The sequence below is a fragment of the Falco biarmicus genome, chromosome 11, assembly GCF_023638135.1.
Source record: "Falco biarmicus isolate bFalBia1 chromosome 11, bFalBia1.pri, whole genome shotgun sequence".
Taxonomy (NCBI): domain Eukaryota; kingdom Metazoa; phylum Chordata; class Aves; order Falconiformes; family Falconidae; genus Falco; species Falco biarmicus.
The window spans coordinates 1,239,987-1,310,549 of record NC_079298.1 but is presented as its reverse complement, the minus strand read 5'-3'; positions in this window follow the sequence as shown (position 1 = coordinate 1,310,549).

Below are 70,563 nucleotides of genomic sequence, written 5' to 3'. Positions count from 1 at the left end.
ATGCCTACCGGAGCAATGTAAAAACTACCAACAGAATTCCTTCCTGGCACCTTCCCCGGTGGAGTTGTGCATGGGGTGTATTTATTAAAATTTTGTCACCAGCCGACTCCAAAATTCAGCTGTTCCCCATCTCAGCCCAGAAAGCAGGTAGAACAACTTTTGTGGTGTCTTTCAGATGCCTACCGGAGCAATGTAAAAACTACCAGGAGAACTCCTGTCTGGCACCTTCCCTACTGGACTTGTGCATGGGGTGTGTGTTGGAACATTTTGTCACCGGCCGAGTCCAAAATTCAGCGGTTCCCCATCTCAGCCCAGAAAGCAGGTAAAACAACTTTTGTGGTGTCTTTCAGCTGCCTACCAAGGTAGTGTAAAAACTACCAGGAGAACTCCTTTCTGGCACCTTCCCCGGTGGAGTTGTGCATGGGGTGTGTTTGGAACATTTTGTCACCAGCCGAGTCCAAAATTCAGCGGTTCCCCATCTCAGCCCAGAAAGCAGGTAGAACAACTTTTGTGGTGCCTTTCAGCTGCCTACCAAGGTAGTGTATAAACTATTAAGAGAACTCCTGTCTGGCACCTTCCCCGGTGGAGTTGTGCATGGGGTGTGTTTGGAACATTTCGTCACCAGCCGAGTCCAAAATTCAGCGGTTCCCCATCTCAGCCCAGAAAGCAGGTAGAACAACTTTTGTGGTGTCTTTCAGGTGCCTACCAAGGTAGTGTAAAAACTACCAGGAGAACTCCTGTCTGGCACCTTCCCCGGTGGAGTTGTGCAGGGGGTGTGTTTGGAACATTTTGTCACTGGGCGAGTCCAAAATTCAGCGATTCCCCATCTCATCCCAGAAAGCAGGAAGAACAACTTTTGTGGTGTCTTTTTGATGCCTACCGGAGCAATGTAAAAACTACCAACAGAATTCGTTCCTGGCACCTTCGCTAGTGGAGTTGTGCATGGGGTGTATTTATTAAAATGTTGTCAGCAGCCGAGTCCAAAATTCAGCTGTTCCCCATCTCAGCCCAGAAAGCAGGTAGAACACCTTTTGTGGTGCCTTTCAAATGCCTACCAAGGTAGTGTAAAAACTACCAACTAACTCCAGTCTGGCACCTTCCCCGGTGGAGTTGTGCATGGGGTGTATTTGGAACATTTTGTCACCAGCCGAGTCCAAAATTCAGCGGTTCCCCATCTCAGCCCAGAAAGCAGGTAGAACAACTTTTGTGGTGTCTTTCAGATGCCTACCAAGGTAGTGTAAAAACTATTAAGAGAACTCCTGTCTGGCACCTTCCCCGGTGGAGTTGTGCATGGGGTGTGTTTGGAACATTTTGTCACCGGCCGAGTCCAAAATTCAGCGGTTCCTCATCTCAGCCCAGAAAGCAGTTAGAATAACTTTTGTGGTGTCTTTCAGGTGCCTACCGGAGCAATGTAAAAACTACCAGGAGAACTCCGCTCTGGCACCTTCCCCAGTGGAGTTGTGCATGGGGTGTGTTTGGAACATTTTGTCACCGGCCGAGTCCAAAATTCAGCCATTCCCCATCTCAGCCCAGAAAGCAGGTAGAACAACTTTTGTGGTGTCTTTCAAATGCCTACCAAGGTAGTGTAAAAACTACCAAGAGAACTCCTGCCTGGCACCTTCCCCGGTGGAGTTGTGCATGGGGTGTCTTTGGAACATTTTGTCTCCGGCCGAGTCCAAAATTCAGCGGTTCCCCATCTCAGCCCAGAAAGCAGGAAGAACAACTTTTCTGGTGTCCTTTTGATGCCTACCGGAGCAATGTAAAAACTACCAACAGAATTCGTTCCTGGCACCTTCGCTAGTGGAGTTGTGCATGGGGTGTATTTATTAAAATTTTGTCACCAGCCGACTCCAAAATTCAGCTGTTCTCCATCTCAGCCCAGAAAGCAGGTAGAACAACTTTTGTGGTGTCCTTTTGATGCCTACCGGAGCAATGTAAAAACTACCAACAGAACTCATCCCTGGCACCTTCGCTAGTGGAGTTGTGCATGGGGTGTATTTATTAAAATTTTGTCACCAGCCGACTCCAAAATTCAGCTGTTCTCCATCTCAGCCCAGAAAGCAGGTAGAACAACTCTTGTGGTGTCTTTCAGATGCCTACCGGAGCAATGTAAAAACTACCAACAGAATTCCTTCCTGGCACCTTCGCTGGTGGAGTTGTGCATGGGGTGTATTTATTAAAATTTTGTCACCAGCCGACTCCAAAATTCAGCGGTTCCCCATCTCAGCCCAGAAAGCAGGTAGAACAACTTTTGTGGTGTCTTTCAGATGCCTACCAAGGTAGTGTATAAACTATTAAGAGAACTCCTGTCTGGCACCTTCCCCGGTGGAGTTGTGCATGGGGTGTGTTTGGAACATTTTGTCACCAGCCGACTCCAAAATTCAGCTGTTCCCCATCTCAGCCCAGAAAGCAGGTAGAACAACTTTTGTGGTGTCTTTCAGGTGCCTACCGGAGCAATGTAAAAACTACCAGGAGAACTCCTGCCTGGCACCTTCCCCGGTGGAGTTGTGCATGGGGTGTGTTTGGAACATTTTGTCTCCGGCCGAGTCCAAAATTCAGCTGTTCCCCATCTCAGCCCAGAAAGCAGGAAGAACAACTTTTGTGGTGTCCTTTTGATGCCTACCAGAGCAATGTAAAAACTACCAACAGAATTCGTTCCTGGCACCTTCGCTAGTGGAGTTGTGCATGGGGTGTATTTATTAAAATTTTGTCACCAGCCGACTCCAAAATTCAGCGGTTCCCCATCTCAGCCCAGAAAGCAGGTAGAACAACTCTTGTGGTGTCTTTCAGATGCCTACCGGAGCAATGTAAAAACTACCAACAGAATTCCTTCCTGGCACCTTCGCTGGTGGAGTTGTGCATGGGGTGTATTTATTAAAATTTTGTCACCGGCCGAGTCCAAAATTCAGCGGTTCCCCATCTCAGCCCAGAAAGCAGGTAGAACAACTTTTGTGGTATCTTTCAAATGCCTACAAAGGTAGTGTAAGAACTACCAACAGAACTCGTTTGTGGCACCTTCCCCGGTGGAGTTGTGCAGGGGGTGTGTTTGGAACATTTTGTCACTGGGCGAGTCCAAAATTCAGCGGTTCCCCATCTCAGCCCAGAAAGCAGGTAAAACAACTTTTGTGGTGTCTTTCAGGTGCCTACCGGAGCAATGTAAAAACTACCAACAGAATTCGTTCCTGGCACCTTCGCTAGTGGAGTTGTGCATGGGGTGTATTTATTAAAATGTTGTCAGCAGCCGAGTCCAAAATTCAGCTGTTCCCCATCTCAGCCCAGAAAGCAGGTAGAACACCTTTTGTGGTGTCTTTCAAATGCCTACCAAGGTAGTGTAAAAACTACCAACTAACTCCAGTCTGGCACCTTCCCCGGTGGAGTTGTGCATGGGGTGTATTTGGAACATTTTGTCACCAGCCGAGTCCAAAATTCAGCGGTTCCCCATCTCAGCCCAGAAAGCAGGTAGAACAACTTTTGTGGTGTCTTTCAGATGCCTACCAAGGTAGTGTAAAAACTATTAAGAGAACTCCTGTCTGGCACCTTCCCCGGTGGAGTTGTGCATGGGGTGTGTTTGGAACATTTTGTCACCGGCCGAGTCCAAAATTCAGCGGTTCCTCATCTCAGCCCAGAAAGCAGTTAGAACAACTTTTGTGGTGTCTTTCAGGTGCCTACCGGAGCAATGTAAAAACTACCAGGAGAACTCCTCTCTGGCACCTTCCCCAGTGGAGTTGTGCATGGGGTGTGTTTGGAACATTTTGTCACCGGCCGAGTCCAAAATTCAGCCATTCCCCATCTCAGCCCAGAAAGCAGGTAGAACAACTTTTGTGGTGTCTTTCAAATGCCTACCAAGGTAGTGTAAAAACTACCAAGAGAACTCCTGCCTGGCACCTTCCCCGGTGGAGTTGTGCATGGGGTGTCTTTGGAACATTTTGTCTCCGGCCGAGTCCAAAATTCAGCGATTCCCCATCTCAGCCCAGAAAGCAGGAAGAACAACTTTTCTGGTGTCCTTTTGATGCCTACCGGAGCAATGTAAAAACTACCAACAGAATTCGTTCCTGGCACCTTCGCTAGTGGAGTTGTGCATGGGGTGTATTTATTAAAATTTTGTCACCAGCCGACTCCAAAATTCAGCTGTTCTCCATCTCAGCCCAGAAAGCAGGTAGAACAACTTTTCTAGTGTCTTTTTGATGCCTACCGGAGCAATGTAAAAACTACCAGGAGAACTCCTGTCTGGCACCTTCCCCGGTGGAGTTGTGCATGGGGTGTATTTATTAAAATTTTGTCACCAGCCGACTCCAAAATTCAGCGGTTCCCCATCTCAGCCCAGAAAGCAGGTAGAACAACTTTTGTGGTGTCTTTCAGATGCCTACCAAGGTAGTGTAAAAACCATTAAGAGAACTCCTGTCTGGCACCTTCCCCGGTGGAGTTGTGCATGGGGTGTGTTTGGAACATTTTGTCACCAGCCGACTCCAAAATTCAGCGGTTCCCCATCTCAGCCCAGAAAGCAGGAAGAACAACTTTTGTGGTGTCCTTTTGATGCCTACCGGAGCAATGTAAAAACTACCAACAGAATTCGTTCCTGGCACCTTCGCTAGTGGAGTTGTGCATGGGGTGTATTTATTAAAATTTTGTCACCAGCCGACTCCAAAATTCAGCTGTTCTCCATCTCAGCCCAGAAAGCAGGTAGAACAACTTTTGTGGTGTCCTTTTGATGCCTACCGGAGCAATGTAAAAACTACCAACAGAACTCATCCCTGGCACCTTCGCTAGTGGAGTTGTGCATGGGGTGTATTTATTAAAATTTTGTCACCAGCCGACTCCAAAATTCAGCTGTTCTCCATCTCAGCCCAGAAAGCAGGTAGAACAACTCTTGTGGTGTCTTTCAGATGCCTACCGGAGCAATGTAAAAACTACCAACAGAATTCCTTCCTGGCACCTTCGCTGGTGGAGTTGTGCATGGGGTGTATTTATTAAAATTTTGTCACCAGCCGACTCCAAAATTCAGCGGTTCCCCATCTCAGCCCAGAAAGCAGGTAGAACAACTTTTGTGGTGTCTTTCAGGTGCCTACCAAGGTAGTGTATAAACTATTAAGAGAACTCCTGTCTGGCACCTTCCCCGGTGGAGTTGTGCATGGGGTGTGTTTGGAACATTTTGTCACCAGCCGACTCCAAAATTCAGCTGTTCCCCATCTCAGCCCAGAAAGCAGGTAGAACAACTTTTGTGGTGTCTTTCAGGTGCCTACCGGAGCAATGTAAAAACTACCAGGAGAACTCCTGTCTGGCACCTTCCCCAGTGGAGTTGTGCATGGGGTGTGTTTGGAACATTTTGTCACCGGCCGAGTCCAAAATTCAGCCGTTCCCCATCTCAGCCCAGAAAGCAGGTAGAACAACTTTTGTGGTGTCTTTCAGGTGCCTACCAAGGTAGTGTAAAAACTACCAAGAGAACTCCTGCCTGGCACCTTCCCCGGTGGAGTTGTGCATGGGGTGTGTTTGGAACATTTTGTCTCCGGCCGAGTCCAAAATTCAGCGGTTCCCCATCTCAGCCCAGAAAGCAGGAAGAACAACTTTTGTGGTGTCCTTTTGATGCCTACCGGAGCAATGTAAAAACTACCAACAGAATTCGTTCCTGGCACCTTCGCTAGTGGAGTTGTGCATGGGGTGTATTTATTAAAATTTTGTCACCAGCCGACTCCAAAATTCAGCTGTTCTCCATCTCAGCCCAGAAAGCAGGTAGAACAACTCTTGTGGTGTCTTTCAGATGCCTACCGGAGCAATGTAAAAACTACCAACAGAATTCCTTCCTGGCACCTTCGCTGGTGGAGTTGTGCATGGGGTGTATTTATTAAAATTTTGTCACCAGCCGACTCCAAAATTCAGCGGTTCCCCATCTCAGCCCAGAAAGCAGGTAGAACAACTTTTGTGGTGTCTTTCAGATGCCTACCAAGGTAGTGTATAAACTATTAAGAGAACTCCTGTCTGGCACCTTCCCCGGTGGAGTTGTGCATGGGGTGTGTTTGGAACATTTTGTCACCAGCCGAGTCCAAAATTCAGCTGTTCCCCATCTCAGCCCAGAAAGCAGGAAGAACAACTTTTGTGGTGTCCTTTTGATGCCTACCGGAGCAATGTAAAAACTACCAACAGAATTCGTTCCTGGCACCTTCGCTAGTGGAGTTGTGCATGGGGTGTATTTATTAAAATTTTGTCACCAGCCGACTCCAAAATTCAGCTGTTCTCCATCTCAGCCCAGAAAGCAGGTAGAACAACTTTTGTGGTGTCCTTTTGATGCCTACCGGAGCAATGTAAAAACTACCAACAGAACTCATCCCTGGCACCTTCGCTAGTGGAGTTGTGCATGGGGTGTATTTATTAAAATTTTGTCACCAGCCGACTCCAAAATTCAGCTGTTCTCCATCTCAGCCCAGAAAGCAGGTAGAACAACTCTTGTGGTGTCTTTCAGATGCCTACCGGAGCAATGTAAAAACTACCAACAGAATTCCTTCCTGGCACCTTCGCTGGTGGAGTTGTGCATGGGGTGTATTTATTAAAATTTTGTCACCAGCCGACTCCAAAATTCAGCGGTTCCCCATCTCAGCCCAGAAAGCAGGTAGAACAACTTTTGTGGTGTCTTTCAGATGCCTACCAAGGTAGTGTATAAACTATTAAGAGAACTCCTGTCTGGCACCTTCCCCGGTGGAGTTGTGCATGGGGTGTGTTTGGAACATTTTGTCACCAGCCGACTCCAAAATTCAGCTGTTCCCCATCTCAGCCCAGAAAGCAGGTAGAACAACTTTTGTGGTGTCTTTCAGGTGCCTACCGGAGCAATGTAAAAACTACCAGGAGAACTCCTGTCTGGCACCTTCCCCAGTGGAGTTGTGCATGGGGTGTGTTTGGAACATTTTGTCACCGGCCGAGTCCAAAATTCAGCGGTTCCCCATCTCAGCCCAGAAATCAGGAAGAACAACTTTTGTGGTGTCTTTTTGATGCCTACCGGAGCAATGTAAAAACTACCAACAGAATTCGTTCCTGGCACCTTCGCTAGTGGAGTTGTGCATGGGGTGTATTTATTAAAATTTTGTCACCAGCCGACTCCAAAATTCAGCTGTTCTCCATCTCAGCCCAGAAAGCAGGTAGAACAACTCTTGTGGTGTCTTTCAGATGCCTACCGGAGCAATGTAAAAACTACCAACAGAATTCCTTCCTGGCACCTTCGCTGGTGGAGTTGTGCATGGGGTGTATTTATTAAAATTTTGTCACCAGCCGACTCCAAAATTCAGCGGTTCCCCATCTCAGCCCAGAAAGCAGGTAGAACAACTTTTGTGGTGTCTTTCAGATGCCTACCAAGGTAGTGTATAAACTATTAAGAGAACTCCTGTCTGGCACCTTCCCCGGTGGAGTTGTGCATGGGGTGTGTTTGGAACATTTTGTCACCAGCCGAGTCCAAAATTCAGCGGTTCCCCATCTCAGCCCAGAAAGCAGGAAGAACAACTTTTCTGGTGTCCTTTTGATGCCTACCGGAGCAATGTAAAAACTACCAACAGAATTCGTTCCTGGCACCTTCGCTAGTGGAGTTGTGCATGGGGTGTATTTATTAAAATTTTGTCACCAGCCGAGTCCAAAATTCAGCTGTTCTCCATCTCAGCCCAGAAAGCAGGTAGAACAACTTTTGTGGTGTCCTTTTGATGCCTACCGGAGCAATGTAAAAACTACCAACAGAACTCATCCCTGGCACCTTCGCTAGTGGAGTTGTGCATGGGGTGTATTTATTAAAATTTTGTCACCAGCCGACTCCAAAATTCAGCTGTTCTCCATCTCAGCCCAGAAAGCAGGTAGAACAACTTTTCTAGTGTCTTTTTGATGCCTACCGGAGCAATGTAAAAACTACCAGGAGAACTCCTGTCTGGCACCTTCCCCGGTGGAGTTGTGCATGGGGTGTATTTATTAAAATTTTGCCACCAGCCGACTCCAAAATTCAGCGGTTCCCCATCTCAGCCCAGAAAGCAGGTAGAACAACTTTTGTGGTGTCTTTCAGATGCCTACCAAGGTAGTGTAAAAACTATTAAGAGAACTCCTGTCTGGCACCTTCCCCGGTGGAGTTGTGCATGGGGTGTGTTTGGAACATTTTGTCACCAGCCGACTCCAAAATTCAGCTGTTCCCCATCTCAGCCCAGAAAGCAGGAAGAACAACTTTTGTGGTGTCCTTTTGATGCCTACCGGAGCAATGTAAAAACTACCAACAGAATTCGTTCCTGGCACCTTCGCTAGTGGAGTTGTGCATGGGGTGTATTTATTAAAATTTTGTCACCAGCCGACTCCAAAATTCAGCTGTTCTCCATCTCAGCCCAGAAAGCAGGTAGAACAACTTTTGTGGTGTCCTTTTGATGCCTACCGGAGCAATGTAAAAACTACCAACAGAACTCATCCCTGGCACCTTCGCTAGTGGAGTTGTGCATGGGGTGTATTTATTAAAATTTTGTCACCAGCCGACTCCAAAATTCAGCTGTTCTCCATCTCAGCCCAGAAAGCAGGTAGAACAACTCTTGTGGTGTCTTTCAGATGCCTACCGGAGCAATGTAAAAACTACCAACAGAATTCCTTCCTGGCACCTTCGCTGGTGGAGTTGTGCATGGGGTGTATTTATTAAAATTTTGTCACCAGCCGACTCCAAAATTCAGCGGTTCCCCATCTCAGCCCAGAAAGCAGGTAGAACAACTTTTGTGGTGTCTTTCAGATGCCTACCAAGGTAGTGTATAAACTATTAAGAGAACTCCTGTCTGGCACCTTCCCCGGTGGAGTTGTGCATGGGGTGTGTTTGGAACATTTTGTCACCAGCCGACTCCAAAATTCAGCTGTTCCCCATCTCAGCCCAGAAAGCAGGTAGAACAATTTTGTGGTGTCTTTCAGGTGCCTACCGGAGCAATGTAAAAACTACCAGGAGAACTCCTGTCTGGCACCTTCCCCAGTGGAGTTGTGCATGGGGTGTGTTTGGAACATTTTGTCACCAGCCGAGTCCAAAATTCAGCCGTTCCCCATCTCAGCCCAGAAAGCAGGTAGAACAACTTTTGTGGTGTCTTTCAGGTGCCTACCAAGGTAGTGTAAAAACTACCAAGAGAACTCCTGCCTGGCACCTTCCCCGGTGGAGTTGTGCATGGGGTGTGTTTGGAACATTTTGTCTCCGGCCGAGTCCAAAATTCAGCGGTTCCCCATCTCAGCCCAGAAAGCAGGAAGAACAACTTTTGTGGTGTCCTTTTGATGCCTACCCTAGCAATGTAAAAACTACCAACAGAATTCGTTCCTGGCACCTTCGCTAGTGGAGTTGTGCATGGGGTGTATTTATTAAAATTTTGTCACCAGCCGACTCCAAAAGTCAGCTGTTCTCCATCTCAGCCCAGAAAGCAGGTAGAACAACTTTTGTGGTGTCTTTCAGGTGCCAACCGGAGCAATGTAAAAACTACTAAGAGAACTCCTGTCTGGCACCTTCCCCGGTGGAGTTGTGCATGGGGTGTGTTTGGAACATTTTGTCACCAGCCGAGTCCAAAATTCAGCGGTTCCTCATCTCAGCCCAGAAAGCAGGTAGAACAACCTTTGTGGTGTCTTTCAGATGCCTACCTGAGCAATGTAAAAACTACCAGGAGAACTCCTGTCTGGCACCTTCGCTAGTGGAGTTGTGCATGGGGTGTCTTTGGAACATTTTGTCACCGACCGAGTCCAAAATTCAGCGGTTCCCCATCTCAGCCCAGAAATCAGGAAGAACAACTTTTGTGGTGTCTTTTTGATGCCTACCGGAGCAATGTAAAAACTACCAACAGAATTCGTTCCTGGCACCTTCGCTAGTGGAGTTGTGCATGGGGTGTGTTTGGAACATTTTGTCTCCGGCCGACTCCAAAATTCAGCTGTTCCCCATCTCAGCCCAGAAAGCAGGTAGAACAACTTTTGTGGTGTCTTTCAGATGCCTACCGGAGCAATGTAAAAACTACCAGGAGAACTCCTGTCTGGCACCTTCCCTACTGGACTTGTGCATGGGGTGTGGGTGGGAACATTTTGTCACCGGCCGAGTCCAAAATTCAGCTGTTCCCCATCTCATCCCAGAAAGCAGGTAGAACAACTTTTGTGGTGCCTTTCAGCTGCCTACCAAGGTAGTGTAAAAACTACCAGGAGAACTCCTGTCTGGCACCTTCCCCGGTGGAGTTGTGCATGGGGTGTATTTATTAAAATTTTGTCACCAGCCGACTCCAAAATTCAGCGGTTCCCCATCTCAGCCCAGAAAGCAGGTAGAACAACTTTTGTGGTGTCTTTCAGATGCCTACCAAGGTAGTGTAAAAACTATTAAGAGAACTCCTGTTTGGCACCTTCCCCGGTGGAGTTGTGCATGGGGTGTGTTTGGAACATTTCGTCACCAGCCGAGTCCAAAATTCAGCGGTTCCCCATCTCATCCCAGAAAGCAGGTAGAACAACTTTTGTGGTATCTTTCAAATGCCTACAAAGGTAGTGTAAGAACTACCAACAGAACTCGTTTGTGGCACCTTCCCCGGTGGAGTTGTGCAGGGGGTGTGTTTGGAACATTTTGTCACTGGGCGAGTCCAAAATTCAGCGATTCCCCATCTCATCCCAGAAAGCAGGAAGAACAACTTTTGTGGTGTCTTTTTGATGCCTACCGGAGCAATGTAAAAACTACCAACAGAATTCGTTCCTGGCACCTTCGCTAGTGGAGTTGTGCATGGGGTGTATTTATTAAAATGTTGTCAGCAGCCGAGTCCAAAATTCAGCTGTTCCCCATCTCAGCCCAGAAAGCAGGTAAAACAACTTTTGTGGTGTCTTTCAGCTGCCTACCAAGGTAGTGTAAAAACTACCAGGAGAACTCCTTTCTGGCATCTTCCCCGGTGGAGTTGTGCATGGGGTGTGTTTGGAACATTTTGTCACCAGCCGAGTCCAAAATTCAGCGGTTCCCCATCTCAGCCCAGAAAGCAGGTAGAACAACTTTTGTGGTGCCTTTCAGCTGCCTACCAAGGTAGTGTATAAACTATTAAGAGAACTCCTGTTTGGCACCTTCCCCGGTGGAGTTGTGCATGGGGTGTGTTTGGAACATTTCGTCACCAGCCGAGTCCAAAATTCAGCGGTTCCCCATCTCATCCCAGAAAGCAGGTAGAACAACTTTTGTGGTATCTTTCAAATGCCTACAAAGGTAGTGTAAGAACTACCAACAGAACTCGTTTGTGGCACCTTCCCCGGTGGAGTTGTGCAGGGGGTGTGTTTGGAACATTTTGTCACTGGGCGAGTCCAAAATTCAGCGATTCCCCATCTCATCCCAGAAAGCAGGAAGAACAACTTTTGTGGTGTCTTTTTGATGCCTACCGGAGCAATGTAAAAACTACCAACAGAATTCGTTCCTGGCACCTTCGCTAGTGGAGTTGTGCATGGGGTGTATTTATTAAAATGTTGTCAGCAGCCGAGTCCAAAATTCAGCTGTTCCCCATCTCAGCCCAGAAAGCAGGTAGAACAACTTTTGTGGTGCCTTTCAAATGCCTACCAAGGTAGTGTAAAAACTACCAACTAACTCCAGTCTGGCACCTTCCCCGGTGGAGTTGTGCATGGGGTGTGTTTGGAACATTTTGTCACCAGCCGAGTCCAAAATTCAGCGGTTCCCCATCTCAGCCCAGAAAGCAGGTAGAACAACTTTTGTGGTGTCTTTCAGATGCCTACCAAGGTAGTGTAAAAACTATTAAGAGAACTCCTGTCTGGCACCTTCCCCGGTGGAGTTGTGCATGGGGTGTGTTTGGAACATTTTGTCACCGGCCGAGTCCAAAATTCAGCGGTTCCTCATCTCAGCCCAGAAAGCAGTTAGAACAACTTTTGTGGTGTCTTTCAGGTGCCTACCGGAGCAATGTAAAAACTACCAGGAGAACTCCTCTCTGGCACCTTCCCCAGTGGAGTTGTGCATGGGGTGTGTTTGGAACATTTTGTCACCGGCCGAGTCCAAAATTCAGCCATTCCCCATCTCAGCCCAGAAAGCAGGTAGAACAACTTTTGTGGTGTCTTTCAAATGCCTACCAAGGTAGTGTAAAAACTACCAAGAGAACTCCTGCCTGGCACCTTCCCCGGTGGAGTTGTGCATGGGGTGTCTTTGGAACATTTTGTCTCCGGCCGAGTCCAAAATTCAGCGATTCCCCATCTCAGCCCAGAAAGCAGGAAGAACAACTTTTCTGGTGTCCTTTTGATGCCTACCGGAGCAATGTAAAAACTACCAATAGAATTCGTTCCTGGCACCTTCGCTAGTGGAGTTGTGCATGGGGTGTATTTATTAAAATTTTGTCACCAGCCGAGTCCAAAATTCAGCTGTTCTCCATCTCAGCCCAGAAAGCAGGTAGAACAACTTTTGTGGTGTCCTTTTGATGCCTACCGGAGCAATGTAAAAACTACCAACAGAACTCATCCCTGGCACCTTCGCTAGTGGAGTTGTGCATGGGGTGTATTTATTAAAATTTTGTCACCAGCCGACTCCAAAATTCAGCTGTTCTCCATCTCAGCCCAGAAAGCAGGTAGAACAACTTTTCTAGTGTCTTTTTGATGCCTACCGGAGCAATGTAAAAACTACCAGGAGAACTCCTGTCTGGCACCTTCCCCGGTGGAGTTGTGCATGGGGTGTATTTATTAAAATTTTGTCACCAGCCGACTCCAAAATTCAGCGGTTCCCCATCTCAGCCCAGAAAGCAGGTAGAACAACTTTTGTGGTGTCTTTCAGATGCCTACCAAGGTAGTGTAAAAACTATTAAGAGAACTCCTGTCTGGCACCTTCCCCGGTGGAGTTGTGCATGGGGTGTGTTTGGAACATTTTGTCACCAGCCGACTCCAAAATTCAGCGGTTCCCCATCTCAGCCCAGAAAGCAGTTAGAACAACTTTTGTGGTGTCTTTCAGGTGCCTACCGGAGCAATGTAAAAACTACCAGGAGAACTCCTGTCTGGCACCTTCCCCGGTGGAGTTGTGCATGGGGTGTGTTTGGAACATTTTGTCACCAGCCGAGTCCAAAATTCAGCTGTTCCCCATCTCAGCCCAGAAAGCAGGTAGAACAACTTTTGTGGTGTCTTTCAGATGCCTACCGGAGCAATGTAAAAACTACCAGGAGAACTCCTGTCTGTCACCTTCCCCGGTGGAGTTGTGCATGGGGTGTGTTTGGAACATTTTGTCACCAGCCGACTCCAAAATTCAGCTGTTCCCCATCTCAGCCCAGAAAGCAGGTAGAACAACTTTTGTGGTGCCTTTCAGCTGCCTACCAAGGTAGTGTAAAAACTATTAAGAGAACTCCTGCCTGGCACCTTCCCCGGTGGAGTTGTGCATGGGGTGTGTTTGGAACATTTTGTCTCCGGCCGAGTCCAAAATTCAGCGGTTCCCCATCTCAGCCCAGAAAGCAGGAAGAACAACTTTTGTGGTGTCCTTTTGATGCCTACCGGAGCAATGTAAAAACTACCAACAGAATTCGTTCCTGGCACCTTCGCTAGTGGAGTTGTGCATGGGGTGTATTTATTAAAATTTTGTCACCAGCCGACTCCAAAATTCAGCTGTTCCCCATCTCAGCCCAGAAAGCAGGTAGAACAACTTTTGTGGTGTCTTTCAGATGCCTACCGGAGCAATGTAAAAACTACCAGGAGAACTCCTGTCTGGCACCTTCCCTACTGGACTTGTGCATGGGGTGTGTTTGGAACATTTTGTCACCGGCCGAGTCCAAAATTCAGCGGTTCCCCATCTCAGCCCAGAAAGCAGGTAGAACAACTTTTGTGGTGTCTTTCAGCTGCCTACCAAGGTAGTGTAAAAACTACCAGGAGAACTCCTTTCTGGCACCTTCCCCGGTGGAGTTGTGCAGGGGGTGTGTTTGGAACATTTTGTCACCAGCCGAGTCCAAAATTCAGCGGTTCCCCATCTCAGCCCAGAAAGCAGGTAGAACAACTTTTGTGGTGCCTTTCAGCTGCCTACCAAGGTAGTGTATAAACTATTAAGAGAACTCCTGTCTGGCACCTTCCCCGGTGGAGTTGTGCAGGGGGTGTGTTTGGAACATTTTGTCACCAGCCGACTCCAAAATTCAGCGGTTCCCCATCTCAGCCCAGAAAGCAGGTAGAACAACTTTTGTGGTGTCTTTCAGATGCCTACCAAGGTAGTGTAAAAACTATTAAGAGAACTCCTGTCTGGCACCTTCCCCGGTGGAGTTGTGCATGGGGTGTGTTTGGAACATTTTGTCACCGGCCGAGTCCAAAATTCAGCGGTTCCTCATCTCAGCCCAGAAAGCAGTTAGAACAACTTTTGTGGTGTCTTTCAGGTGCCTACCGGAGCAATGTAAAAACTACCAGGAGAACTCCTCTCTGGCACCTTCCCCAGTGGAGTTGTGCATGGGGTGTGTTTGGAACATTTTGTCACCGGCCGAGTCCAAAATTCAGCGGTTCCCCATCTCAGCCCAGAAAGCAGGAAGAACAACTTTTGTGGTCCCTTTCAGATGCCTACCGGAGCAATGTAAAAACTACCAACAGAATTCCTTCCTGGCACCTTCCCCGGTGGAGTTGTGCATGGGGTGTTTTTGGAACATTTTGTCACCAGCCGAGTCCAAAATTCAGCTGTTCCCCATCTCAGCCCAGAAAGCAGGTAGAACAACTTTTGTGGTGCCTTTCAAATGCCTACCAAGTTAGTGTAAAAACTACCAACAGAACTCCTGTCTGGCACCTTCCCCGGTGGAGTTGTGCATGGGGTGTCTTTGGAACATTTTGTCTCCGGCCGAGTCCAAAATTCAGCGGTTCCCCATCTCAGCCCAGAAAGCAGGTAGAACAACTTTTGTAGTGTCCTTTTGATGCCTACCGGAGCAATGTAAAAACTTCCAACAGAACTCGTCCCTGGCACCTTCGCTAGTGGAGTTGTGCATGGGGTGTATTTATTAAAATTTTGTCAGCAGCCGAGTCCAAAATTCAGCTGTTCCCCATCTCAGCCCAGAAAGCAGGTAGAACAACTTTTGTAGTGTCTTTTTGATGCCTACCGGAGCAATGTAAAAACTATCAACAGAATTCGTTCTTGGCATTTTCGCTAGTGGAGTTGTGCATGGGGTGTATTTATTAAAATTTTGTCACCAGCCGACTCCAAAATTCAGCTGTTCCCCATCTCAGCCCAGAAAGCAGGTAGAACAACTTTTGTGGTGTCTTTCAGATGCCTACCAAGGTAGTGTAAAAACTACCAACAGAACTCGTTTCTGGCACCTTCCCCGGTGGAGTTGTGTAGGGGGTGTGTTTGGAACATTTTGTCACCAGCCGACTCCAAAATTCAGCTGTTCCCCATCTCAGCCCAGAAAGCAGGTAGAACAACTTTTGTGGTGTCTTTGAGGTGCCTACCAAGGTAGTGTAAAAACTACCAGGAGAACTCCTCTCTGGCACCTTCCCCAGTGGAGTTGTGCATGGGGTGTGTTTGGAACATTTTGTCACCGGCCGAGTCCAAAATTCAGCGGTTCCCCATCTCAGCCCAGAAAGCAGGTAGAACAACTTTTGTGGTGTCTTTCAGATGCCTACCGGAGCAATGTAAAAACTACCAACAGAATTCCTTCCTGGCACCTTCCCCGGTGGAGATGTGCATGGGGTGTGTTTGGAACATTTTGTCACCAGCCGAGTCCAAAATTCAGCTGTTCCCCATCTCAGCCCAGAAAGCAGGTAGAACAACTTTTGTGGTGTCTTTCAGATGCCTACCGGAGCAATGTAAAAACTACCAGGAGAACTCCTGTCTGGCACCTTCCCTACTGGACTTGTGCATAGGATGTGTTTGGAACATTTTGTCACCGGCCAAGTCCAAAATTCAGCTGTTCCCCATCTTAGCCCAGAAAGCAGGTAAAACAACTTTTGTGGTGTCTTTCAGCTGCCTACCAAGGTAGTGTAAAACCTACCAACAGAACTCCTGTCTGGCACCTTCCCCGGTGGAGTTGTGCATGGGGTGTGTTTGGAACATTTTGTCACCAGCCGAGTCCAAAATTCAGCGGTTCCCCATCTCAGCCCAGAAAGCAGGTAGAACAACTTTTGTGGTGCCTTTCAGCTGCCTACCAAGGTAGTGTATAAACTGTTAAGAGAACTCCTGTCTGGCACCTTCCCCGGTGGAGTTGTGCATGGGGTGTGTTTGGAACATTTTGTCACCAGCCGAGTCCAAAATTCAGCGGTTCCCCATCTCAGCCCAGAAAGCAGGTAGAACAACTTTTGTGGTGTCTTTCAGATGCCTACCAAGGTAGTGTAAAAACTATTAAGAGAACTCCTGTCTGGCACCTTCCCCGGTGGAGTTGTGCATGGGGTGTGTTTGGAACATTTTGTCACCGGCCGAGTCCAAAATTCAGCGGTTCCTCATCTCAGCCCAGAAAGCAGTTAGAACAACTTTTGTGGTGTCTTTCAGGTGCCTACCGGAGCAATGTAAAAACTACCAGGAGAACTCCTCTCTGGCACCTTCCCCAGTGGAGTTGTGCATGGGGTGTGTTTGGAACATTTTGTCACCGGCCGAGTCCAAAATTCAGCGGTTCCCCATCTCAGCCCAGAAAGCAGGTAGAACAACTTTTGTGGTGTCTTTCATATGCCTACTGGAGCAATGCAAAAACGACCAGGAGAACTCCTGTCTGGCACCTTCCCCGGTGGAGTTGTGCATGGGGTGTGTTTGGAACATTTTGTCACCAGCCGAGTCCAAAATTCAGCTGTTCCCCATCTCAGCCCAGAAAGCAGGTAGAACAACTTTTGTGGTGCCTTTCAAATGCCTACCAAGTTAGTGTAAAAACTACCAACAGAACTCCTGTCTGGCACCTTCCCCGGTGGAGTTGTGCATGGGGTGTATTTATTAAAATTTTGTCAGCAGCCGAGTCCAAAATTCAGCTGTTCCCCATCTCAGCCCAGAAAGCAGGTAGAACAACTTTTGTAGTGTCTTTTGATGCCTACCGGAGCAATGTAAAAACTATCAACAGAATTCGTTCTTGGCATTTTCGCTAGTGGAGTTGTGCATGGGGTGTATTTATTAAAATTTTGTCACCAGCCGACTCCAAAATTCAGCGGTTCCCCATCTCAGCCCAGAAAGCAGGTAGAACAACTTTTGTGGTGTCTTTCAGATGCCTACCAAGGTAGTGTAAAAACTATCAAGAGAACTCTTGTCTGGCACCTTCCCCGGTGGAGTTGTGCAGGGGGTGTGTTTGGAACATTTTGTCACCAGCCGAGTCCAAAATTCAGCGGTTCCCCATCTCAGCCCAGAAAGCAGGTAGAACAACTTTTGTGGTGCCTTTCAGCTGCCTACCAAGGTAGTGTAAAAACTATCAAGAGAACTCTTGTCTGGCACCTTCCCCGGTGGAGTTGTGCATGGGGTGTGTTTGGAACATTTTGTCACCAGCCGACTCCAAAATTCAGCTGCTCCCCATCTCAGCCCAGAAAGCAGGTAAAACAACTTTTGTGGTGTCTTTCAGGTGCCTACCAAGGTAGTGTAAAAACTACCAGGAGAACTCTTGTCTGGCACCTTCCCTAGTGGAGTTGTGCATGGGGTGTGTTTGGAACATTTTGTCACCAGCCGACTCCAAAATTCAGCTGTTCCCCATCTCAGCCCAGAAAGCAGGTAGAACAACTTTTGTGGTGCCTTTCAGGTGCCTACCAAGGTAGTGTAAAAACTTCCAACAGAACTCGTTCCTGGCACCTTCCCCGGTGGAGTTGTGCATGGGGTGTGTTTGGAACATTTCGTCACCAGCCGAGTGCAAAATTCAGCTGCTCCCCATCTCAGCCCAGAAAGCAGGTAGAACAACTTTTGTGGTGTCTTTTTGATGCCTACCGGAGCAATGTAAAAACTACCAACAGAATTCCTTCCTGGCACCTTCGCTAGTGGAGTTGTGCATGGGGTGTATTTATTAAAATTTTGTCACCAGCCGAGTCCAAAATTCAGCTGTTCCCCATCTCATCCCAGAAAGCAGGTAGAACAACTTTTGTGGTGTCTTTCAGATGCCTACCGGAGCAATGTAAAAACTACCAGGAGAACTCCTGTCTGGCACCTTCCCCGGTGGAGTTGTGCATGGGGTGTGTTTGGAACATTTTGTCACCAGCCGAGTCCAAAATTCAGCGGTTCCCCATCTCAGCCCAGAAAGCAGGAAGAACAACTTTTGTAGTGTCTTTTTGATGCCTACCGGAGCAATGTAAAAACTATCAACAGAATTCCTTCCTGGCACCTTCGCTAGTGGAGTTGTGCATGGGGTGTATTTATTAAAATTTTGTCACCAGCCGAGTCCAAAATTCAGCTGTTCCCCATCTCAGCCCAGAAAGCAGGTAGAACAACTTTTGTGGTGCCTTTCAAATGGCTACCAAGGTAGTGTAAAAACTATCAAGAGAACTCTTGTCTGGCACCTTCCCCGGTGGAGTTGTGCATGGGGTGTGTTTGGAACATTTTGTCACCAGCCGAGTCCAAAATTCAGCTGTTCCCCATCTCAGCCCAGAAAGCAGGTAAAACAACTTTTGTGGTGTCTTTCAGGTGCCTACCAAGGTAGTGTAAAAACTACCAGGAGAACTCTTGTCTGGCACATTCCCCGGTGGAGTTGTGCAGGGGGTGTGTTTGGGACATTTTGTCACCAGCCGACTCCAAAATTCAGCGGTTCCCCATCTCAGCCCAGAAAGCAGGTAGAACAACTTTTGTGGTGCCTTTCATCTGCCTACCAAGGCAGTGTAAAAACTATTAAGAGAACTCCAGTCTGGCAACTTCCCCGGTGGAGTTGTGCATGGGGTGTGTTTGGAACATTTTGTCACCGGCCGACTCCAAAATTCAGCGGTTCCCCATCTCAGCCCAGAAAGCAGGTAAAACAACTTTTGTGGTGTCTTTCAGGTGCCTACCAAGGTAGTGTAAAAACTACCAGGAGAACTCTTGTCTGGCACCTTCTCCGGTGGAGTTGTGCAGGGGGTGTGTTTGGAACATTTTGTCACCAGCCGAGTCCAAAATTCAGCGGTTCCCCATCTCAGCCCAGAAAGCAGGTAGAACAACTTTTGTGGTGCCTTTCAAATGCCTACCAAGGTAGTGTAAAAACTATCAAGAGAACTCTTGTCTGGCACCTTCCCCGGTGGAGTTGTGCATGGGGTGTGTTTGGAACATTTTGTCACCAGCCGAGTCCAAAATTCAGCTGCTCCCCATCTCAGCCCAGAAAGCAGGTAAAACAACTTTTGTGGTGTCTTTCAGGTGCCTACCAAGGTAGTGTAAAAACTACCAGGAGAACTCCTGTCTGGCACCTTCCCCGGTGGAGTTGTGCAGGGGGTGTGTTTGGAACATTTTGTCACCGGCCGAGTCCAAAATTCAGCGGTTCCCCATCTCAGCCCAGAAAGCAGGTAGAACAACTTTTGTGGTGCCTTTCAGCTGCCTACCAAGGTAGTGTAAAAACTACTAAGAGAACTCCTGTCTGGCACCTTCCCCGGTGGAGTTGTGCAGGGGGTGTTTTTGGAACATTTTGTCACCAGCCGAGTCCAAAATTCAGCAGTTCCCCATCTCAGCCCAGAAAGCAGGTAGAACAACTTTTGTGGTGTCTTTCAGATGCCTACCAAGGTAGTGTACAACCTATTAAGAGAACTCCTGTCTGGCACCTTCCCCGGTGGAGTTGTGCATGGGGTGTGTTTGGAACATTTTGTCACCGGCCGACTCCAAAATTCAGCGGTTCCCCATCTCAGCCCAGAAAGCAGGTAGAACAACTTTTGTAGTGTCTTTTTGATGCCTACCGGAGCAATGTAAAAACTACCAACAGAATTCCTTCCTGGCACCTTCGCTAGTGGAGTTGTGCATGGGGTGTATTTATTAAAATTTTGTCACCAGCCGAGTCCAAAATTCAGCTGTTCCCCATCTCAGCCGAGAAAACAGGTAGAACAACTTTTGTGGTGCCTTTCAAATGCCTACCAAGGTAGTGTAAAAACTACTAAGAGAACTCCTGTCTGGCACCTTCCCCGGTGGAGTTGTGCATGGGGTGTGTTTGGAACATTTTGTCACCAGCCGACTCCAAAATTCAGCGGTTCCCCATCTCAGCCCAGAAAGCAGGTAGAACAACTTTTATGGTGCCTTTCAGCTGCCTACCAAGGTAGTGTAAAAACTACTAAGAGAACTCCTGTCTGGCACCTTCCCCGGTGGAGTTGTGCATGGGGTGTGTTTGGAACATTTTGTCACCAGCCGACTCCAAAATTCAGCGGTTCCCCATCTCAGCCCAGAAAGCAGGTAGAACAACTTTTGTGGTGCCTTTCAGCTGCCTACCAAGGTAGTGTAAAAACTATCAAGAGAACTCTTGTCTGGCACCTTCCCCGGTGGAGTTGTGCATGGGGTGTGTTTGGAACATTTTGTCACCGGCCGACTCCAAAATTCAGCGGTTCCCCATCTCAGCCCAGAAAGCAGGTAAAACAACTTTTGTGGTGTCTTTCAGGTGCCTACCAAGGTAGTGTAAAAACTACCAGGAGAACTCTTGTCTGGCACCTTCCCTAGTGGAGTTGTGCATGGGGTGTGTTTGGAACATTTTGTCACCAGCCGACTCCAAAATTCAGCTGTTCCCCATCTCAGCCCAGAAAGCAGGTAGAACAACTTTTGTGGTGCCTTTCAGGTGCCTACCAAGGTAGTGTAAAAACTTCCAACAGAACTCGTTCCTGGCACCTTCCCCGGTGGAGTTGTGCATGGGGTGTGTTTGGAACATTTGTGTCACCAGCCGAGTCCAAAATTCAGCGGTTCCCCATCTCAGCCCAGAAAGCAAGTAGAACAACTTTTGTGGTGCCTTTCAAATGCCTACCAAGGTAGTGTAAAAACTATCAAGAGAACTCTTGTCTGGCACCTTCCCCGGTGGAGTTGTGCATGGGGTGTGTTTGGAACATTTTGTCACCAGCCGAGTCCAAAATTCAGCTGCTCCCCATCTCAGCCCAGAAAGCAGGTAGAACAACTTTTGTGGTGTCTTTTTGATGCCTACCGGAGCAATGTAAAAACTACCAACAGAATTCCTTCCTGGCACCTTCGCTAGTGGAGTTGTGCATGGGGTGTATTTATTAAAATTTTGTCACCAGCCGAGTCCAAAATTCAGCTGTTCCCCATCTCAGCCCAGAAAGCAGGTAGAACAACTTTTGTGGTGTCTTTCAGATGCCTACCAGAGCAATGTAAAAACTACCAGGAGAACTCCTGTCTGGCACCTTCCCCGGTGGAGTTGTGCATGGGGTGTGTTTGGAACATTTTGTCACCAGCCGAGTCCAAAATTCAGCGGTTCCCCATCTCAGCCCAGAAAGCAGGAAGAACAACTTTTGTAGTGTCTTTTTGATGCCTACCGGAGCAATGTAAAAACTACCAACAGAATTCCTTCCTGGCACCTTCGCTAGTGGAGTTGTGCATGGGGTGTATTTATTAAAATTTTGTCACCAGCCGAGTCCAAAATTCAGCGGTTCCCCATCTCAGCCCAGAAAGCAGGTAGAACAACTTTTGTGGTGCCTTTCAAATGCCTACCAAGGTAGTGTAAAAACTATCAAGAGAACTCTTGTCTGGCACCTTCCCCGGTGGAGTTGTGCATGGGGTGTGTTTGGAACATTTTGTCACCAGCCGAGTCCAAAATTCAGCTGTTCCCCATCTCAGCCCAGAAAGCAGGTAAAACAACTTTTGTGGTGTCTTTCAGGTGCCTACCAAGGTAGTGTAAAAACTACCAACAGAACTCTTGTCTGGCACCTTCCCCGGTGGAGTTGTGCAGGGGGTGTGTTTGGAACATTTTGTCACCAGCCGACTCCAAAATTCAGCTGTTCCCCATCTCAGCCCAGAAAGCAGGTAGAACAACTTTTGTGGTGTCTTTCAGATACCTACCAAGGTAGTGTAAAAACTATTAAGAGAACTCCTGTCTGGCACCTTCCCCGGTGGAGTTGTGCAGGGGGTGTGTTTGGAACATTTTGTCACCAGCCGACTCCAAAATTCAGCTGTTCCCCATCTCAGCCCAGAAAGCAGGTAGAACAACTTTTGTGGTGTCTTTCAGATGCCTACCAAGGTAGTGTAAAAACTACTAAGAGAACTCCTGTCTGGCACCTTCCCCGGTGGAGTTGTGCATGGGGTGTGTTTGGAACATTTTGTCACCAGCCGAGTCCAAAATTCAGCTGTTCCCCATCTCAGCCCAGAAAGCAGGTAGAACAACTTTTGTGGTGTCTTTCAGATGCCTACCAAGGTAGTGTAAAAACTTCCAACAGAACTCTTGTCTGGCACCTTCCCCGGTGGAGTTGTGCAGGGGGTGTGTTTGGAACATTTCGTCACCAGCCAAGTCCAAAATTCAGAGGTTCCCCATCTCAGCCCAGAAAGCAGGTAGAACAACTTTTGTGGTGCCTTTCAGCTGCCTACCAAGGTAGTGTAAAATCTACCAACAGAACTCCTGTCTGGCACCTTCCCCGGTGGAGTTGTGCAGGGGGTGTGTTTGGAACATTTTGTCACCAGCCGACTCCAAAATTCAGCTGTTCCCCATCTCAGCCCAGAAAGCAGGTAGAACAACTTTTCTAGTGTCTTTTTGATGCCTACCGGAGCAATGTAAAAACTACCAACAGAATTCCTTCCTGGCACCTTCGGTAGTGGAGTTGTGCATGGGGTGTATTTATTAAAATTTTGTCACCAGCCGAGTCCAAAATTCAGCGGTTCCCCATCTCAGCCCAGAAAGCAGGTAGAACAACTTTTGTGGTGCCTTTCAGCTGCCTACCAAGGTAGTGTAAAAACTATCAAGAGAACTCTTGTCTGGCACCTTCCGCGGTGGAGTTGTGCATGGGGTGTGTTTGGAACATTTTGTCACCAGCCGAGTCCAAAATTCAGCTGTTCCCCATCTCAGCCCAGAAAGCAGGTAGAACAACTTTTGTGGTGTCTTTCAGATGCCTACCAAGGTAGTGTAAAAACTATCAAGAGAACTCTTGTCTGGCACCTTCCCCGGTGGAGTTGTGCATGGGGTGTTTTTGGAACATTTTGTCACCAGCCGAGTCCAAAATTCAGCGGTTCCCCATCTCAGCCCAGAAAGCAGGTAGAACAACTTTTGTAGTGTCTTTTTGATGCCTACCGGAGCAATGTAAAAACTACCAACAGAATTCCTTCCTGGCACCTTCGCTAGTGGAGTTGTGCATGGGGTGTATTTATTAAAATTTTGTCACCAGCCGAGTCCAAAATTCAGCTGTTCCCCATCTCAGCCCAGAAAGCAGGTAGAACAACTTTTGTGGTGTCTTTCAGGTGCCTACCAAGGTAGTGTAAAAACTTCCAACAGAATGCTTGTCTGGCACCTTCCCCGGTGGAGTTGTGCATGGGGTGTGTTTGGAACATTTTGTCACCAGCCGACTCCAAAATTCAGCTGCTCCCCATCTCAGCCCAGAAAGCAGGTAAAACAACTTTTGTGGTGTCTTTCAGGTGCCTACCAAGGTAGTGTAAAAACTACCAGGAGAACTCTTGTCTGGCACCTTCCCTAGTGGAGTTGTGCATGGGGTGTGTTTGGAACATTTTGTCACCAGCCGACTCCAAAATTCAGTGTTCCCCATCTCAGCCCAGAAAGCAGGTAGAACAACTTTTGTGGTGCCTTTCAGGTGCCTACCAAGGTAGTGTAAAAACTTCCAACAGAACTCGTTCCTGGCACCTTCCCCGGTGGAGTTGTGCATGGGGTGTGTTTGGAACATTTTGTCACCAGCCGAGTCCAAAATTCAGCGGTTCCCCATCTCAGCCCAGAAAGCAAGTAGAACAACTTTTGTGGTGCCTTTCAAATGCCTACCAAGGTAGTGTAAAAACTATCAAGAGAACTCTTGTCTGGCACCTTCCCCGGTGGAGTTGTGCATGGGGTGTGTTTGGAACATTTCGTCACCAGCCGAGTCCAAAATTCAGCTGCTCCCCATCTCAGCCCAGAAAGCAGGTAGAACAACTTTTGTGGTGTCTTTTTGATGCCTACCGGAGCAATGTAAAAACTACCAACAGAATTCCTTCCTGGCACCTTCGCTAGTGGAGTTGTGCATGGGGTGTATTTATTAAAATTTTGTCACCAGCCGAGTCCAAAATTCAGCTGTTCCCCATCTCATCCCAGAAAGCAGGTAGAACAACTTTTGTGGTGTCTTTCAGATGCCTACCGGAGCAATGTAAAAACTACCAGGAGAACTCCTGTCTGGCACCTTCCCCGGTGGAGTTGTGCATGGGGTGTGTTTGGAACATTTTGTCACCAGCCGAGTCCAAAATTCAGCGGTTCACCATCTCAGCCCAGAAAGCAGGAAGAACAACTTTTGTAGTGTCTTTTTGATGCCTACCGGAGCAATGTAAAAACTATCAACAGAATTCCTTCCTGGCACCTTCGCTAGTGGAGTTGTGCATGGGGTGTATTTATTAAAATTTTGTCACCAGCCAAGTCCAAAATTCAGCGGTTCCCCATCTCAGCCCAGAAAGCAGGTAGAACAACTTTTGTGGTGCCTTTCAAATGCCTACCAAGGTAGTGTAAAAACTATCAAGAGAACTCTTGTCTGGCACCTTCCCCGGTGGAGTTGTGCATGGGGTGTGTTTGGAACATTTTGTCACCAGCCGAGTCCAAAATTCAGCGGTTCCCCATCTCAGCCCAGAAAGCAGGTAAAACAACTTTTGTGGTGTCTTTCAGATACCTACCAAGGTAGTGTAAAAACTATTAAGAGAACTCCTGTCTGGCACCTTCCCCGGTGGAGTTGTGCAGGGGGTGTGTTTGGAACATTTTGTCACCAGCCGACTCCAAAATTCAGCTGTTCCCCATCTCAGCCCAGAAAGCAGGTAGAACAACTTTTGTGGTGTCTTTCAGATGCCTACCAAGGTAGTGTAAAAACTACTAAGAGAACTCCTGTCTGGCACCTTCCCCGGTGGAGTTGTGCATGGGGTGTGTTTGGAACATTTTGTCACCAGCCGAGTCCAAAATTCAGCTGTTCCCCATCTCAGCCCAGAAAGCAGGTAGAACAACTTTTGTGGTGTCTTTCAGATGCCTACCAAGGTAGTGTAAAAACTTCCAACAGAACTCTTGTCTGGCACCTTCCCCGGTGGAGTTGTGCAGGGGGTGTGTTTGGAACATTTCGTCACCAGCCAAGTCCAAAATTCAGCTGTTCCCCATCTCAGCCCAGAAAGCAGGTAGAACAACTTTTGTGGTGCCTTTCAGCTGCCTACCAAGGTAGTGTAAAATCTACCAACAGAACTCCTGTCTGGCACCTTCCCCGGTGGAGTTGTGCAGGGGGTGTGTTTGGAACATTTTGTCACCAGCCGACTCCAAAATTCAGCTGTTCCCCATCTCAGCCCAGAAAGCAGGTAGAACAACTTTTGTAGTGTCTTTTTGATGCCTACCGGAGCAATGTAAAAACTACCAAGAGAATTCCTTCCTGGCACCTTCGCTAGTGGAGTTGTGCATGGGGTGTATTTATTAAAATTTTGTCACCAGCCGAGTCTAAATTCAGCGGTTCCCCATCTCAGCCCAGAAAGCAGGTAGAACAACTTTTGTGGTGCCTTTCAGCTGCCTACCAAGGTAGTGTAAAAACTACTAAGAGAACTCCTGTCTGGCACCTTCCCCGGTGGAGTTGTGCAGGGGGTGTGTTTGGAACATTTTGTCACCAGCCGAGTCCAAAATTCAGAGGTTCCCCATCTCAGCCCAGAAAGCAGGTAGAACAACTTTTGTGGTGTCTTTCAGATGCCTACCAAGGTAGTGTAAAAACTATCAAGAGAACTCTTGTCTGGCACCTTCCCCGGTGGAGTTGTGCATGGGGTGTTTTTGGAACATTTTGTCACCAGCCGAGTCCAAAATTCAGCGGTTCCCCATCTCAGCCCAGAAAGCAGGTAGAACAACTTTTGTAGTGTCTTTTTGATGCCTACCGGAGCAATGTAAAAACTACCAACAGAATTCCTTCCTGGCACCTTCGCTAGTGGAGTTGTGCATGGGGTGTATTTATTAAAATTTTGTCACCAGCCGAGTCCAAAATTCAGCTGTTCCCCATCTCAGCCCAGAAAGCAGGTAGAACAACTTTTGTGGTGTCTTTCAGGTGCCTACCAAGGTAGTGTAAAAACTTCCAACAGAATGCTTGTCTGGCACCTTCCCCGGTGGAGTTGTGCATGGGGTGTGTTTGGAACATTTCGTCACCAGCCGAGTCCAAAATTCAGCGGTTCCCCATCTCAGCCCAGAAAGCAGGTAGAACAACTTTTGTGGTGCCTTTCAGCTGCCTACCAAGGTAGTGTAAAAACTATCAAGAGAACTCTTGTCTGGCACCTTCCCCGGTGGAGTTGTGCATGGGGTGTGTTTGGAACATTTTGTCACCAGCCGACTCCAAAATTCAGCGGCTCCCCATCTCAGCCCAGAAAGCAGGTAAAACAACTTTTGTGGTGTCTTTCAGGTGCCTACCAAGGTAGTGTAAAAACTACCAGGAGAACTCTTGTCTGGCACCTTCCCTAGTGGAGTTGTGCATGGGGTGTGTTTGGAACATTTTGTCACCAGCCGACTCCAAAATTCAGCTGTTCCCCATCTCAGCCCAGAAAGCAGGTAGAACAACTTTTGTGGTGCCTTTCAGGTGCCTACCAAGGTAGTGTAAAAACTTCCAACAGAACTCGTTCCTGGCACCTTCCCCGGTGGAGTTGTGCATGGGGTGTGTTTGGAACATTTTGTCACCAGCCGAGTCCAAAATTCAGCGGTTCCCCATCTCAGCCCAGAAAGCAAGTAGAACAACTTTTGTGGTGCCTTTCAAATGCCTACCAAGGTAGTGTAAAAACTATCAAGAGAACTCTTGTCTGGCACCTTCCCCGGTTGAGTTGTGCATGGGGTGTGTTTGGAACATTTCGTCACCAGCCGAGTCCAAAATTCAGCTGTTCCCCATCTCATCCCAGAAAGCAGGTAGAACAACTTTTGTGGTGTCTTTCAGATGCCTACCGGAGCAATGTAAAAACTACCAGGAGAACTCCTGTCTGGCACCTTCCCCGGTGGAGTTGTGCATGGGGTGTGTTTGGAACATTTTGTCACCAGCCGAGTCCAAAATTCAGCGGTTCCCCATCTCAGCCCAGAAAGCAGGAAGAACAACTTTTGTAGTGTCTTTTTGATGCCTACCGGAGCAATGTAAAAACTATCAACAGAATTCCTTCCTGGCACCTTCGCTAGTGGAGTTGTGCATGGGGTGTATTTATTAAAATTTTGTCACCAGCCGACTCCAAAATTCAGCTGTTCCCCATCTCAGCCCAGAAAGCAGGTAGAACAACTTTTGTGGTGCCTTTCAAATGCCTACCAAGGTAGTGTAAAAACTATCAAGAGAACTCTTGTCTGGCACCTTCCCCGGTGGAGTTGTGCATGGGGTGTGTTTGGAACATTTTGTCACCAGCCGACTCCAAAATTCAGCGGTTCCCCATCTCAGCCCAGAAAGCAGGTAAAACAACTTTTGTGGTGTCTTTCAGGTGCCGACCAAGGTAGTGTAAAAACTACCAGGAGAACTCTTGTCTGGCACCTTCCCCGGTGGAGTTGTGCAGGGGGTGTGTTTGGGACATTTTGTCACCGGCCGACTCCAAAATTCAGCGGTTCCCCATCTCAGCCCAGAAAGCAGGTAGAACAACTTTTGTGGTGTCTTTCAGATGCCTACCAAGGTAGTGTAAAAACCATTAAGAGAACTCCTCTCTGGCACCTTCCCCGGTGGAGTTGTGCATGGGGTGTGTTTGGAACATTTTGTCACCGGCCGACTCCAAAATTCAGCGGTTCCCCATCTCAGCCCAGAAAGCAGGTAGAACAACTTTTGTGGTGTCTTTCAGATGCCTACCAAGGTAGTGTAAAAACTATCAAGAGAACTCTTGTCTGGCACCTTCCCCGGTGGAGTTGTGCAGGGGGTGTGTTTGGAACATTTTGTCACCAGCCGAGTCCAAAATTCAGCTGCTCCCCATCTCAGCCCAGAAAGCAGGTAAAACAACTTTTGTGGTGTCTTTCAGGTGCCTACCAAGGTAGTGTAAAAACTACCAACAGAACTCTTGTCTGGCACCTTCCCCGGTGGAGTTGTGCATGGGGTGTGTTTGGAACATTTTGTCACCAGCCGAGTCCAAAATTCAGCTGTTCCCCATCTCAGCCCAGAAAGCAGGTAGAACAACTTTTGTGGTGTCTTTGAGATACCTACCAAGGTAGTGTAAAAACTATCAAGAGAACTCCTGTCTGGCACCTTCCCCGGTGGAGTTGTGCATGGGGTGTGTTTGGAACATTTTGTCACCAGCCGACTCCAAAATTCAGCTGTTCCCCATCTCAGCCCAGAAAGCAGGTAGAACAACTTTTGTGGTGTCTTTTTGATGCCTACCGGAGCAATGTAAAAACTTCCAACAGGACTCGTTCCTGGCACCTTCCCCGGTGGAGTTGTGCATGGGGTGTGTTTGGAACATTTTGTCACCAGCCGACTCCAAAATTCAGCTGTTCCCCATCTCAGCCCAGAAAGCAGGTAGAACAACTTTTGTGGTGTCTTTCAGATGCCTACCAAGGTAGTGTAAAAACTTCCAACAGAACTCTTGTCTGGCACATTCCCCGGTGGAGTTGTGCATGGGGTGTGTTTGGAACATTTCGTCACCAGCCAAGTCCAAAATTCAGAGGTTCCCCATCTCAGCCCAGAAAGCAGGTAGAACAACTTCTGTGGTGCCTTTCAGCTGCCTACCAAGGTAGTGTAAAAACTACTAAGAGAACTCCTGTCTGGCACCTTCCCCGGTGGAGTTGTGCAGGGGGTGTGTTTGGAACATTTTGTCACCAGCCGACTCCAAAATTCAGCTGTTCCCCATCTCAGCCCAGAAAGCAGGTAGAACAACTTTTGTAGTGTCTTTTTGATGCCTACCGGAGCAATGTAAAAACTACCAAGAGAATTCCTTCCTGGCACCTTCGCTAGTGGAGTTGTGCATGGGGTGTATTTATTAAAATTTTGTCACCAGCCGAGTCCAAAATTCAGCGGTTCCCCATCTCAGCCCAGAAAGCAGGTAGAACAACTTTTGTGGTGCCTTTCAGCTGCCTACCAAGGTAGTGTAAAAACTACCAGGAGAACTCCTGTCTGGCACCTTCCCCGGTGGAGTTGTGCATGGGGTGTGTTTGGAACATTTTGTCACCAGCCGAGTCCAAAATTCAGCGGTTCCCCATCTCAGCCCAGAAAGCAGGTAGAACAACTTTTGTGGTGTCTTTCAGATGCCTACCAAGGTAGTGTAAAAACTATTAAGAGAACTCCAGTCTGGCAACTTCCCCGGTGGAGTTGTGCATGGGGTGTGTTTGGAACATTTTGTCACCGGCCGACTCCAAAATTCAGCGGTTCCCCATCTCAGCCCAGAAAGCAGGTAGAACAACTTTTGTGGTGTCTTTCAGGTGCCTACCAAGGTAGTGTAAAAACTACCAGGAGAACTCTTGTCTGGCACCTTCTCCGGTGGAGTTGTGCAGGGGGTGTGTTTGGAACATTTTGTCACCAGCCGGAATCAAAATTCAGCGGTTCCCCATCTCAGCCCAGAAAGCAGGTAGAACAACTTTTGTGGTGCCTTTCAAATGCCTACCAAGGTAGTGTAAAAACTATCAAGAGAACTCTTGTCTGGCACCTTCCCCGGTGGAGTTGTGCATGGGGTGTGTTTGGAACATTTTGTCACCAGCCGAGTCCAAATTTCAGCCGTTCCCCATCTCAGCCCAGAAAGCAGGTAGAACAAGTTTTGTGGTGCCTTTCATCTGCCTACCGGGGTAGTGTAAAAACTACCAACAGAACTCGTTTCTGGCACCTTCCCCGGTGGAGTTGTGCATGGGGTGTGTTTGGAACATTTTGTTACCAGCCGAGTCCAAAATTCAGCGATTCCCCATCTAAGCCCAGAAAGTAGGTAGAAAAACTTTTGTGGTGCCTTTCAGCTGCCTACCGGGGTAGTGTAAAAACTACCAACAGAACTCCTTTCTGGCACCTTCCCCGGTGGAGTTGTGCATGGGGTGTGTTTAGAACATTTTGTCACCAGCCGAGTCCAAAATTCAGCCGTTCCCCATCTCAGCCCAGAAAGCAGGTAGAACAACTTTTGTGGTGTCTTTCAGATGCCTACCAAGGTAGTGTAAAAACTTCCAACAGAACTCTTGTCTGGCACATTCCCCGGTGGAGTTGTGCAGGGGGTGTGTTTGGAACATTTCGTCACCAGCCAAGTCCAAAATTCAGAGGTTCCCCATCTCAGCCCAGAAAGCAGGTAGAACAACTTCTGTGGTGCCTTTCAGCTGCCTACCAAGGTAGTGTAAAAACTACTAAGAGAACTCCTGTCTGGCACCTTCCCCGGTGGAGTTGTGCAGGGGGTGTGTTTGGAACATTTTGTCACCAGCCGACTCCAAAATTCAGCTGTTCCCCATCTCAGCCCAGAAAGCAGGTAGAACAACTTTTGTAGTGTCTTTTTGATGCCTACCGGAGCAATGTAAAAACTACCAAGAGAATTCCTTCCTGGCACCTTCGCTAGTGGAGTTGTGCATGGGGTGTATTTATTAAAATTTTGTCACCAGCCGAGTCCAAAATTCAGCGGTTCCCCATCTCAGCCCAGAAAGCAGGTAGAACAACTTTTGTGGTGCCTTTCAGCTGCCTACCAAGGTAGTGTAAAAACTACCAGGAGAACTCCTGTCTGGCACCTTCCCCGGTGGAGTTGTGCATGGGGTGTGTTTGGAACATTTTGTCACCAGCCGAGTCCAAAATTCAGCGGTTCCCCATCTCAGCCCAGAAAGCAGGTAGAACAACTTTTGTAGTGTCTTTTTGATGCCTACCGGAGCAATGTAAAAACTACCAACAGAATTCCTTCCTGGCACCTTCGCTAGTGGAGTTGTGCATGGGGTGTATTTATTAAAATTTTGTCACCAGCCGAGTCCAAAATTCAGCTGTTCCGCATCTCAGCCCAGAAAGCAGGTAGAACAACTCTTGTGGTGTCTTTCAGGTGCCTACCAAGGTAGTGTAAAAACTATCAAGAGAACTCTTGTCTGGCACCTTCCCCGGTGGAGTTGTGCATGGGGTGTGTTTGGAACATTTTGTCGCCGGCGGACTCCAAAATTCAGCTGTTCCCCATCTCAGCCCAGAAAGCAGGTAGAACAACTTTTGTGGTGTCTTTCAGATGCCTACCGGAGCAATGTAAAAACTACCAAAAGAACTCCTGTCTGGCACCTTCCCCGGTGGAGTTGTGCAGGGGGTGTGTTTGGAACATTTTGTCACCAGCCAACTCCAAAATTCAGCGGTTCCCCATCTCAGCCCAGAAAGCAGTTAGAACAACTTTTGTGGTGCCTTTCAGGTGCCTACCATGGTAGTGTAAAAACTACTAAGAGAACTCCTGTCTGGCACCTTCCCCGGTGGAGTTGTGCATGGGGTGTGTTTGGAACATTTTGTCACCAGCCGAGTCCAAAATTCAGCGGATCCCCATCTCAGCCCAGAAAGCAGGTAGAACAACTTTTGTGGTCCCTTTCAGATGCCTACCGGAGCAATGTAAAAACTACCAGGAGAACTCCTGTCTGGCACCTTCCCCGGTGGAGTTGTGCATGGGGTGTCTTTGGAACATTTTGTCACCAGCCGACTCCAAAATTCAGCTGTTCCCCATCTCAGCCCAGAAAGCAGGTAGAACAACTTTTGTAGTGTCTTTCAGATGCCTACCGGAGCAATGTAAAAACTACCAACAGAATTCCTTCCTGGCACCTTCGCTAGTGGAGTTGTGCATGGGGTGTGTTTGGAACATTTTGTCACCAGCCGAGTCCAAAATTCAGCGGTTCCCCATCTCAGCCCAGAAAGCAGGTAGAACAACTTTTGTGGTGCCTTTCAGGTGCCTACCATGGTAGTGTAAAAACTACTAAGAGAACTCCTCTCTGGCACCTTCCCCGGTGGAGTTGTGCATGGGGTGTGTTTGGAACATTTTGTCACCAGCCGAGTCCAAAATTCAGCGGTTCCCCATCTCAGCCCAGAAAGCAGGTAGAACAACTTTTGTGGTGCCTTTCAGATGCCTACCGGAGCAATGTAAAAACTACCAGGAGAACTCCTGTCTGGCACCTTCCCCGGTGGAGTTGTGCATGGGGTGTGTTTGGAACATTTTGTCACCAGCCGAGTCCAAAATTCAGCGGTTCCCCATCTCAGCCCAGAAAGCAGGTAGAACAACTTTTGTAGTGTCTTTTTGATGCCTACCGGAGCAATGTAAAAACTACCAACAGAATTCCTTCCTGGCACCTTCGCTAGTGGAGGTGTGCATGGGGTGTATTTATTAAAATTTTGTCACCAGCCGAGTCCAAAATTCAGCTGTTCCCCATCTCAGCCCAGAAAGCAGGTAGAACAACTTTTGTGGTGCCTTTCAAATGCCTACCAAGGTAGTGTAAAAACTATCAAGAGAACTCTTGTCTGGACCTTCCCTGGTGGAGTTGTGCATGGGGTGTGTTTGGAACATTTCGTCACCAGCCGAGTCCAAAATTCAGCGGTTCCCCATCTCAGCCCAGAAAGCAGGTAGAACAACTTTTGTGGTGCCTTTCAGCTGCCTACCAAGGTAGTGTAAAAACTACCAACAGAACTCCTGTCTGGCACCTTCCCCGGTGGAGTTGTGCATGGGGTGTGTTTGGAACATTTTGTCACCGGCCGACTCCAAAATTCAGTTGTTCCCCATCTCAGCCCAGAAAGCAGGTAGAACAACTTTTGTGGTGTCTTTCAGATGCCTACCGGAGCAATGTAAAAACTACCAGGAGAACTCCTCTCTGGCACCTTCCCCGTGGAGTTGTTCATGGGGTGTGTTTGGAACATTTTGTCACCAGCCGACTCCAAAATTCAGCGGTTCCCCATCTCAGCCCAGAAAGCAGGTAGTGTAAAAACTACCAGGAGAACTGGTGTCTGGCACCTTCCCCGGTGGAGTTGTGCATGGGGTGTGTTTGGAACATTTTGTCTCCGGCCGACTCCAAAATTCAGCGGTTCCCCATCTCAGCCCAGAAAGCAGGTAGAACAACTCTTGTGGTGTCTTTCAGATGCCTACCGGAGCAATGTAAAAACTACCAGGAGAACTCCTCTCTGGCACCTTCGCTAGTGGAGTTGTGCATGGGGTGTATTTATTAAAATTTTGTCACCAGCCGACTCCAAAATTCAGCGGTTCCCCATCTCAGCCCAGAAAGCAGGTAGAACAACTTTTGTGGTGCCTTTCAGCTGCCTACCAAGGTAGTGTAAAAACTAGCAAGAGAACTCTTGTCTGGCACCTTCCCCGGTGGAGTTGTGCATGGGGTGTGTTTGGAACATTTTGTCACCAGCCGACTCCAAAATTCAGCTGTTCCCCATCTGAGCCCAGAAAGCAGGTAGAACAACTTTTGTGGTGTCTTTCAGGTGCCTACCGGAGCAATGTAAAAACTACCAACAGAACTCGTTTCTGGCACCTTCCCCGGTGGAGTTGTGCAGGGGGTGTGTTTGGAACATTTTGTCACCGGCCGAGTCCAAAATTCAGCGGTTCCCCATCTCAGCCCAGAAAGCAGGTAAAACAACTTTTGTGGTGCCTTTCAGGTGCCTACCAAGGTAGTGTAAAAACTACCAGGAGAACTCCTGTCTGGCACCTTCCCCGGTGGAGTTGTGCAGGGGGTGTGTTTGGAACATTTTGTCACCAGCCGACTCCAAAATTCAGCGGTTCCCCATCTCAGCCCAGAAAGCAGGTAGAACAACTTTTGTGGTGTCTTTCAGATGCCTACCAAGGTAGTGTAAAAACTATTAAGAGAACGCCTGTCTGGCACCTTCCCCGTTGGAGTTGCGCATGGGCTGTGTTTGGAACATTTTTTCTCGGGCCGAGTCCAAAATTCAGCGGTTCCCCATCTCAGCCCAGAAAGCAGGTAGAACAACTTTTGTAGTGTCTTTTTGATGCCTACCGGAGCAATGTAAAAACTACCAACAGAATTCCTTCCTGGCACCTTCGCTAGTGGAGTTGTGCATGGGGTGTATTTATTAAAATTTTGTAACCAGCCGAGTCCAAAATTCAGCGGTTCCCCATCTCAGCCCAGAAAGCAGGTAGAACAACTTTTGTGGTGTCTTTCAGATGCCTACCAAGGTAGTGTAAAAACTACCAACAGAATTCCTTCCTGGCACCTTCGCTAGTGGAGTTGTGCATGGGGTGTATTTATTAAAATTTTGTCAGCAGCCGAGTCCAAAATTCAGCGGTTCCCCATCTCAGCCCAGAAAGCAGGTAGAACAACTCTTGTGGTGTCTTTCAGATGCCTACCGGAGCAATGTAAAAACTACCAGGAGAACTCCTCTCTGGCACCTTCGCTAGTGGAGTTGTGCATGGGGTGTATTTATTAAAATTTTGTCACCGGCCGAGTCCAAAATTCAGCGGTTCCCCATCTCAGCCCAGAAAGCAGGTAGAACAACTTTTGTGGTGCCTATCAAATGCCTACCAAGGTAGTGTAAAAACTATCAAGAGAACTCCTGTCTGGCACCTTCCCCGGTGGAGTTGTGCAGGGGGTGTGTTTGGAACATTTTGTCACCGGCCGACTCCAAAATTCAGCTGTTCCCCATCTCAGCCCAGAAAGCAGGTAGAACAACTTTTGTGGTGTCTTTCAGATGCCTACCGGAGCAATGTAAAAACTACCAGGAGAACTCCTGTCTGGAACCTTCCCCGGTGGAGTTGTGCATGGGGTGTGTTTGGAACATTTTGTCACCAGCCGAGTCCAAAATTCAGCGGTTCCCCATCTCAGCCCAGAAAGCAGGTAGAACAACTTTTGTGGTGTCTTTCAGGTGCCTACCAAGGTAGTGTAAAAACTACCAACAGAACTCCTGTCTGGCACCTTCCCCGGTGGAGTTGTGCAGGGGGTGTGTTTGGAACATTTTGTCACCAGCCGAGTCCAAAATTCAGCGGTTCCCCATCTCAGCCCAGAAAGCAGGTAGAACAACTTTTGTGGTGCCTTTCAAATGCCTACCAAGGTAGTGTAAAAACTAGCAAGAGAACTCTTGTCTGGCACCTTCCCCGGTGGAGTTGTGCATGGGGTGTGTTTGGAACATTTTGTCACCAGCCGACTCCAAAATTCAGCTGTTCCCCATCTCAGCCCAGAAAGCAGGTAAAACAACTTTTGTGGTGTCTTTCAGGTGCCTACCAAGGTAGTGTAAAAACTATCAAGAGAACTCTTGTCTGGCACCTTCCCCGGTGGAGTTGTGCATGGGGTGTGTTTGGAACATTTTGTCACCAGCCGAGTCCAAAATTCAGCGGTTCCCCATCTCAGCCCAGAAAGCAGGTAAAACAACTTTTGTGGTGCCTTTCAGGTGCCTACCAAGGTAGTGTAAAAACTACCAGGAGAACTCCTGTCTGGCACCTTCCCCGGTGGAGTTGTGCATGGGGTGTGTTTGGAACATTTTGTCACCAGCCGACTCCAAAATTCAGCGGTTCCCCATCTCAGCCCAGAAAGCAGGTAGAACAACTTTTGTGGTGTCTTTCAGATGCCTACCAAGGTAGTGTAAAAACTATTAAGAGAACTCCTGTCTGGCACCTTCCCCGGTGGAGTTGCACATGGGCTGTGTTTGGAACATTTTTTCTCGGGCCGAGTCCAAAATTCAGCGGTTCCCCATCTCAGCCCAGAAAGCAGGTAGAACAACTTTTGTAGTGTCTTTCAGATGCCTACCGGAGCAATGTAAAAACTACCAACAGAATTCCTTCCTGGCACCTTCGCTAGTGGAGTTGTGCATGGGGTGTATTTATTAAAATTTTGTCACCAGCCGAGTCCAAAATTCAGCTGTTCCCCATCTCAGCCCAGAAAGCAGGTAGAACAACTTTTGTGGTGTCTTTCAGATGCCTACCAAGGTAGTGTAAAAACTACCAACAGAATTCCTTCCTGGCACCTTCGCTAGTGGAGTTGTGCATGGGGTGTATTTATTAAAATTTTGTCAGCAGCCGAGTCCAAAATTCAGCGGTTCCCCATCTCAGCCCAGAAAGCAGGTAGAACAACTCTTGTGGTGTCTTTCAGATGCCTACCGGAGCAATGTAAAAACTACCAGGAGAACTCCTCTCTGGCACCTTCGCTAGTGGAGTTGTGCATGGGGTGTATTTATTAAAATTTTGTCACCGGCCGAGTCCAAAATTCAGCGGTTCCCCATCTCAGCCCAGAAAGCAGGTAGAACAACTTTTGTGGTGCCTATCAAATGCCTACCAAGGTAGTGTAAAAACTATCAAGAGAACTCCTGTCTGGCACCTTCCCCGGTGGAGTTGTGCATGGGGTGTGTTTGGAACATTTTGTCACCGGCCGACTCCAAAATTCAGCTGTTCCCCATCTCAGCCCAGAAAGCAGGTAGAACAACTTTTGTGGTGTCTTTCAGATGCCTACCGGAGCAATGTAAAAACTACCAGGAGAACTCCTGTCTGGAACCTTCCCCGGTGGAGTTGTGCATGGGGTGTGTTTGGAACATTTTGTCACCAGCCGAGTCCAAAATTCAGCGGTTCCCCATCTCAGCCCAGAAAGCAGGTAGAACAACTTTTGTGGTGTCTTTCAGGTGCCTACCAAGGTAGTGTAAAAACTACCAGGAGAACTCCTGTCTGGCACCTTCCGTGGTGGAGTTGTGCAGGGGGTGTGTTTGGAACATTTTGTCACCAGCCGAGTCCAAAATTCAGCTGTTCCCCATCTCAGCCCAGAAAGCAGGTAGAACAACTTTTGTGGTGCCTTTCAAATGCCTACCAAGGTAGTGTAAAAACTAGCAAGAGAACTCTTGTCTGGCACCTTCCCCGGTGGAGTTGTGCATGGGGTGTGTTTGGAACATTTTGTCACCAGCCGACTCCAAAATTCAGCTGTTCCCCATCTGAGCCCAGAAAGCAGGTAAAACAACTTTTGTGGTGTCTTTCAGGTGCCTACCAAGGTAGTGTAAAAACTATCAAGAGAACTCTTGTCTGGCACCTTCCCCGGTGGAGTTGTGCAGGGGGTGTGTTTGGAACATTTTGTCACCAGCCGAGTCCAAAATTCAGCGGTTCCCCATCTCAGCCCAGAAAGCAGGAAGAAAAAACTTTTGTGGTGTCTTTCAGGTGCCTACCAAGGTAGTGTAAAAACTACCAGGAGAACTCCTTTCTGGCACCTTCCCCGGTGGAGTTGTGCATGGGGTGTTTTTGGAACATTTCGTCACCAGCCGACTCCAAAATTCAGCTGTTCCCCATCTCAGCCCAGAAAGCAGGTAGAACAACTTTTGTGGTGTCTTTCAGATGCCTACCGGAGCAATGTAAAAACTAGCAACAGAACTCATTTCTGGCACCTTCCCCGGTGGAGTTGTGCAGGGGGTGTGTTTGGAACATTTTGTCACCAGCCGACTCCAAAATTCAGCTGTTCCCCATCTCAGCCCAGAAAGCAGGTAGAACAACTTTTGTGGTGTCTTTCAGATGCCTACCAAGGTAGTGTAAAAACTACTAAGAGAACTCTTGTCTGGCACCTTCCCCGGTGGAGTTGTGCATGGGGTGTGTTTGGAACATTTTGTCACCAGCCGAGTCCAAAATTCAGCTGTTCCCCATCTCAGCCCAGAAAGCAGGTAGAACAACTTTTGTGGTGTCTTTCAGATGCCTACCAAGGTAGTGTAAAAACTATTAAGAGAACTCCTGTCTGGCACCTTCCCCGGTGGAGTTGTGCATGGGGTGTGTTTGGAACATTTTGTCACCGGCCGAGTCCAAAATTCAGCGGTTCCCCATCTCAGCCCAGAAAGTAGGTAGAACAACTTTTGTGGTGTCTTTTTGATGCCTACCGGAGCAATGTAAAAACTACCCACAGAATTCCTTCCTGGCACCTTCCCCGGTGGAGTTGTGCATGGGGTGTATTTATTAAAATTTTGTCACCAGCCGAGTCCAAAATTCAGCTGTTCCCCATCTCAGCCCAGAAAGCAGGTAGAACAACTTTTGTGGTGTCTTTCAGATGCCTACCAAGGTAGTGTAAAAACTATTAAGAGAACTCCTGTCTGGCACCTTCCCCGGTGGAGTTGTGCATGGGGTGTGTTTGGAACATTTTGTCACCAGCCGAGTCCAAAATTCAGCGGTTCCCCATCTCAGCCCAGAAAGCAGGTAGAACAACTTTTGTGGTGTCTTTCAGATGCCTACCGGAGCAATGTAAAAACTTCCAACAGAACTCGTTCCTGGCACCTTCCCCGGTGGAGTTGTGCATGGGGTGTGTTTGGAACATTTTGTAACCAGCCGAGTCCAAAATTCAGCGGTTCCCCATCTCAGCCCATAAAGCAGGTAGAACAACTTTTGTGGTGCCTTTCAGCTGCCTACCATGGTAGTGTAAAAACTACTAAGAGAACTCCTGTCTGGCACCTTCCCCGGTGGAGTTGTGCAGGGGGTGTGTTTGGAACATTTTGTCACCAGCCGAGTCCAAAATTCAGCGGTTCCCCATCTCAGCCCAGAAAGCAGGTAGAACAACTTTTGTGGTGCCTTTCAGATGCCTACCGGAGCAATGTAAAAACTACCAACAGAACTCGTTTCTGGCACCTTCCCCGGTGGAATTGTTCAGGGGGTGTGTTTGGAACATTTTGTCACCGGCCGACTCCAAAATTCAGCTGTTCCCCATCTCAGCCCAGAAAGCAGGTAGAACAACTTTTGTGGTGTCTTTCAGATGCCTACCAAGGTAGTGTAAAAACTATTAAGAGAACTCCTGTCTGGCACCTTCCCCGGTGGAGTTGTGCATGGGGTGTGTTTGGAACATTTTGTCACCGGCCGACTCCAAAATTCAGCGGTTCCCCATCTCAGCCCAGAAAGCAGGTAAAACAACTTTTGTGGTGTCTTTCAGGTGCCTACCAAGGTAGTGTAAAAACTTCCAACAGAACTCGTTCCTGGCACCTTCCCCGGTGGAGTTGTGCATGGGGTGTGTTTGGAACATTTTGTCACCAGCCGAGTCCAAAATTCAGCGGTTCCCCATCTCAGCCCAGAAAGCAGGTAGAACAACTTTTGTGGTGCCTTTCAGGTGCCTACCAAGGTAGTGTAAAAACTACCAGGAGAACTCCTGTCTGGCACCTTCCCCGGTGGAGTTGTGCAGGGGGTGTGTTTGGAACATTTTGTCACCAGCCGACTCCAAAATTCAGCGGTTCCCCATCTCAGCCCAGAAAGCAGGTAGAACAACTTTTGTGGTGTCTTTCAGATGCCTACCAAGGTAGTGTAAAAACTATTAAGAGAACTCCTGTCTGGCACCTTCCCCGTTGGAGTTGCGCATGGGCTGTGTTTGGAACATTTTTTCTCCGGCCGAGTCCAAAATTCAGCGGTTCCCCATCTCAGCCCAGAAAGCAGGTAGAACAACTTTTGTAGTGTCTTTTTGATGCCTACCGGAGCAATGTAAAAACTACCAACAGAATTCCTTCCTGGCACCTTCGCTAGTGGAGTTGTGCATGGGGTGTATTTATTAAAATTTTGTCAGCAGCCGAGTCCAAAATTCAGCGGTTCCCCATCTCAGCCCAGAAAGCAGGTAGAACAACTCTTGTGGTGTCTTTCAGATGCCTACCGGAGCAATGTAAAAACTACCAGGAGAACTCCTCTCTGGCACCTTCGCTAGTGGAGTTGTGCATGGGGTGTATTTATTAAAATTTTGTCACCACCCGAGTCCAAAATTCAGCGGTTCCCCATCTCAGCCCAGAAAGCAGGTAGAACAACTTTTGTGGTGCCTTTCAAATGCCTACCAAGGTAGTGTAAAAACTATCAAGAGAACTCCTGTCTGGCACCTTCCCCGGTGGAGTTGTGCATGGGGTGTGTTTGGAACATTTTGTCACCGGCCGACTCCAAAATTCAGCTGTTCCCCATCTCAGCCCAGAAAGCAGGTAGAACAACTTTTGTGGTGTCTTTCAGATGCCTACCGGAGCAATGTAAAAACTACCAACAGAACTCCTGTCTGGCACCTTCCCCGGTGGAGATGTGCATGGGGTGTGTTTGGAACATTTTGTCACCAGCCGAGTCCAAAATTCAGCGGTTCCCCATCTCAGCCCAGAAAGCAGGTAGAACAACTTTTGTGGTGTCTTTCAGGTGCCTACCAAGGTAGTGTAAAAACTACCAACAGAACTCCTGTCTGGCACCTTCCCCGGTGGAGTTGTGCAGGGGGTGTGTTTGGAACATTTTGTCACCAGCCGAGTCCAAAATTCAGCGGTTCCCCATCTCAGCCCAGAAAGCAGGTAGAACAACTTTTGTGGTGCCTTTCAAATGCCTACCAAGGTAGTGTAAAAACTAGCAAGAGAACTCTTATCTGGCACCTTCCCCGGTGGAGTTGTGCATGGGGTGTGTTTGGAACATTTTGTCACCAGCCGACTCCAAAATTCAGCTGTTCCCCATCTCAGCCCAGAAAGCAGGTAAAACAACTTTTGTAGTGTCTTTTTGATGCCTACCGGAGCAATGTAAAAACTACCAACAGAATTCCTTCCTGGCACCTTCGCTAGTGGAGTTGTGCATGGGGTGTATTTATTAAAATTTTGTCACCAGCCGAGTCCAAAATTCAGCGGTTCCCCATCTCAGCCCAGAAAGCAGGTAGAACAACTTTTGTGGTGTCTTTCAGATGCCTACCAAGGTAGTGTAAAAACTACCAACAGAATTCCTGTCTGGAACCTTCGCTAGTGGAGTTGTGCATGGGGTGTATTTATTAAAATTTTGTCAGCAGCCGAGTCCAAAATTCAGCGGTTCCCCATCTCAGCCCAGAAAGCAGGTAGAACAACTCTTGTGGTGTCTTTCAGATGCCTACCGGAGCAATGTAAAAACTACCAGGAGAACTCCTCTCTGGCACCTTCGCTAGTGGAGTTGTGCATGGGGTGTATTTATTAAAATTTTGTCACCACCCGAGTCCAAAATTCAGCGGTTCCCCATCTCAGCCCAGAAAGCAGGTAGAACAACTTTTGTGGTGCCTATCAAATGCCTACCAAGGTAGTGTAAAAACTATCAAGAGAACTCCTGTCTGGCACCTTCCCCGGTGGAGTTGTGCATGGGGTGTGTTTGGAACATTTTGTCACCGGCCGACTCCAAAATTCAGCTGTTCCCCATCTCAGCCCAGAAAGCAGGTAGAACAACTTTGTGGTGTCTTTCAGATGCCTACCGGAGCAATGTAAAAACTACCAGGAGAACTCCTGTCTGGAACCTTCCCCGGTGGAGTTGTGCAGGGGGTGTGTTTGGAACATTTTGTCACCAGCCGAGTCCAAAATTCAGCGGTTCCCCATCTCAGCCCAGAAAGCAGGTAGAACAACTTTTGTGGTGTCTTTCAGGTGCCTACCAAGGTAGTGTAAAAACTACCAACAGAACTCCTGTCTGGCACCTTCCCCGGTGGAGTTGTGCAGGGGGTGTGTTTGGAACATTTTGTCACCAGCCGAGTCCAAAATTCAGCGGTTCCCCATCTCAGCCCAGAAAGCAGGTAGAACAACTTTTGTGGTGCCTTTCAAATGCCTACCAAGGTAGTGTAAAAACTAGCAAGAGAACTCTTGTCTGGCACCTTCCCCGGTGGAGTTGTGCATGGGGTGTGTTTGGAACATTTTGTCACCAGCCGACTCCAAAATTCAGCTGTTCCCCATCTCAGCCCAGAAAGCAGGTAAAACAACTTTTGTGGTGTCTTTCAGGTGCCTACCAAGGTAGTGTAAAAACTATCAAGAGAACTCTTGTCTGGCACCTTCCCCGGTGGAGTTGTGCATGGGGTGTGTTTGGAACATTTTGTCACCAGCCGAGTCCAAAATTCAGCGGTTCCCCATCTCAGCCCAGAAAGCAGGTAAAACAACTTTTGTGGTGCCTTTCAGGTGCCTACCAAGGTAGTGTAAAAACTACCAGGAGAACTCCTGTCTGGCACCTTCCCCGGTGGAGTTGTGCATGGGGTGTGTTTGGAACATTTTGTCACCGGCCGACTCCAAAATTCAGCTGTTCCCCATCTCAGCCCAGAAAGCAGGTAGAACAACTTTTGTGGTGTCTTTCAGATGCCTACCGGAGCAATGTAAAAACTACCAGGAGAACTCCTGTCTGGAACCTTCCCCGGTGGAGTTGTGCAGGGGGTGTGTTTGGAACATTTTGTCACCAGCCGAGTCCAAAATTCAGCGGTTCCCCATCTCAGCCCAGAAAGCAGGTAGAACAACTTTTGTGGTGTCTTTCAGGTGCCTACCAAGGTAGTGTAAAAACTACCAACAGAACTCCTGTCTGGCACCTTCCCCGGTGGAGTTGTGCAGGGGGTGTGTTTGGAACATTTTGTCACCAGCCGAGTCCAAAATTCAGCGGTTCCCCATCTCAGCCCAGAAAGCAGGTAGAACAACTTTTGTGGTGCCTTTCAAATGCCTACCAAGGTAGTGTAAAAACTAGCAAGAGAACTCTTGTCTGGCACCTTCCCCGGTGGAGTTGTGCATGGGGTGTGTTTGGAACATTTTGTCACCAGCCGACTCCAAAATTCAGCTGTTCCCCATCTCAGCCCAGAAAGCAGGTAAAACAACTTTTGTGGTGTCTTTCAGGTGCCTACCAAGGTAGTGTAAAAACTATCAAGAGAACTCTTGTCTGGCACCTTCCCCGGTGGAGTTGTGCATGGGGTGTGTTTGGAACATTTTGTCACCAGCCGAGTCCAAAATTCAGCGGTTCCCCATCTCAGCCCAGAAAGCAGGTAAAACAACTTTTGTGGTGCCTTTCAGGTGCCTACCAAGGTAGTGTAAAAACTACCAGGAGAACTCCTGTCTGGCACCTTCCCCGGTGGAGTTGTGCATGGGGTGTGTTTGGAACATTTTGTCACCAGCCGACTCCAAAATTCAGCGGTTCCCCATCTCAGCCCAGAAAGCAGGTAGAACAACTTTTGTGGTGCCTTTCAGGTGCCTACCAAGGTAGTGTAAAAACTATTAAGAGAACTCCTGTCTGGCACCTTCCCCGTTGGAGTTGCGCATGGGCTGTGTTTGGAACATTTTTTCTCGGGCCGAGTCCAAAATTCAGCGGTTCCCCATCTCAGCCCAGAAAGCAGGTAGAACAACTTTTGTAGTGTCTTTTTGATGCCTACCGGAGCAATGTAAAAACTACCAACAGAATTCCTTCCTGGCACCTTCGCTAGTGGAGTTGTGCATGGGGTGTATTTATTAAAATTTTGTCACCAGCCGAGTCCAAAATTCAGCGGTTCCCCATCTCAGCCCAGAAAGCAGGTAGAACAACTTTTGTGGTGTCTTTCAGATGCCTACCAAGGTAGTGTAAAAACTACCAACAGAATTCCTTCCTGGCACCTTCGCTAGTGGAGTTGTGCATGGGGTGTATTTATTAAAATTTTGTCAGCAGCCGAGTCCAAAATTCAGCGGTTCCCCATCTCAGCCCAGAAAGCAGGTAGAACAACTCTTGTGGTGTCTTTCAGATGCCTACCGGAGCAATGTAAAAACTACCAGGAGAACTCCTCTCTGGCACCTTCGCTAGTGGAGTTGTGCATGGGGTGTATTTATTAAAATTTTGTCACCGGCCGAGTCCAAAATTCAGCGGTTCCCCATCTCAGCCCAGAAAGCAGGTAGAACAACTTTTGTGGTGCCTATCAAATGCCTACCAAGGTAGTGTAAAAACTATCAAGAGAACTCCTGTCTGGCACCTTCCCCGGTGGAGTTGTGCATGGGGTGTGTTTGGAACATTTTGTCACCGGCCGACTCCAAAATTCAGCTGTTCCCCATCTCAGCCCAGAAAGCAGGTAGAACAACTTTTGTGGTGTCTTTCAGATGCCTACCGGAGCAATGTAAAAACTACCAGGAGAACTCCTGTCTGGAACCTTCCCCGGTGGAGTTGTGCATGGGGTGTGTTTGGAACATTTTGTCACCAGCCGAGTCCAAAATTCAGCGGTTCCCCATCTCAGCCCAGAAAGCAGGTAGAACAACTTTTGTGGTGCCTTTCAGCTGCCTACCAAGGTAGTGTAAAAACTACCAGGAGAACTCCTGTCTGGCACCTTCCCCGGTGGAGTTGTGCAGGGGGTGTGTTTGGAACATTTTGTCACCAGCCGAGTCCAAAATTCAGCGGTTCCCCATCTCAGCCCAGAAAGCAGGTAGAACAACTTTTGTGGTGCCTTTCAAATGCCTACCAAGGTAGTGTAAAAACTAGCAAGAGAACTCTTGTCTGGCACCTTCCCCGGTGGAGTTGTGCATGGGGTGTGTTTGGAACATTTTGTCACCAGCCGACTCCAAAATTCAGCTGTTCCCCATCTCAGCCCAGAAAGCAGGTAAAACAACTTTTGTGGTGTCTTTCAGGTGCCTACCAAGGTAGTGTAAAAACTATCAAGAGAACTCTTGTCTGGCACCTTCCCCGGTGGAGTTGTGCATGGGGTGTGTTTGGAACATTTTGTCACCAGCCGAGTCCAAAATTCAGCGGTTCCCCATCTCAGCCCAGAAAGCAGGTAAAACAACTTTTGTGGTGCCTTTCAGGTGCCTACCAAGGTAGTGTAAAAACTACCAGGAGAACTCCTGTCTGGCACCTTCCCCGGTGGAGTTGTGCATGGGGTGTGTTTGGAACATTTTGTCACCAGCCGACTCCAAAATTCAGCGGTTCCCCATCTCAGCCCAGAAAGCAGGTAGAACAACTTTTGTGGTGTCTTTCAGATGCCTACCAAGGTAGTGTAAAAACTATTAAGAGAACTCCTGTCTGGCACCTTCCCCGTTGGAGTTGCGCATGGGCTGTGTTTGGAACATTTTTTCTCGGGCCGAGTCCAAAATTCAGCGGTTCCCCATCTCAGCCCAGAAAGCAGGTAGAACAACTTTTGTAGTGTCTTTTTGATGCCTACCGGAGCAATGTAAAAACTACCAACAGAATTCCTTCCTGGCACCTTCGCTAGTGGAGTTGTGCATGGGGTGTATTTATTAAAATTTTGTCAGCAGCCGAGTCCAAAATTCAGCGGTTCCCCATCTCAGCCCAGAAAGCAGGTAGAACAACTCTTGTGGTGTCTTTCAGATGCCTACCGGAGCAATGTAAAAACTACCAGGAGAACTCCTCTCTGGCACCTTCGCTAGTGGAGTTGTGCATGGGGTGTATTTATTAAAATTTTGTCACCGGCCGAGTCCAAAATTCAGCGGTTCCCCATCTCAGCCCAGAAAGCAGGTAGAACAACTTTTGTGGTGCCTATCAAATGCCTACCAAGGTAGTGTAAAAACTATCAAGAGAACTCCTGTCTGGCACCTTCCCCGGTGGAGTTGTGCATGGGGTGTGTTTGGAACATTTTGTCACCGGCCGAGTCCAAAATTCAGCTGTTCCCCATCTCAGCCCAGAAAGCAGGTAGAACAACTTTTGTGGTGTCTTTCAGATGCCTACCGGAGCAATGTAAAAACTACCAGGAGAACTCCTGTCTGGAACCTTCCCCGGTGGAGTTGTGCATGGGGTGTGTTTGGAACATTTTGTCACCAGCCGAGTCCAAAATTCAGCGGTTCCCCATCTCAGCCCAGAAAGCAGGTAGAACAACTTTTGTGGTGTCTTTCAGGTGCCTACCAAGGTAGTGTAAAAACTAGCAACAGAACTCCTTTCTGGCACCTTCCCCGGTGGAGTTGTGCAGGGGGTGTGTTTGGAACATTTTGTCACCAGCCGAGTCCAAAATTCAGCTGTTCCCCATCTCAGCCCAGAAAGCAGGTAGAACAACTTTTGTGGTGCCTTTCAAATGCCTACCAAGGTAGTGTAAAAACTAGCAAGAGAACTCTTGTCTGGCACCTTCCCCGGTGGAGTTGTGCATGGGGTGTGTTTGGAACATTTTGTCACCAGCCGACTCCAAAATTCAGCTGTTCCCCATCTGAGCCCAGAAAGCAGGTAAAACAACTTTTGTGGTGTCTTTCAGGTGCCTACCAAGGTAGTGTAAAAACTATCAAGAGAACTCTTGTCTGGCACCTTCCCCGGTGGAGTTGTGCAGGGGGTGTGTTTGGAACATTTTGTCACCAGCCGAGTCCAAAATTCAGCGGTTCCCCATCTCAGCCCAGAAAGCAGGAAGAAAAAACTTTTGTGGTGTCTTTCAGGTGCCTACCAAGGTAGTGTAAAAACTACCAGGAGAACTCCTTTCTGGCACCTTCCCCGGTGGAGTTGTGCATGGGGTGTTTTTGGAACATTTCGTCACCAGCCGACTCCAAAATTCAGCTGTTCCCCATCTCAGCCCAGAAAGCAGGTAGAACAACTTTTGTGGTGTCTTTCAGATGCCTACCGGAGCAATGTAAAAACTAGCAACAGAACTCATTTCTGGCACCTTCCCCGGTGGAGTTGTGCAGGGGGTGTGTTTGGAACATTTTGTCACCAGCCGACTCCAAAATTCAGCTGTTCCCCATCTCAGCCCAGAAAGCAGGTAGAACAACTTTTGTGGTGTCTTTCAGATGCCTACCAAGGTAGTGTAAAAACTACTAAGAGAACTCTTGTCTGGCACCTTCCCCGGTGGAGTTGTGCAGGGGGTGTGTTTGGAACATTTTGTCACCAGCCGACTCCAAAATTCAGCTGTTCCCCATCTCAGCCCAGAAAGCAGGTAGAACAACTTTTGTGGTGTCTTTCAGATGCCTACCAAGGTAGTGTAAAAACTATTAAGAGAACTCCTGTCTGGCACCTTCCCCGGTGGAGTTGTGCATGGGGTGTGTTTGGAACATTTTGTCACCGGCCGAGTCCAAAATTCAGCGGTTCCCCATCTCAGCCCAGAAAGTAGGTAGAACAACTTTTGTGGTGTCTTTTTGATGCCTACCGGAGCAATGTAAAAACTACCCACAGAATTCCTTCCTGGCACCTTCCCTGGTGGAGTTGTGCATGGGGTGTATTTATTAAAATTTTGTCACCAGCCGAGTCCAAAATTCAGCTGTTCCCCATCTCAGCCCAGAAAGCAGGTAGAACAACTTTTGTGGTGTCTTTCAGATGCCTACCAAGGTAGTGTAAAAACTATTAAGAGAACTCCTGTCTGGCACCTTCCCCGGTGGAGTTGTGCATGGGGTGTGTTTGGAACATTTTGTCACCGGCCGAGTCCAAAATTCAGCGGTTCCCCATCTCAGCCCAGAAAGCAGGTAGAACAACTTTTGTGGTGTCTTTCAGATGCCTACCGGAGCAATGTAAAAACTTCCAACAGAACTCGTTCCTGGCACCTTCCCCGGTGGAGTTGTGCATGGGGTGTGTTTGGAACATTTTGTAACCAGCCGAGTCCAAAATTCAGCGGTTCCCCATCTCAGCCCATAAAGCAGGTAGAACAACTTTTGTGGTGCCTTTCAGCTGCCTACCATGGTAGTGTAAAAACTACTAAGAGAACTCCTGTCTGGCACCTTCCCCGGTGGAGTTGTGCAGGGGGTGTGTTTGGAACATTTTGTCACCAGCCGAGTCCAAAATTCAGCGGTTCCCCATCTCAGCCCAGAAAGCAGGTAGAACAACTTTTGTGGTGCCTTTCAGATGCCTACCGGAGCAATGTAAAAACTACCAACAGAACTCGTTTCTGGCACCTTCCCCGGTGGATTTGTTCAGGGGGTGTGTTTGGAACATTTTGTCACCGGCCGACTCCAAAATTCAGCTGTTCCCCATCTCAGCCCAGAAAGCAGGTAGAACAACTTTTGTGGTGTCTTTCAGATGCCTACCAAGGTAGTGTAAAAACTATTAAGAGAACTCCTGTCTGGCACCTTCCCCGGTGGAGTTGTGCATGGGGTGTGTTTGGAACATTTTGTCACCGGCCGACTCCAAAATTCAGCGGTTCCCCATCTCAGCCCAGAAAGCAGGTAAAACAACTTTTGTGGTGTCTTTCAGGTGCCTACCAAGGTAGTGTAAAAACTTCCAACAGAACTCGTTCCTGGCACCTTCCCCGGTGGAGTTGTGCATGGGGTGTGTTTGGAACATTTTGTCACCAGCCGAGTCCAAAATTCAGCGGTTCCCCATCTCAGCCCAGAAAGCAGGTAGAACAACTTTTGTGGTGCCTTTCAGGTGCCTACCAAGGTAGTGTAAAAACTACCAGGAGAACTCCTGTCTGGCACCTTCCCCGGTGGAGTTGTGCAGGGGGTGTGTTTGGAACATTTTGTCACCAGCCGACTCCAAAATTCAGCCGTTCCCCATCTCAGCCCAGAAAGCAGGTAGAACAACTTTTGTGGTGTCTTTCAGATGCCTACCAAGGTAGTGTAAAAACTATTAAGAGAACTCCTGTCTGGCACCTTCCCCGTTGGAGTTGCGCATGGGCTGTGTTTGGAACATTTTTTCTCCGGCCGAGTCCAAAATTCAGCGGTTCCCCATCTCAGCCCAGAAAGCAGGTAGAACAACTTTTGTAGTGTCTTTTTGATGCCTACCGGAGCAATGTAAAAACTACCAACAGAATTCCTTCCTGGCACCTTCGCTAGTGGAGTTGTGCATGGGGTGTATTTATTAAAATTTTGTCAGCAGCCGAGTCCAAAATTCAGCGGTTCCCCATCTCAGCCCAGAAAGCAGGTAGAACAACTCTTGTGGTGTCTTTCAGATGCCTACCGGAGCAATGTAAAAACTACCAGGAGAACTCCTCTCTGGCACCTTCGCTAGTGGAGTTGTGCATGGGGTGTATTTATTAAAATTTTGTCACCACCCGAGTCCAAAATTCAGCGGTTCCCCATCTCAGCCCAGAAAGCAGGTAGAACAACTTTTGTGGTGCCTTTCAAATGCCTAACAAGGTAGTGTAAAAACTATCAAGAGAACTCCTGTCTGGCACCTTCCCCGGTGGAGTTGTGCATGGGGTGTGTTTGGAACATTTTGTCACCGGCCGACTCCAAAATTCAGCTGTTCCCCATCTCAGCCCAGAAAGCAGGTAGAACAACTTTTGTGGTGTCTTTCAGATGCCTACCGGAGCAATGTAAAAACTACCAACAGAACTCCTGTCTGGCACCTTCCCCGGTGGAGTTGTGCATGGGGTGTGTTTGGAACATTTTGTCACCAGCCGAGTCCAAAATTCAGCGGTTCCCCATCTCAGCCCAGAAAGCAGGTAGAACAACTTTTGTGGTGTCTTTCAGGTGCCTACCAAGGTAGTGTAAAAACTACCAACAGAACTCCTGTCTGGCACCTTCCCCGGTGGAGTTGTGCAGGGGGTGTGTTTGGAACATTTTGTCACCAGCCGAGTCCAAAATTCAGCGGTTCCCCATCTCAGCCCAGAAAGCAGGTAGAACAACTTTTGTGGTGCCTTTCAAATGCCTACCAAGGTAGTGTAAAAACTAGCAAGAGAACTCTTGTCTGGCACCTTCCCCGGTGGAGTTGTGCATGGGGTGTGTTTGGAACATTTTGTCACCAGCCGACTCCAAAATTCAGCTGTTCCCCATCTCAGCCCAGAAAGCAGGTAAAACAACTTTTGTGGTGTCTTTCAGGTGCCTACCAAGGTAGTGTAAAAACTATCAAGAGAACTCTTGTCTGGCACCTTCCCCGGTGGAGTTGTGCATGGGGTGTGTTTGGAACATTTTGTCACCAGCCGACTCCAAAATTCAGCGGTTCCCCATCTCAGCCCAGAAAGCAGGAAGAAAAAACTTTTGTGGTGTCTTTCAGGTGCCTACCAAGGTAGTGTAAAAACTACCAGGAGAACTCCTTTCTGGCACCTTCCCCGGTGGAGTTGTGCATGGGGTGTTTTTGGAACATTTCGTCACCAGCCGACTCCAAAATTCAGCGGTTCCCCATCTCAGCCCATAAAGCAGGTAGAACAACTTTTGTGGTGTCTTTCAGATGCCTACCAAGGTAGTGTAAAAACTATTAAGAGAACTCCTGTCTGGCACCTTCCCCGTTGGAGTTGCGCATGGGCTGTGTTTGGAACATTTTTTCTCGGGCCGAGTCCAAAATTCAGCGGTTCCCCATCTCAGCCCAGAAAGCAGGTAGAACAACTTTTGTAGTGTCTTTTTCAGGTGCCTACCGGAGCAATGTAAAAACTACCAACAGAATTCCTTCCTGGCACCTTCGCTAGTGGAGTTGTGCATGGGGTGTATTTATTAAAATTTTGTCACCAGCCGAGTCCAAAATTCAGCGGTTCCCCATCTCAGCCCAGAAAGCAGGTAGAACAACTTTTGTGGTGTCTTTCAGATGCCTACCAAGGTAGTGTAAAAACTATTAAGAGAACTCCTGTCTGGCACCTTCCCCGTTGGAGTTGCGCATGGGCTGTGTTTGGAACATTTTTTCTCGGGCCGAGTCCAAAATTCAGCGGTTCCCCATCTCAGCCCAGAAAGCAGGTAGAACAACTTTTGTAGTGTCTTTTTGATGCCTACCGGAGCAATGTAAAAACTACCAACAGAATTCCTTCCTGGCACCTTCGCTAGTGGAGTTGTGCATGGGGTGTATTTATTAAAATTTTGTCACCAGCCGAGTCCAAAATTCAGCGGTTCCCCATCTCAGCCCAGAAAGCAGGTAGAACAACTTTTGTGGTGTCTTTCAGATGCCTACCAAGGTAGTGTAAAAACTACCAACAGAATTCCTTCCTGGCACCTTCGCTAGTGGAGTTGTGCATGGGGTGTATTTATTAAAATTTTGTCAGCAGCCGAGTCCAAAATTCAGCGGTTCCCCATCTCAGCCCAGAAAGCAGGTAGAACAACTCTTGTGGTGTCTTTCAGATGCCTACCGGAGCAATGTAAAAACTACCAGGAGAACTCCTCTCTGGCACCTTCGCTAGTGGAGTTGTGCATGGGGTGTATTTATTAAAATTTTGTCACCGGCCGAGTCCAAAATTCAGCGGTTCCCCATCTCAGCCCAGAAAGCAGGTAGAACAACTTTTGTGGTGCCTATCAAATGCCTACCAAGGTAGTGTAAAAACTATCAAGAGAACTCCTGTCTGGCACCTTCCCCGATGGAGTTGTGCATGGGGTGTGTTTGGAACATTTTGTCACCGGCCGACTCCAAAATTCAGCTGTTCCCCATCTCAGCCCAGAAAGCAGGTAGAACAACTTTTGTGGTGTCTTTCAGATGCCTACCGGAGCAATGTAAAAACTACCAGGAGAACTCCTGTCTGGAACCTTCCCCGGTGGAGTTGTGCAGGGGGTGTGTTTGGAACATTTTGTCACCAGCCGAGTCCAAAATTCAGCGGTTCCCCATCTCAGCCCAGAAAGCAGGTAGAACAACTTTTGTGGTGTCTTTCAGGTGCCTACCAAGGTAGTGTAAAAACTACCAACAGAACTCCTGTCTGGCACCTTCCCCGGTGGAGTTGTGCAGGGGGTGTGTTTGGAACATTTTGTCACCAGCCGAGTCCAAAATTCAGCGGTTCCCCATCTCAGCCCAGAAAGCAGGTAGAACAACTTTTGTGGTGCCTTTCAAATGCCTACCAAGGTAGTGTAAAAACTAGCAAGAGAACTCTTGTCTGGCACCTTCCCCGGTGGAGTTGTGCATGGGGTGTGTTTGGAACATTTTGTCACCAGCCGACTCCAAAATTCAGCTGTTCCCCATCTGAGCCCAGAAAGCAGGTAAAACAACTTTTGTGGTGTCTTTCAGGTGCCTACCAAGGTAGTGTAAAAACTATCAAGAGAACTCTTGTCTGGCACCTTCCCCGGTGGAGTTGTGCATGGGGTGTGTTTGGAACATTTTGTCACCAGCCGAGTCCAAAATTCAGCGGTTCCCCATCTCAGCCCAGAAAGCAGGTAAAACAACTTTTGTGGTTCCTTTCAGGTGCCTACCAAGGTAGTGTAAAAACTACCAACAGAACTCCTGTCTGGCACCTTCCCCGGTGGAGTTGTGCATGGGGTGTGTTTGGAACATTTTGTCACCAGCCGACTCCAAAATTCAGCGGTTCCCCATCTCAGCCCAGAAAGCAGGTAGAACAACTTTTGTGGTGTCTTTCAGATGCCTACCAAGGTAGTGTAAAAACTATTAAGAGAACTCCTGTCTGGCACCTTCCCCGTTGGAGTTGCGCATGGGCTGTGTTTGGAACATTTTTTCTCGGGCCGAGTCCAAAATTCAGCGGTTCCCCATCTCAGCCCAGAAAGCAGGTAGAACAACTTTTGTAGTGTCTTTTTGATGCCTACCGGAGCAATGTAAAAACTACCAACAGAATTCCTTCCTGGCACCTTCGCTAGTGGAGTTGTGCATGGGGTGTATTTATTAAAATTTTGTCACCAGCCGAGTCCAAAATTCAGCGGTTCCCCATCTCAGCCCAGAAAGCAGGTAGAACAACTTTTGTGGTGTCTTTCAGATGCCTACCAAGGTAGTGTAAAAACTACCAACAGAATTCCTTCCTGGCACCTTCGCTAGTGGAGTTGTGCATGGGGTGTATTTATTAAAATTTTGTCAGCAGCCGAGTCCAAAATTCAGCGGTTCCCCATCTCAGCCCAGAAAGCAGGTAGAACAACTCTTGTGGTGTCTTTCAGATGCCTACCGGAGCAATGTAAAAACTACCAGGAGAACTCCTCTCTGGCACCTTCGCTAGTGGAGTTGTGCATGGGGTGTATTTATTAAAATTTTGTCACCGGCCGAGTCCAAAATTCAGCGGTTCCCCATCTCAGCCCAGAAAGCAGGTAGAACAACTTTTGTGGTGCCTATCAAATGCCTACCAAGGTAGTGTAAAAACTATCAAGAGAACTCCTGTCTGGCACCTTCCCCGGTGGAGTTGTGCATGGGGTGTGTTTGGAACATTTTGTCACCGGCCGACTCCAAAATTCAGCTGTTCCCCATCTCAGCCCAGAAAGCAGGTAGAACAACTTTTGTGGTGTCTTTCAGATGCCTACCGGAGCAATGTAAAAACTACCAACAGAACTCCTGTCTGGCACCTTCCCCGGTGGAGTTGTGCATGGGGTGTGTTTGGAACATTTTGTCACCAGCCGAGTCCAAAATTCAGCGGTTCCCCATCTCAGCCCAGAAAGCAGGTAGAACAACTTTTGTGGTGTCTTTCAGGTGCCTACCAAGGTAGTGTAAAAACTACCAACAGAACTCCTGTCTGGCACCTTCCCCGGTGGAGTTGTGCAGGGGGTGTGTTTGGAACATTTTGTCACCAGCCGAGTCCAAAATTCAGCGGTTCCCCATCTCAGCCCAGAAAGCAGGTAGAACAACTTTTGTGGTGCCTTTCAAATGCCTACCAAGGTAGTGTAAAAACTAGCAAGAGAACTCTTGTCTGGCACCTTCCCCGGTGGAGTTGTGCATGGGGTGTGTTTGGAACATTTTGTCACCAGCCGACTCCAAAATTCAGCTGTTCCCCATCTCAGCCCAGAAAGCAGGTAAAACAACTTTTGTGGTGTCTTTCAGGTGCCTACCAAGGTAGTGTAAAAACTATCAAGAGAACTCTTGTCTGGCACCTTCCCCGGTGGAGTTGTGCATGGGGTGTGTTTGGAACATTTTGTCACCAGCCGAGTCCAAAATTCAGCGGTTCCCCATCTCAGCCCAGAAAGCAGGAAGAAAAAACTTTTGTGGTGTCTTTCAGGTGCCTACCAAGGTAGTGTAAAAACTACCAGGAGAACTCCTTTCTGGCACCTTCCCCGGTGGAGTTGTGCATGGGGTGTTTTTGGAACATTTCGTCACCAGCCGACTCCAAAATTCAGCGGTTCCCCATCTCAGCCCATAAAGCAGGTAGAACAACTTTTGTGGTGCCTTTCAGCTGCCTACCAAGGTAGTGTAAAAACTACTAAGAGAACTCCTGTCTGGCACCTTCCCCGGTGGAGTTGTGCAGGGGGTGTGTTTGGAACATTTTGTCACCAGCCGACTCCAAAATTCAGCGGTTCCCCATCTCAGCCCAGAAAGCAGGTAGAACAACTTTTGTGGTGTCTTTCAGATGCCTACCGGAGCAATGTAAAAACTACCAGGAGAACTCGTTTCTGGCACCTTCCCCGGTGGAGTTGTGCAGGGGGTGTGTTTGGAACATTTTGTCACCAGCCGACTCCAAAATTCAGCTGTTCCCCATCTCAGCCCAGAAAGCAGGTAGAACAACTTTTGTGGTGTCTTTCAGATGCCTACCAAGGTAGTGTAAAAACTACTAAGAGAACTCTTGTCTGGCACCTTCCCCGGTGGAGTTGTGCATGGGCTGTGTTTGGAACATTTTGTCACCGGCCGACTCCAAAATTCAGCGGTTCCCCATCTCAGCCCAGAAAGCAGGTAAAACAACTTTTGTGGTGTCTTTCAGGTGCCTACCAAGGTAGTGTAAAAACTACTAAGAGAACTCCTGTCTGGCACCTTCCCCGGTGGAGTTGTGCAGGGGGTGTGTTTGGAACATTTTGTCACCAGCCGAGTCCAAAATTCAGCGGTTCCCCATCTCAGCCCAGAAAGCAGGTAGAACAACTTTTGTGGTGCCTTTCAGGTGCCTACCAAGGTAGTGTAAAAACTACCAGGAGAACTCCTGTCTGGCACCTTCCCCGGTGGAGTTGTGCATGGGGTGTGTTTGGAACATTTTGTCACCAGCCGAGTCCAAAATTCAGCGGTTCCCCATCTCAGCCCAGAAAGTAGGTAGAACAACTTTTGTGGTGTCTTTTTGATGCCTACCGGAGCAATGTAAAAACTACCCACAGAACTCCTGTCTGGCACCTTCCCCGGTGGAGTTGTGCATGGGGTGTATTTATTAAAATTTTGTCACCAGCCGAGTCCAAAATTCAGCTGTTCCCCATCTCAGCCCAGAAAGCAGGTAGAACAACTTTTGTGGTGTCTTTCAGATGCCTACCAAGGTAGTGTAAAAACTATTAAGAGAACTCCTGTCTGGCACCTTCCCTGTTGGAGTTGCGCATGGGCTGTGTTTGGAACATTTTGTCACCGGCCGAGTCCAAAATTCAGCGGTTCCCCATCTCAGCCCAGAAAGTAGGTAGAACAACTTTTGTGGTGTCTTTTTGATGCCTACCGGAGCAATGTAAAAACTACCCACAGAATTCCTTCCTGGCACCTTCGCTAGTGGAGTTGTGCATGGGGTGTATTTATTAAAATTTTGTCACCAGCCGAGTCCAAAATTCAGCTGTTCCCCATCTCAGCCCAGAAAGCAGGTAGAACAACTTTTGTGGTGTCTTTCAGATGCCTACCAAGGTAGTGTAAAAACTATTAAGAGAACTCCTGTCTGGCACCTTCCCCGGTGGAGTTGTGCATGGGGTGTGTTTGGAACATTTTGTCACCGGCCGAGTCCAAAATTCAGCGGTTCCCCATCTCAGCCCAGAAAGCAGGTAGAACAACTTTTGTGGTGTCTTTCAGATGCCTACCGGAGCAATGTAAAAACTACCAGGAGAACTCCTCTCTGGCACCTTCCCCGGTGGAGTTGTGCATGGGGTGTGTTTGGAACATTTTGTCACCAGCCGAGTCCAAAATTCAGCGGTTCCCCATCTCAGCCCATAAAGCAGGTAGAACAACTTCTGTGGTGCCTTTCAGCTGCCTACCATGGTAGTGTAAAAACTACTAAGAGAACTCCTGTCTGGCACCTTCCCCGGTGGAATTGTGCAGGGGGTGTGTTTGGAACATTTTGTCACCAGCCGACTCCAAAATTCAGCGGTTCCCCATCTCAGCCCAGAAAGCAGGTAGAACAACTTTTGTGGTGTCTTTCAGATGCCTACCGGAGCAATGTAAAAACTACCAGGAGAACTCCTCTCTGGCACCTTCCCCGGTGGAGTTGTGCATGGGGTGTGTTTGGAACATTTTGTCACCGGCCGAGTCCAAAATTCAGCGGTTCCCCATCTCAGCCCAGAAAGCAGGTAGAACAACTTTTGTAGTGTCTTTTTGATGCCTACCGGAGCAATGTAAAAACTACCAACAGAATTCCTTCCTGGCACCGTCGCTAGTGGAGTTGTGCATGGGGTGTATTTATTAAAATTTTGTCACCAGCCGAGTCCAAAATTCAGCTGCTCCCCATCTCAGCCCAGAAAGCAGGTAGAACAACTTTTGTGGTGCCTTTCAGGTGCCTACCAAGGTAGTGTAAAAACTTCCAACAGAACTCTTGTCTGGCACATTCCCCGGTGGAGTTGTGCAGGGGGTGTGTTTGGAACATTTCGTCACCAGCCAAGTCCAAAATTCAGAGGTTCCCCATCTCAGCCCAGAAAGCAGGTAGAACAACTTCTGTGGTGTCTTTCAGATGCCTACCAAGGTAGTGTAAAATCTACCAACAGAACTCCTGTCTGGCACCTTCCCCGGTGGAGTTGTGCAGGGGGTGTGTTTGGAACATTTTGTCACCAGCCGACTCCAAAATTCAGCTGTTCCCCATCTCAGCCCAGAAAGCAGGTAGAACAACTTTTGTAGTGTCTTTTTGATGCCTACCGGAGCAATGTAAAAACTACCAAGAGAATTCCTTCCTGGCACCTTCGCTAGTGGAGTTGTGCATGGGGTGTATTTATTAAAATTTTGTCACCAGCCGAGTCCAAAATTCAGCGGTTCCCCATCTCAGCCCAGAAAGCAGGTAGAACAACTTTTGTGGTGCCTTTCAGCTGCCTACCAAGGTAGTGTAAAAACTTCCAACAGAACTCTTGTCTGGCACCTTCCCCGGTGGAGTTGTGCATGGGGTGTGTTTGGAACATTTTGTCACCAGCCGAGTCCAAAATTCAGCGGTTCCCCATCTCAGCCCAGAAAGCAGGTAGAACAACTTTTGTAGTGTCTTTTTGATGCCTACCGGAGCAATGTAAAAACTACCAACAGAATTCCTTCCTGGCACCTTCGCTAGTGGAGTTGTGCATGGGGTGTATTTATTAAAATTTTGTCACCAGCCGACTCCAAAATTCAGCGGTTCCCCATCTCAGCCCAGAAAGCAGGTAGAACAACTTTTGTGGTGTCTTTCAGATGCCTACCAAGGTAGTGTAAAAACTATTAAGAGAACTCCTCTCTGGCACCTTCCCCGGTGGAGTTGTGCATGGGGTGTGTTTGGAACATTTTGTCACCAGCCGAGTCCAAAATTCAGCGGTTCCCCATCTCAGCCCATAAAGCAGGTAGAACAACTTCTGTGGTGCCTTTGAGCTGCCTACCATGGTAGTGTAAAAACTACTAAGAGAACTCCTGTCTGGCACCTTCCCCGGTGGAATTGTGCAGGGGGTGTGTTTGGAACATTTTGTCACCAGCCGACTCCAAAATTCAGCGGTTCCCCATCTCAGCCCAGAAAGCAGGTAGAACAACTTTTGTGGTGTCTTTCAGATGCCTACCGGAGCAATGTAAAAACTACCAGGAGAACTCCTCTCTGGCACCTTCCCCGGTGGAGTTGTGCATGGGGTGTGTTTGGAACATTTTGTCACCGGCCGAGTCCAAAATTCAGCGGTTCCCCATCTCAGCCCAGAAAGCAGGTAGAACAACTTTTGTAGTGTCTTTTTGATGCCTACCGGAGCAATGTAAAAACTACCAACAGAATTCCTTCCTGGCACCTTCCCCGGTGGAGTTGTGCATGGGGTGTATTTATTAAAATTTTGTCACCAGCCGACTCCAAAATTCAGCTGCTCCCCATCTCAGCCCAGAAAGCAGTTAGAACAACTTTTGTGGTGTCTTTCAGATGCCTACCAAGGTAGTGTAAAAACTTCCAACAGAACTCTTGTCTGGCATATTCCCCGGTGGAGTTGTGCAGGGGGTGTGTTTGGAACATTTCGTCACCAGCCAAGTCCAAAATTCAGAGGTTCCCCATCTCAGCCCAGAAAGCAGGTAAAACAACTTTTGTGGTGCCTTTCAGCTGCCTACCAAGGTAGTGTAAAAACTACTAAGAGAACTCCTGTCTGGCACCTTCCCCTGTGGAGTTGTGCAGGGGGTGTGTTTGGAACATTTTGTCACCAGCCGACTCCAAAATTCAGCTGTTCCCCATCTCAGCCCAGAAAGCAGGTAGAACAACTTTTGTAGTGTCTTTTTGATGCCTACCGGAGCAATGTAAAAACTACCAAGAGAATTCCTTCCTGGCACCTTCGCTAGTGGAGTTGTGCATGGGGTGTATTTATTAAAATTTTGTCACCAGCCGAGTCCAAAATTCAGCGGTTCCCCATCTCAGCCCAGAAAGCAGGTAGAACAACTTTTGTGGTGCCTTTCAGCTGCCTACCAAGGTAGTGTAAAAACTACCAGGAGAACTCCTGTCTGGCACCTTCCCCGGTGGAGTTGTGCATGGGGTGTGTTTGGAACATTTTGTCACCAGCCGAGTCCAAAATTCAGCGGTTCCCCATCTCAGCCCAGAAAGCAGGTAGAACAACTTTTGTAGTGTCTTTTTGATGCCTACCGGAGCAATGTAAAAACTACCAACAGAATTCCTTCCTGGCACCTTCGCTAGTGGAGTTGTGCATGGGGTGTATTTATTAAAATTTTGTCACCAGCCGACTCCAAAATTCAGCGGTTCCCCATCTCAGCCCAGAAAGCAGGTAGAACAACTTTTGTGGTGTCTTTCAGATGCCTACCAAGGTAGTGTAAAAACTATTAAGAGAACTCCAGTCTGGCAACTTCCCCGGTGGAGTTGTGCATGGGGTGTGTTTGGAACATTTTGTCACCGGCCGACTCCAAAATTCAGCGGTTCCCCATCTCAGCCCAGAAAGCAGGTAGAACAACTTTTGTGGTGTCTTTCAGGTGCCTACCAAGGTAGTGTAAAAACTACCAACAGAACTCTTGTCTGGCACCTTCCCCGGTGGAGTTGTGCAGGGGGTGTGTTTGGAACATTTTGTCACCAGCCGACTCCAAAATTCAGCTGTTCCCCATCTCAGCCCAGAAAGCAGGTAGAACAACTTTTGTGGTGTCTTTGAGATACCTACCAAGGTAGTGTAAAAACTATTAAGAGAACTCCTGTCTGGCACCTTCCCCGGTGGAGTTGTGCATGGGGTGTGTTTGGAACATTTTGTCACCAGCCGACTCCAAAATTCAGCTGTTCCCCATCTCAGCCCAGAAAGCAGGTAGAACAACTTTTGTGGTGTCTTTTTGATGCCTACCGGAGCAATGTAAAAACTTCCAACAGAACTCGTTCCTGGCACCTTCCCCGGTGGAGTTGTGCATGGGGTGTGTTTGGAACATTTTGTCACCAGCCGACTCCAAAATTCAGCTGTTCCCCATCTCAGCCCAGAAAGCAGGTAGAACAACTTTTGTGGTGTCTTTCAGATGCCTACCAAGGTAGTGTAAAAACTACCAGGAGAACTCCTGTCTGGCACCTTCCCCGGTGGAGTTGTGCAGGGGGTGTGTTTGGAACATTTTGTCACCAGCCGACTCCAAAATTCAGCGGTTCCCCATCTCAGCCCAGAAAGCAGGTAGAACAACTTTTGTAGTGTCTTTCAGATGCCTACCGGAGCAATGTAAAAACTACCAACAGAATTCCTTCCTGGCACCTTCGCTAGTGGAGTTGTGCATGGGGTGTATTTATTAAAATTTTGTCACCAGCCGACTCCAAAATTCAGCTGTTCCCCATCTCAGCCCAGAAAGCAGGTAGAACAACTTTTGTGGTGTCTTTCAGGTGCCTACCAAGGTAGTGTAAAAACTTCCAACAGAATGCTTGTCTGGCACCTTCCCCGGTGGAGTTGTGCATGGGGTGTGTTTGGAACATTTCGTCACCAGCCGAGTCCAAAATTCAGCTGCTCCCCATCTCAGCCCAGAAAGCAGGTAGAACAACTTTTGTGGTGTCTTTCAGGTGCCTACCAAGGTAGTGTAAAAACTACCAACAGAACTCTTGTCTGGCACCTTCCCCGGTGGAGTTGTGCATGGGGTGTGTTTGGAACATTTTGTCACCAGCCGACTCCAAAATTCAGCTGTTCCCCATCTCAGCCCAGAAAGCAGGTAGAACAACTTTTGTGGTGTCTTTCAGATACCTACCAAGGTAGTGTAAAAACTATTAAGAGAACTCCTGTCTGGCACCTTCCCCGGTGGAGTTGTGCAGGGGGTGTGTTTGGAACATTTTGTCACCAGCCGACTCCAAAATTCAGCTGTTCCCCATCTCAGCCCAGAAAGCAGGTAGAACAACTTTTGTGGTGTCTTTTTGATGCCTACCGGAGCAATGTAAAAACTTCCAACAGAACTCGTTCCTGGCACCTTCCCCGGTGGAGTTGTGCATGGGGTGTGTTTGGAACATTTTGTCACCAGCCGAGTCCAAAATTCAGCTGTTCCCCATCTCAGCCCAGAAAGCAGGTAGAACAACTTTTGTGGTGTCTTTTTGATGCCTACCGGAGCAATGTAAAAACTACCAACAGAATTCCTTCCTGGCACCTTCGCTAGTGGAGTTGTGCATGGGGTGTATTTATTAAAATTTTGTCACCAGCCGAGTCCAAAATTCAGCGGTTCCCCATCTCAGCCCAGAAAGCAGGTAGAACAACTTTTGTGGTGCCTTTCAGCTGCCTACCAAGGTAGTGTAAAAACTACTAAGAGAACTCCTGTCTGGCACCTTCCCCGGTGGAGTTGTGCATGGGGTGTGTTTGGAACATTTTGTCACCGGCCGAGTCCAAAATTCAGCGGTTCCCCATCTCAGCCCAGAAAGCAGGTAGAACAACTTTTGTAGTGTCTTTTTGATGCCTACCGGAGCAATGTAAAAACTACCAACAGAATTCCTTCCTGGCACCTTCGCTAGTGGAGTTGTGCATGGGGTGTATTTATTAAAATTTTGTCACCAGCCGAGTCCAAAATTTAGATGTTCCCCATCTCAGCCCAGAGAGCAGGTAGAACAACTTTTGTGGTGCCTTTCAAATGCCTACCAAGGTAGTGTAAAAACTATCAAGAGAACTCTTGTCTGGCACCTTCCCCGGTGGAGTTGTGCATGGGGTGTGTTTGGAACATTTTGTCGCCGGCGGACTCCAAAATTCAGCTGTTCCCCATCTCAGCCCAGAAAGCAGGTAGAACAACTTTTGTGGTGTCTTTCAGATGCCTACCGGAGCAATGTAAAAACTACCAAAAGAACTCCTGTCTGGCACCTTCCCCGGTGGAGTTGTGCATGGGGTGTGTTTGGAACATTTTGTCACCAGCCGAGTCCAAAATTCAGCGGTTCCCCATCTCAGCCCAGAAAGCAGGTAGAACAACTTTTGTGGTGCCTTTCAGGTGCCTACCATGGTAGTGTAAAAACTACTTAGAGAACTCCTGTCTGGCACCTTCCCCGGTGGAGTTGTGCAGGGGGTGTGTTTGGAACATTTTGTCACCAGCCGACTCCAAAATTCAGCGGATCCCCATCTCAGCCCAGAAAGCAGGTAGAACAACTTTTGTGGTGTCTTTCAGATGCCTACCGGAGCAATGTAAAAACTACCAGGAGAACTCCTGTCTGGAACCTTCCCCGGTGGAGTTGTGCATGGGGTGTGTTTGGAACATTTTGTCACCAGCCGACTCCAAAATTCAGCTGTTCCCCATCTCAGCCCAGAAAGCAGGTAGAACAACTTTTGTAGTGTCTTTCAGATGCCTACCGGAGCAATGTAAAAACTACCAACAGAACTCCTGTCTGGCACCTTCGCTAGTGGAGTTGTGCATGGGGTGTATTTATTAAAATTTTGTCACCAGCCGAGTCCAAAATTCAGCTGTTCCCCATCTCAGCCCAGAAAGCAGGTAAAACAACTTTTGTGGTGTCTTTCAGGTGCCTACCAAGGTAGTGTAAAAACTACCAGGAGAACTCCTTTCTGGCACCTTCCCCGGTGGAGTTGTGCATGGGGTGTATTTGGAACATTTTGTCACCAGCCGACTCCAAAATTCAGCGGTTCCCCATCTCAGCCCAGAAAGCAGGTAGAACAACTTTTGTGGTGTCTTTCAGATGCCTACCAAGGTAGTGTAAAAACTATTGAGAGAACTCGTTTCTGGCACCTTCCCCGGTGGAGTTGTGCATGGGGTGTGTTTGGAACATTTTGTCACCAGCCGAGTCCAAAATTCAGCTGTTCCCCATCTCAGCCCAGAAAGCAGGTAAAACAACTTTTGTGGTGTCTTTCAGGTGCCTACCAAGGTAGTGTAAAAACTTCCAACAGAATTCCTGTCTGGCACCTTCCCCGGTGGAGTTGTGCATGGGGTGTGTTTGGAACATTTTGTCACCAGCCGAGTCCAAAATTCAGCGGATCCCCATCTCAGCCCAGAAAGCAGGTAGAAGAACTTTTGTGGTGTCTTTCAAATGCCTACCAAGGTAGTGTAAAAACTATCAAGAGAACTCCTGTCTGGCACCTTCCCCGGTGGAGTTGTGCATGGGGTGTGTTTGGAACATTTTGTCACCAGCCGAGTCCAAAATTCAGCTGTTACCCATCTCAGCCCAGAAAGCAGGTAGAACAACTTTTGTGGTGTCTTTCAGATGCCTACCAAGGTAGTGTAAAAACTATTAAGAGAACTCGTTTCTGGCACCTTCCCCGGTGGAGTTGTGCATGGGGTGTGTTTGGAACATTTTGTCACCGGCCGACTCCAAAATTCAGCGGTTCCCCATCTCAGCCCAGAAAGCAGGTAAAACAACTTTTGTGGTGTCTTTCAGGTGCCTACCAAGGTAGTGTAAAAACTTCCAACAGAATTCCTTCCTGGCACCTTCCCCGGTGGAGTTGTGCAGGGGGTGTGTTTGGAACATTTTGTCACCGGCCGAGTCCAAAATTCAGCGGATCCCCATCTCAGCCCAGAAAGCAGGTAGAACAACTTTTGTGGTGCCTTTCAGCTGCCTACCAAGGTAGTGTAAAAACCACTAAGAGAACTCCTGTCTGGCACCTTCCCCGGTGGAGTTGTGCAGGGGGTGTTTTTGGAACATTTTGTCACCGGCCGAGTCCAAAATTCAGCGGTTCCCCATCTCAGCCCAGAAAGCAGGTAGAACAGTTTTTGTGGTGTCTTTCAGATGCCTACCGGAGCAATGTAAAAACTACCAGGAGAACTCCTGTCTGGCACCTTCCCCGTGGAGTTGTGCATGGGGTGTGTTTGGAACATTTTGTCACCAGCCGAGTCCAAAATTCAGCGGTTCCCCATCTCAGCCCAGAAAGCAGGTAGAACAACTTTGTAGTGTCTTTTTGATGCCTACCGGAGCAATGTAAAAACTACCAAGAGAATTCCTTCCTGGCACCTCCGCTAGTGGAGTTGTGCATGGGGTGTATTTATTAAAATTTTGTCACCACCCGAGTCCAAAATTTAGATGTTCCCCATCTCAGCCCAGAAAGCAGGTAGAACAACTTTTGTGGTGTCTTACAGATGCCTACCAAGGTAGTGTAAAAACTATTAAGAGAACTCACTCTGGCACCTTCCCCGGTGGAGTTGTGCATGGGGTGTGTTTGGAACATTTTGTCACCGGCCGACTCCAAAATTCAGCTGTTCCCCATCTCAGCCCAGAAAGCAGGTAGAACAACTTTTGTGGTGTCTTTCAGATGCCTACCGGAGCAATGTAAAAACTACCAGGAGAACTCCTGTCTGGAACCTTCCCCGGTGGAGTTGTGCAGGGGGTGTGTTTGGAACATTTTGTCACCAGCCGAGTCCAAAATTCAGCGGTTCCCCATCTCAGCCCAGAAAGCAGGTAGAACAACTTTTGTGGTGTCTTTCAGGTGCCTACCAAGGTAGTGTAAAAACTACCAACAGAACTCCTGTCTGGCACCTTCCCCGGTGGAGTTGTGCAGGGGGTGTGTTTGGAACATTTTGTCACCAGCCGAGTCCAAAATTCAGCGGTTCCCCATCTCAGCCCAGAAAGCAGGTAGAACAACTTTTGTGGTGCCTTTCAAATGCCTACCAAGGTAGTGTAAAAACTAGCAAGAGAACTCTTGTCTGGCACCTTCCCCGGTGGAGTTGTGCATGGGGTGTGTTTGGAACATTTTGTCACCAGCCGACTCCAAAATTCAGCTGTTCCCCATCTCAGCCCAGAAAGCAGGTAAAACAACTTTTGTGGTGTCTTTCAGGTGCCTACCAAGGTAGTGTAAAAACTATCAAGAGAACTCTTGTCTGGCACCTTCCCCGGTGGAGTTGTGCATGGGGTGTGTTTGGAACATTTTGTCACCAGCCGAGTCCAAAATTCAGCGGTTCCCCATCTCAGCCCAGAAAGCAGGTAAAACAACTTTTGTGGTGCCTTTCAGGTGCCTACCAAGGTAGTGTAAAAACTACCAGGAGAACTCCTGTCTGGCACCTTCCCCGGTGGAGTTGTGCATGGGGTGTGTTTGGAACATTTTGTCACCAGCCGACTCCAAAATTCAGCGGTTCCCCATCTCAGCCCAGAAAGCAGGTAGAACAACTTTTGTGGTGTCTTTCAGATGCCTACCAAGGTAGTGTAAAAACTATTAAGAGAACTCCTGTCTGGCACCTTCCCCGTTGGAGTTGCGCATGGGCTGTGTTTGGAACATTTTTTCTCGGGCCGAGTCCAAAATTCAGCGGTTCCCCATCTCAGCCCAGAAAGCAGGTAGAACAACTTTTGTAGTGTCTTTTTGATGCCTACCGGAGCAATGTAAAAACTACCAACAGAATTCCTTCCTGGCACCTTCGCTAGTGGAGTTGTGCATGGGGTGTATTTATTAAAATTTTGTCAGCAGCCGAGTCCAAAATTCAGCGGTTCCCCATCTCAGCCCAGAAAGCAGGTAGAACAACTCTTGTGGTGTCTTTCAGATGCCTACCGGAGCAATGTAAAAACTACCAGGAGAACTCCTCTCTGGCACCTTCGCTAGTGGAGTTGTGCATGGGGTGTATTTATTAAAATTTTGTCACCGGCCGAGTCCAAAATTCAGCGGTTCCCCATCTCAGCCCAGAAAGCAGGTAGAACAACTTTTGTGGTGCCTATCAAATGCCTACCAAGGTAGTGTAAAAACTATCAAGAGAACTCCTGTCTGGCACCTTCCCCGGTGGAGTTGTGCATGGGGTGTGTTTGGAACATTTTGTCACCGGCCGACTCCAAAATTCAGCTGTTCCCCATCTCAGCCCAGAAAGCAGGTAGAACAACTTTTGTGGTGTCTTTCAGATGCCTACCAAAGTAGTGTAAAAACTACCAGGAGAACTCCTGTCTGGAACCTTCCCCGGTGGAGTTGTGCATGGGGTGTGTTTGGAACATTTTGTCACCAGCCGAGTCCAAAATTCAGCGGTTCCCCATCTCAGCCCAGAAAGCAGGTAGAACAACTTTTGTGGTGTCTTTCAGGTGCCTACCAAGGTAGTGTAAAAACTAGCAACAGAACTCCTTTCTGGCACCTTCCCCGGTGGAGTTGTGCAGGGGGTGTGTTTGGAACATTTTGTCACCAGCCGAGTCCAAAATTCAGCTGTTCCCCATCTCAGCCCAGAAAGCAGGTAGAACAACTTTTTTGGTGCCTTTCAAATGCCTACCAAGGTAGTGTAAAAACTAGCAAGAGAACTCTTGTCTGGCACCTTCCCCGGTGGAGTTGTGCATGGGGTGTGTTTGGAACATTTTGTCACCAGCCGACTCCAAAATTCAGCTGTTCCCCATCTGAGCCCAGAAAGCAGGTAAAACAACTTTTGTGGTGTCTTTCAGGTGCCTACCAAGGTAGTGTAAAAACTATCAAGAGAACTCTTGTCTGGCACCTTCCCCGGTGGAGTTGTGCAGGGGGTGTGTTTGGAACATTTTGTCACCAGCCGAGTCCAAAATTCAGCGGTTCCCCATCTCAGCCCAGAAAGCAGGAAGAAAAAACTTTTGTGGTGTCTTTCAGGTGCCTACCAAGGTAGTGTAAAAACTACCAGGAGAACTCCTTTCTGGCACCTTCCCCGGTGGAGTTGTGCATGGGGTGTTTTTGGAACATTTCGTCACCAGCCGACTCCAAAATTCAGCTGTTCCCCATCTCAGCCCAGAAAGCAGGTAGAACAACTTTTGTGGTGTCTTTCAGATGCCTACCGGAGCAATGTAAAAACTAGCAACAGAACTCATTTCTGGCACCTTCCCCGGTGGAGTTGTGCAGGGGGTGTGTTTGGAACATTTTGTCACCAGCCGACTCCAAAATTCAGCTGTTCCCCATCTCAGCCCAGAAAGCAGGTAGAACAACTTTTGTGGTGTCTTTCAGATGCCTACCAAGGTAGTGTAAAAACTACTAAGAGAACTCTTGTCTGGCACCTTCCCCGGTGGAGTTGTGCAGGGGGTGTGTTTGGAACATTTTGTCACCAGCCGACTCCAAAATTCAGCTGTTCCCCATCTCAGCCCAGAAAGCAGGTAGAACAACTTTTGTGGTGTCTTTCAGATGCCTACCAAGGTAGTGTAAAAACTATTAAGAGAACTCCTGTCTGGCACCTTCCCCGGTGGAGTTGTGCATGGGGTGTGTTTGGAACATTTTGTCACCGGCCGAGTCCAAAATTCAGCGGTTCCCCATCTCAGCCCAGAAAGTAGGTAGAACAACTTTTGTGGTGTCTTTTTGATGCCTACCGGAGCAATGTAAAAACTACCCACAGAATTCCTTCCTGGCACCTTCCCTGGTGGAGTTGTGCATGGGGTGTATTTATTAAAATTTTGTCACCAGCCGAGTCCAAAATTCAGCTGTTCCCCATCTCAGCCCAGAAAGCAGGTAGAACAACTTTTGTGGTGTCTTTCAGATGCCTACCAAGGTAGTGTAAAAACTATTAAGAGAACTCCTGTCTGGCACCTTCCCCGGTGGAGTTGTGCATGGGGTGTGTTTGGAACATTTTGTCACCGGCCGACTCCAAAATTCAGCGGTTCCCCATCTCAGCCCAGAAAGCAGGTAGAACAACTTTTGTGGTGTCTTTCAGATGCCTACCGGAGCAATGTAAAAACTTCCAACAGAACTCGTTCCTGGCACCTTCCCCGGTGGAGTTGTGCATGGGGTGTGTTTGGAACATTTTGTAACCAGCCGAGTCCAAAATTCAGCGGTTCCCCATCTCAGCCCATAAAGCAGGTAGAACAACTTTTGTGGTGCCTTTCAGCTGCCTACCATGGTAGTGTAAAAACTACTAAGAGAACTCCTGTCTGGCACCTTCCCCGGTGGAGTTGTGCAGGGGGTGTGTTTGGAACATTTTGTCACCAGCCGAGTCCAAAATTCAGCGGTTCCCCATCTCAGCCCAGAAAGCAGGTAGAACAACTTTTGTGGTGCCTTTCAGATGCCTACCGGAGCAATGTAAAAACTACCAACAGAACTCGTTTCTGGCACCTTCCCCGGTGGATTTGTTCAGGGGGTGTGTTTGGAACATTTTGTCACCGGCCGACTCCAAAATTCAGCTGTTCCCCATCTCAGCCCAGAAAGCAGGTAGAACAACTTTTGTGGTGTCTTTCAGATGCCTACCAAGGTAGTGTAAAAACTATTAAGAGAACTCCTGTCTGGCACCTTCCCCGGTGGAGTTGTGCATGGGGTGTGTTTGGAACATTTTGTCACCGGCCGACTCCAAAATTCAGCGGTTCCCCATCTCAGCCCAGAAAGCAGGTAAAACAACTTTTGTGGTGTCTTTCAGGTGCCTACCAAGGTAGTGTAAAAACTTCCAACAGAACTCGTTCCTGGCACCTTCCCCGGTGGAGTTGTGCATGGGGTGTGTTTGGAACATTTTGTCACCAGCCGAGTCCAAAATTCAGCGGTTCCCCATCTCAGCCCAGAAAGCAGGTAGAACAACTTTTGTGGTGCCTTTCAGCTGCCTACCAAGGTAGTGTAAAAACTACCAGGAGAACTCCTGTCTGGCACCTTCCCCGGTGGAGTTGTGCAGGGGGTGTGTTTGGAACATTTTGTCACCAGCCGACTCCAAAATTCAGCCGTTCCCCATCTCAGCCCAGAAAGCAGGTAGAACAACTTTTGTGGTGTCTTTCAGATGCCTACCAAGGTAGTGTAAAAACTATTAAGAGAACTCCTGTCTGGCACCTTCCCCGTTGGAGTTGCGCATGGGCTGTGTTTGGAACATTTTTTCTCCGGCCGAGTCCAAAATTCAGCGGTTCCCCATCTCAGCCCAGAAAGCAGGTAGAACAACTTTTGTAGTGTCTTTTTGATGCCTACCGGAGCAATGTAAAAACTACCAACAGAATTCCTTCCTGGCACCTTCGCTAGTGGAGTTGTGCATGGGGTGTATTTATTAAAATTTTGTCAGCAGCCGAGTCCAAAATTCAGCGGTTCCCCATCTCAGCCCAGAAAGCAGGTAGAACAACTCTTGTGGTGTCTTTCAGATGCCTACCGGAGCAATGTAAAAACTACCAGGAGAACTCCTCTCTGGCACCTTCGCTAGTGGAGTTGTGCATGGGGTGTATTTATTAAAATTTTGTCACCACCCGAGTCCAAAATTCAGCGGTTCCCCATCTCAGCCCAGAAAGCAGGTAGAACAACTTTTGTGGTGCCTTTCAAATGCCTAACAAGGTAGTGTAAAAACTATCAAGAGAACTCCTGTCTGGCACCTTCCCCGGTGGAGTTGTGCATGGGGTGTGTTTGGAACATTTTGTCACCGGCCGACTCCAAAATTCAGCTGTTCCCCATCTCAGCCCAGAAAGCAGGTAGAACAACTTTTGTGGTGTCTTTCAGATGCCTACCGGAGCAATGTAAAAACTACCAACAGAACTCCTGTCTGGCACCTTCCCCGGTGGAGTTGTGCATGGGGTGTGTTTGGAACATTTTGTCACCAGCCGAGTCCAAAATTCAGCGGTTCCCCATCTCAGCCCAGAAAGCAGGTAGAACAACTTTTGTGGTGTCTTTCAGGTGCCTACCAAGGTAGTGTAAAAACTACCAACAGAACTCCTGTCTGGCACCTTCCCCGGTGGAGTTGTGCAGGGGGTGTGTTTGGAACATTTTGTCACCAGCCGAGTCCAAAATTCAGCGGTTCCCCATCTCAGCCCAGAAAGCAGGTAGAACAACTTTTGTGGTGCCTTTCAAATGCCTACCAAGGTAGTGTAAAAACTAGCAAGAGAACTCTTGTCTGGCACCTTCCCCGGTGGAGTTGTGCATGGGGTGTGTTTGGAACATTTTGTCACCAGCCGACTCCAAAATTCAGCTGTTCCCCATCTCAGCCCAGAAAGCAGGTAAAACAACTTTTGTGGTGTCTTTCAGGTGCCTACCAAGGTAGTGTAAAAACTATCAAGAGAACTCTTGTCTGGCACCTTCCCCGGTGGAGTTGTGCATGGGGTGTGTTTGGAACATTTTGTCACCAGCCGAGTCCAAAATTCAGCGGTTCCCCATCTCAGCCCAGAAAGCAGGAAGAAAAAACTTTTGTGGTGTCTTTCAGGTGCCTACCAAGGTAGTGTAAAAACTACCAGGAGAACTCCTTTCTGGCACCTTCCCCGGTGGAGTTGTGCATGGGGTGTTTTTGGAACATTTCGTCACCAGCCGACTCCAAAATTCAGCGGTTCCCCATCTCAGCCCATAAAGCAGGTAGAACAACTTTTGTGGTGTCTTTCAGATGCCTACCAAGGTAGTGTAAAAACTATTAAGAGAACTCCTGTCTGGCACCTTCCCCGTTGGAGTTGCGCATGGGCTGTGTTTGGAACATTTTTTCTCGGGCCGAGTCCAAAATTCAGCGGTTCCCCATCTCAGCCCAGAAAGCAGGTAGAACAACTTTTGTAGTGTCTTTTTCAGGTGCCTACCGGAGCAATGTAAAAACTACCAACAGAATTCCTTCCTGGCACCTTCGCTAGTGGAGTTGTGCATGGGGTGTATTTATTAAAATTTTGTCACCAGCCGAGTCCAAAATTCAGCGGTTCCCCATCTCAGCCCAGAAAGCAGGTAGAACAACTTTTGTGGTGTCTTTCAGATGCCTACCAAGGTAGTGTAAAAACTATTAAGAGAACTCCTGTCTGGCACCTTCCCCGGTGGAGTTGCGCATGGGCTGTGTTTGGAACATTTTTTCTCGGGCCGAGTCCAAAATTCAGCGGTTCCCCATCTCAGCCCAGAAAGCAGGTAGAACAACTTTTGTAGTGTCTTTTTGATGCCTACCGGAGCAATGTAAAAACTACCAACAGAATTCCTTCCTGGCACCTTCGCTAGTGGAGTTGTGCATGGGGTGTATTTATTAAAATTTTGTCACCAGCCGAGTCCAAAATTCAGCGGTTCCCCATCTCAGCCCAGAAAGCAGGTAGAACAACTTTTGTGGTGTCTTTCAGATGCCTACCAAGGTAGTGTAAAAACTACCAACAGAATTCCTTCCTGGCACCTTCGCTAGTGGAGTTGTGCATGGGGTGTATTTATTAAAATTTTGTCAGCAGCCGAGTCCAAAATTCAGCGGTTCCCCATCTCAGCCCAGAAAGCAGGTAGAACAACTCTTGTGGTGTCTTTCAGATGCCTACCGGAGCAATGTAAAAACTACCAGGAGAACTCCTCTCTGGCACCTTCGCTAGTGGAGTTGTGCATGGGGTGTATTTATTAAAATTTTGTCACCGGCCGAGTCCAAAATTCAGCGGTTCCCCATCTCAGCCCAGAAAGCAGGTAGAACAACTTTTGTGGTGCCTATCAAATGCCTACCAAGGTAGTGTAAAAACTATCAAGAGAACTCCTGTCTGGCACCTTCCCCGATGGAGTTGTGCATGGGGTGTGTTTGGAACATTTTGTCACCGGCCGACTCCAAAATTCAGCTGTTCCCCATCTCAGCCCAGAAAGCAGGTAGAACAACTTTTGTGGTGTCTTTCAGATGCCTACCGGAGCAATGTAAAAACTACCAGGAGAACTCCTGTCTGGAACCTTCCCCGGTGGAGTTGTGCAGGGGGTGTGTTTGGAACATTTTGTCACCAGCCGAGTCCAAAATTCAGCGGTTCCCCATCTCAGCCCAGAAAGCAGGTAGAACAACTTTTGTGGTGTCTTTCAGGTGCCTACCAAGGTAGTGTAAAAACTACCAACAGAACTCCTGTCTGGCACCTTCCCCGGTGGAGTTGTGCAGGGGGTGTGTTTGGAACATTTTGTCACCAGCCGAGTCCAAAATTCAGCGGTTCCCCATCTCAGCCCAGAAAGCAGGTAGAACAACTTTTGTGGTGCCTTTCAAATGCCTACCAAGGTAGTGTAAAAACTAGCAAGAGAACTCTTGTCTGGCACCTTCCCCGGTGGAGTTGTGCATGGGGTGTGTTTGGAACATTTTGTCACCAGCCGACTCCAAAATTCAGCTGTTCCCCATCTCAGCCCAGAAAGCAGGTAAAACAACTTTTGTGGTGTCTTTCAGGTGCCTACCAAGGTAGTGTAAAAACTATC